A 72089-nucleotide genomic window follows, 5' to 3' on the forward strand; every position below is an offset into this window, starting at 1 on the left:
GACTCTGAGTACAGAAACGACCTCCGACATCTATCCTAACTCCATTAAAACTTAAGTTAAAGCTACATATCCTCGTGCTAGCCATCATCATCCAAGCAGGTAAAAACAATGACTGCAGATGCTGGAAACCAGATTCTGGATTCGTGGTGCTGCAAGAGCACAGCAGTTCAGGCAGCATCCGAGGAGCAGTAAAATAGCCGTTTTTGGGCAAGAGCCCATTCATCAGAAATACAGGCAGAGGGACTGAAGGGTGGAGAGATAAGTGAGAGGAGGGTGGGGGTGGGGAGAAAGTAGCATAAAGTACAATCGGTGAGTGGGGGAGGGGATGAAGATGATAGGTCGGGGGGGTGAGTGTGGAGTCGATAGGTGGAAAAGAATTTAGGCAGGTAGGACAAGTCATGGAGAAAGTGTTGAGCTGGAAGTTTGGAACTGGGGTGAGGTGGGGGAAGGGGAAATAAGGAAACTGTTGAAGTCCACATTGATGCCCTGGGGCTGAAGTATTCCGATGCAGAAGATGAGGAAGATGATGAAGCGGTGGTGAAGGAGGCCCAGGACCATGTGGTTCATTGGGGCGGGTGTCCCGGAGATGTTCCCTAAAGCGCTCTGCTAGGAGGTGTCCATTCTCCCCAATGTCGACGAGACCGCAACGGATGCAACAGATACCATAAATGATATTGGTGGATGCGCAGGTAAAACTTTGATGGAGGTCTCCTTTAGGGTCTTGGATGGAGGTGAGGGAGGAGTTGTGGGCTCAGGTTTTGCAATTGCTGCGGTGGCAGGGGAAGGTGCCAGGATGGAAGGGTGGGATGAAGAGGGGGCGTGGACTTGACCAGGTGGTCATGGAGGGAACGGTCTTTGCGGTAGGCGGAAAGTGGTGGGAGGGAAATATATCCCTGGTGGTGTGGTCTGTTTGGAGGTGGCAGAAATGTCTGTGGATGATTTGGTTGATGCGAAGGTTGGTAGGGTGGAAGGTGAGCACAAGGGGCGTTCCGACCTTATTACGTGTTGGAGGGCTGGGGTCTGAGGGTGGAGATGTGGGATGTGGATGAGGTGCGTTGGAGGGCATCTTTAACCACTTGGGAAGGGTATTTGCGGTCTCTAAGGCAGGAGGCCATCTGGTGTGTTCTGTGGTGGAACTGGTCCTGCTGGGAGCAGATACGGTGGAGGCGGAGGAATTGGGAATATGGGATGGCATTTTTGCTGGAGATAGGGTGGGAAGCGGTGTAATCCAGGTAGCTGTGGGAGTCGGTGGGCTTGTACAAAATGTCGGTATCAAGTCAGTCATCATTAATGGAGATGGAGAGGTCCAGGAAGGGGAGGGAGGTTTATCATCCAAGCAAATAGGCTCTCGCAATCCAAAATATCTGATCTCTGATTATATTAAATTTCTGAATTAAGTCACCTCTCAACATTCTCTCAAAACAGCCTCAAGTTCTTCAGCCGTTCCTCATAAGATATTACCTCCATACTAGGCAATAACCTAGTAAAGCTCCTCTGAACCCTTTCCAATGATTCCAGATTCTTCCACAAATGAGGTGACCAGAACTGTATTCAATTGTCCAAGTGCGACTGCACCAATCAATTGTACAGCTGCAAAACAAAGTCCCTCTAGTAATAAAAGTAAACACACCATATGCCTTCCGATCAACTCTATCAAATTGGGTAGCAACTTTCAGGGATCTATGTACATGGACACTGAGGAATCTCTACTCGTTTACACTACCATGAGTCTTACCAAGAGCCCAATAGTCTGCATTCCTGTTGTTCTGTCCAAAGTGAATCACCTGACATTGTTCTGCATTGCATTCCGTTTGCCACCTCACCGCCCAGCCTCCAAATTATCTGTGTCCTGCTGTAACCCAGAACATTCTTTGGCACCATTCACAACTCTAGCGACCTTAGTGTCATCTGCAAATTTAAAACCCATCCTTCTACGTCATCATCCAGATCGTTTATAAAAATGACAAACAGCAGTGGGTCCAAAACATGTCTTTGCGGTACACCACTAATAACTGAACTCTAGAATGAACATTTCCCATCAGCTACCATATTCTGTTTTATTTCAGCTTGCCGATTCCTGATCCAAACCGCTAAATTACCCTCAACCCCATGCCTCCATATGTTTTGCAATACCCTATCGTGGGGAACCTTACCAAACGCTTTACTGAATGTCATATACACTACATCAACCGTTTTACCCGCATCTACCTGCTTGGTCACCTCAAAAAAATCAATAAGGTTTGTGAGGCACGGCCTACCCTTCAGCAAACCGTGTTGACTATACCTAATCAAATTATTACTTTCGAGATGAGTATAAAACCTATCTCTTTAACAATTACAACACTTTACTCACAATCAAAGTAACGCCCACTGGTCTATAATTAGGATCTAATCCTCTTCTTGAATAAGGTAACAACATTTGCTATCCTCCAGCTTTCTGCACTATTCCTGTAGAAAATGACAACATAAAGTCAAAGCCTAAGGCTCTGCAATCTCCTCCCTAGCTTCCCAGAGAATGCTAGGATAAATCCCATCCAGCACAGGGGAGTTATCTATTTAGACACTTTCCAGAATTGCTGAAATCTCTTCCTTGTGAACCTTTATCCTATCTAATCTACTGACCTGTATCTCAGGATTCTCCTCGGCAACATTGGCTATTTTCTAGTGTGAAAATACACTTAGCGCTTTCCCTATCACCTCTGACTCCAAGCACAACTTCCCATTACAACACTTGATAGGCCCTAATCTTACTCTAGTCATTGATTTATTCCTGATATAGTTATCGAAAGCCTTTGGGTTTTCCTTGACCCAATCTACCAACGACTTCTCATGTCCCCTCCTGGCTCATCGATGCACAGAAGTAAAAACCACGACATGGATAACACAATGTGCAGGTCCATGGAAAGAATACGGAACAACATCAGTAGAAATATAGCTCATTACGTGCTGATACAGAGATTTTTGCCCCAGCAACCACCGCCTTTGTTATAATGATGATGTACAATTCTAAAGTGTAAAAATAAAACATTCGTCCCATCGAGCTGACACTGTTCCTCTGAAGAACATTGGACACAGATTCACCTCCTACATGATTCCTCTATCTCCGATTGTTACAGCAAGTAGTTGAAGATGAACAATTTTTTGTGGTCAGTTGGGAGGAATCAGAAACACCTTGACCAAACACTTGCAGACACGGGAAGAATATGAAAGCTCATTAAAGACCGTGGCCCAAGGGTGGAATTGAGCGCAGGTTCCCAGGTGTTTCGAGACAGCCGTGCCAACCACTGAGCCACCATGCCACCCACCCAAAATTGTCACTGTGCTAGTGTATACGAGGGAACTTTGAAATCTCAAGTCAAGTGGAAAATGTTGGTGAAACACAGCTGATGAGACAGTATCTTGAGAGTGAAAGAGAGTTACCATATTGAGACGAACATGACTCTGTTCTGAAAAAGTCATATTCGTCTCAGAACGTTAATTCTCTTTCTGCTCAGATGCTGCTGGACTTGTTAAAGTTTTTCAGCACTTCCAACTTCCTTTATCGTTTGGAGTGTGTATATTTTTCTGATATGGAAAGGAACTGTGAAGCTGTCATTTCAGTTAACTCTCATGCATTTGGTTATGGTCCTTGAATGAAATAATAAAAGCTTTTTTATTTGACAGAGCCCTAAATATTAATAACATTTTCCCTGTCATAAATCACCATGGAAATGTTGAATGTAGTGGCCATGAATCACATGATCAATCCTCTATAAGTAACCAATTGAATTAAGGATCCCAATCATTACCTCAATGTCATATCATGCTCCTGCTGTCACTTGGGTCAGAGTCATTCAGCAAGGTCTTACATTTCCGAAACTTTAGATGAAGCTGTGGAAACATAAGATACATTGGTACAGAGCATAGTCATCCACGGGTATTGGAAGGAACTAGCATGGGCAGATTTTACGTATCAAACACAATCACTCTGGAAAAGGCGACATAGAGCAGCTTACTTGAATCTCTTCTGTCCAAGTGATGCACATACACACAGAGCTACTTGTAGGCACATTCCAAGATGTTTTAACAACTGGTAGTGAAAGAACAGCAAGTTAGTTCCCGTCAGGATAGAATGTAACTTGGAAGATAACTTGTAGAGATTGTTTTCCCATTGTTCCGATTACCAGTGCAGAATTTTCTGTAATTCCTGTTAATCACGGTTCTGCTCAGGGTCCTTGATTCCACGCTCAGTCAAGTCCTGCTTCGATTGAAAGGGAAGTCTCTCTGATCTCACCTCAAATTATATTGGAAGATCAATTAAAAGAACAAGGAGCAAAAGACAAGAATACTGTTTGTTTGAACAATATCCTCACAATATGCAAAAGAAAATTGATACATGAACTTTCGATTCTGTCCCAAGATGTTTGCCCTGTTAGTATTGACATTGTTTAATTAAGTGCTGTGATAGAGGGACAAGAAGAAACTCCACTCTGTACCAATAGCTAACAAAGCCATCCTGTTCACGGCACATGTTGTTTTCTGTTGCTGTTGGAAAATGATAATTTCAAACGCACCATTCACTGATGCCATGTAATAGCACAGAAGTCAGCAATTTCCAGCATTTAGTGTGAGAGCAAAAAGCGAAAGGGAGAGCCAGGGAAAGTGGGAGTGATAGGTAACTGGTGTGATACACAGTGCGAGAAGTGTGAACGGATATGTTCAGTGGAAGGATATGTCACAGCAGAAGGGGCAATGCTAGGGAAGTAGGTGGGTAAGGAATGAGTAGGAAGAGGAGGAGGCGGTGTTTCAGAAGGACCATCTGTGACAGGCAATTCTATGCAGTTAGAAAACTGAGATTTATGGATAATCAAACATCACTGTTAAGGAAAATTGGGATCTGGTTTCCTTTGAGTATTAGGAAAATGTTTCTCATACTACTTTTATTAACAGGATTCCTGTTCATATTATACATCCACTCTATATTTCTGTACCTCCATCAAGTGCAGACATTTTCTTTTCTCTCCAATTCATTATCTCGACATTATGTCACTTTATGTCACTAAACAATATCCAGAGCAGTGGGTGTTTTTTTTTCTATGAATTTGCTTCCAGTTCAATGTAGAAATGAGAATGTGATTTGATCTTCTACTGCATGTCGATAATGCAGAATTTAATTGAATCTTTATCCTCATCAGCTTAGTTCTTTCAAACAAACTTCAGGAATGAGCCTGCGTCCATCCTGCAGATTAAAAAAAGGGTTATCTGTGCTGTGACGCGATTGCAGCGAATGTTATAAAGAATGAACTGCAGGCCAACATAAAATGGAAATGTTGCAGTGCACAGTACCAAAAGTGAGTCCAAGAGTAATGATGTGCAAGCCTTGTGAAGAATACATGCAGAGGGCTGGAGTATAAAAGCAGAATTCAGTTCCATGTCCAAAATAGAATTTGTACTCTCTAATAAAAACCATCTTCTGCATCATGCTGCAAATTCAACAAAAGCGGGAAAACTATAGACTGGAATTATCACTTCTTCCTCTGCAACAACGACTGTCTAACAGGTAGAAATTTAAGCTTTGTTTCTGATATTCATACACGTTGATGATAAGAATGTGGGAGATGGGGGTGGGGGTTAGAGAATGATAAACAATGTTGTGGATAAAACAACTATTATTCCGGTCGTTCACAGTGAGGACGAAAGTATTAGGTTATAGGAGGGTACAACCGGCTTGTTCAGATGGCCAGATCAATGACCGACAAACTTAAAACTGCAATATGTGAGATGCTGCACTTCGAAAGAATAACAACAGAAGAGAGTACACAAACCAAGAAGATAGGCTAGATTTCCTCTTGATTTACTTTGGAGCAGAGAAGGTTATGGGGTGAGCCTGTCAGAGGTGTACAACATCATGAGAGTTATGGACAGAGTGAACAAACAGCAGCTGTTCCCCTTAAGCACACTGTTACGTACAGGGGGATGCACGTTAAAAGTGAAAGACAAGAGATTGAGTGAGGATTTGTGAAATCTTTTTTGAACACAGTGGGTGATATACTTCTGGAATGCACTGCCTGTGAAGGTGGTTGAGGAAGGAAACCGTACAACCTTGGCAAAACACTTGTATCAGCACTTGATGGTGCCAGATTTGATAGGCATCTTCTTTATTTTACGATTCCATGATATATTGTGAAGCACCACCCAATGGTAACTGTTGGTTTATTCCATCGGACTGTGCTCAGGAAGTGGGGAGATTACAAATCAGCATCATCCCATGGAGCATCAGCACTCACTAAACCGAGGACAGCCCGGCCATCTCTGAAAATATCCAAGATATTTCATATGCTCAGTGTAAGTTTCGTTCAATAAGCCCAGCAACATTATTCCGGCTATTTGACACCATTATTTTCAGGACATCAATAACATACAAACCAACACTCCTTCATTATTATATAGACTTCTCATTGTAAAGTTGTTATTGGCAGAATAATAAATTCCTTGCCACACATTCACTTTGACAAAGAGTCAGATATCCTGCGTTTTGCTGCCAACTGTTCATCACAGTATGGTGGCTTCTTTCACACTCAGTCCACCACCAGTAATACTTACTCCCAGCTATACTGTCACATGAGATGCACAGCTGGTACTCCCGCCCAAAAGCCACTTGGATGGACCAACACTAACTGGACTGGAACTTCTCAACGGGAATTAATGTTGGACGAGCTCCATTAAAATCCCAAATGGATTTCTGAAATATCCAATTTCCTCATAATAATTGAACAATGTAACCATGTTTACTGAGCTGATGAGCTTGTTGTGGCCTTTGAAGTAATGTGATGCATTTGCAGAAACCATTTCGTGAATACATTGAAATAAAAGGCCAACTGACAGCCCAGGTCACGAATAACACTAGTTAAAGCAGCATTTGATCAGCAGCGGAATGAGCACAAAATGCCAGAGCAGAGTCGGCCATGTACCTTGAGATAACTTTCATAAATGTAGTTTGGTGTTTTCTGGTTGGTGTAGAAATGTTGCGCTGAATGGTCTATTTGTGTGCTATAAGACTCTATCACATTAATTCTTGAAAATAGAAAATAGTCTCAGCATTTCCGTAGCTTGTGAGCATCAAGTGGTGAAGAATATAATCTCTAAGGTAACATTGCATCCTGACTTGCATCGAAACCATTTCCCTTCACTGTCACTTGTTCAGAATCCTGTAAGTCTCTCTGAAACAAAAACGTTACTGTTCCTGCACCACGAGGACCACTATGTGTATCATCTCTGGACTGCTTTGCATATCATTATTGCGATAGCTCTTTCGATGTGGTCTCTCCAGTACCCTGTAAAACTGTAGAAAATCTTTCCTACTTCTGAATGAATTCTGTTTCAACAAAGTTTAAGCATTTGTCTGGCCTCTCTAAAACTTTGATGGACACAATTTCTTTGTGTGATCCAGGTGCCTGATTCCTCTGTGCCTCAATCCAATCTCTCCATTCAAATAACTCCTGCGTTTCCATTAAACTGCCAACATATTTGAACACAGACATATTTTCCATTCTATGCTGCCTACACAAATATTTGTGGTTCATTTGACCCACTTATATCTCTTTATAAACTCATGCCTTCTTCATATACAAATAAAAACAAAAGAAGTAACAATATTTCATTGTCTATTCCACTGGAATTTGGTGAAAGTTTGTGTCTTTGACCAAATATTCGGTCTGTTTTATTGAAGAATACAAACGTTTGAAATTGTCTGTGTCCTCTCAAGAAGGTTCACATGTTTGTATTCTTCCATAATGCAAACAGAATAGTCCATCAAAGACATAGGTTGTCGCCACAATTCAATGGAATCGCCATGTCATATTTTTAGTACATGTCTAAACTATAAGTTAGCGACAATGCTGCAGTGTTTTGCAGGCCCTTCACTCAGTTCCCTTCATTTCTGAAATATGGACAGATGGTGTAAATCAGTCTGGGTGGAATTGAGAAACAACAAAGGTTAAAAATGCAGAAGACAGCGAGTGAGGATAAAAATGATCATGTCAGTATGGTAGCCAGTGACATGTGATGTTACACAAGTCTCCGTGTTGTGACCACGTCTCTTTACTTTGTAAATTAATGATGTGGAGGAATGATCTCAGGGCATTCTGGTTAACTTTTCACATGATATAAAGATAGGTGGAGAGATAGGTAGCAATGCAGAAGTGGAGAGGCTGCAGAAGGGTTTAGACACGTTAGGAGATTGGGCAAAGACATTGCAGATGGAGTACAATGGGTGCTTGTGTGAGGTCATGCACTTCGGAAAGAAGAATACAGGCATGGACTATTTTCTAAATGTGGGAAAATTCTTCAGTTTGAAGTGCAGAGACTTGGGAATTCTCGACTAAGATTGTCTCCAGGTAAACTTGTAGGTGAACCAATATTTAGGAAAGTTTTGTACCACGAGACAGTGTGTTTTAATACCTTATATTCACCAAAAGAACTGTGAGTCGACTTCTAAACAACAATATTTGTTTATTGAACACAATTAATATTAGAACAATAAATTTTACTATAAAGTAACGAAACACACTACAAGCTATCTGATGCTTTAACCTAACTCTGTATGATCGTAAACTACCCCTATAGAACGTTGCCAGACTCCACGTGCTGATTTCTCCTTCTTACAATGGACTTGGTGGTACCTTCTGTTTTGGTGGTTATTCTCGATTTACTGCGCTAAGTGGGGTTTTGTGGTGATTCTGATTCTTCCGATTCTTCACCCCCTTTTGGGAGGGTATGGAGGATCTGACAACAGAATGATCATGTTGGATTACCCTGATCAAACAGACCCAACCAGGGAGTGGCACATTGTTTGCCCAAGGCGATATTCCATTATCACATTCAAGTTCAACTCCAGGTTTGTATTGCAGAGTCTGTAGCTCTCAAGCTTGTTTGCAAACCGTCTGTGGGGAGCTTCAGCCTGTCTGGATTCTGCAGCATATGGATTAGCATAGAGACTTTAGTCAAGGATCGGATCCATTTCCCAGCATGCTTTAATCATTGTTCAGTTTTGTAACTCCATGGTAATTTTTTATTATCCATCATAAGTTCATGATTTCATGTGGTCCGACTGGTCACAAAGACAAATAAAGTGATGACAGTTATTTTGAGAGGACTTGAATGTAAAAGCATGGATGTACTTCTGAGACTCTATAAGGCTCTAACCAGACCACATTTGGATTATTGTGTGATGTTTCGGTCCCCATATCTCAGGAAGGATACAGCAACCCGGAGCGTGTTCAGAGGCAGTTCACAAGTATAATGGAAAATCATCCATTTACTGTGAAACGTGAAAGATAATGCTTTTCATTAAATCAATGCCATACTGAGCTGTGTAAACGATGCTTTGATGAAGGTTTGCAGTTAGCTTATCTGTGTTTGAATTCTGTAAACATTCAACTCGATCTTGCAATAGTCGAACTCGGTGACAGCTGAAGAACTGTTATGTCTAGGACCAGAGGATGAGAGGATAACAACATGAATTACCCCAGTCTTTGCCCTTGAGAGTGTGATAAGGAACACTATAAGGCAGGCGTCTGTATAATGTTTCAGTACTCTTTTCATTGAGGCATCTGATTTAGTGTAATGAGTCAAAATCCTGCAGGATTTTGTAATAAAGACCCTTTCTTTGTTCTTGTAAATAATTGAGTCAAGTGGATTTAATTTCCACTACAGTAAACTTGGGGGCTCATCTGGGATACCGCGACAGGGTGAGATTCTGAAGATTCCCAGGAGTTGTCGGCTCCAGCGCCCTGAAGGTCGTTCACTTTGCATGAGAGGATTGGGAATCTGTGGATCACCCCATGACCGGGGTTAGAGTCTAATAGGATCGGGGTAAGAATCGAGGAATGAATAATCCACATAGAGACTCATCCTAAGAGAATAAATGCAGCAGAGAAAGGGTTCAGTGAACTTTTGCGTGGTATGAGAATAAAACCCCAAGGGAAGCGGATTACGGTCTCTACAGTGTTCAGGAGAAAGCAAGTTTAAGGATGGTTTAAGGATGGTTTTAGACTTGGAACCATCCTTAAACTGGCTGTGATGGAGTCACCTAAGACGTACCGGGTACGTGGTTTTTTGGTTTGCGAAAACCAAGGCCTTGAGGTGGACGCTCTCAATGCAAAAGGGGACCTCCGGAGGTAAAAGCAAGTCCAAAGGGAAAAGATAATGGTACCACGAAAGCAATAGACAGAGAGAGAGAACCGGGGAGAGAGAGAGCTGAACACTTTTCCAGTTACACTGCAAATGGGCTCCAGCTAGAGCAAACAAAGGGAGAGTCAACACAATACTTGGAATGGTCAACCAAACATACAATACATGCTAAATAATTACGGCCCAGAATGTGTAAAGCAGTTGGAATTGTGGATCAAGGAATGTGGTTTTCCAGAGGGAGGAAGTTTTAGTAAAAGACAGCTGGAAATGTTGAGCTCGAGTAAGGAAGAGAGAGAGAGAGAGAAGGAGAAAAGGAAGGGAAAAATGGAACTTATGAAATGCAATGCTTATAACATGTGGAAGGCTGAGGTTGATATCAGAGAAAGGAAATCTCAAGTAAAGGATAGACAAAATACACATACAAACACCTTGGCACATAATGAACTGCAACAACTCATTAGACTTACAATGAAAGGACCTTTGCTGCCTATAATCACTATTTCTGATGAGAACAACGATCAGCTAAAGGTCTGTTGCACCTGATTCTCACTTTGCATGGATATCTCTGTTCTTTTATTATCACTATGGTAAAATAACGTGATTTATTAAAATTGTAGTTATTGACTAACTTAAGAAAACTAGTCGACCATGCTTGGAATATTGAATCTCAAATCTGCGATTTTTTTTTGTTAAATTGTTTTCGACTTAATTCTGGATATGTTTACTGATGTTAAATGACTTAATATGTGTTCTTTGATGAATTGCAGTTCTGGAAAAATTGTCAGTGCAAACAGTGCGGAAAATGGGAATGCAGGTTCTCCTGGCTCAAGTGAAGTAATTGCAAAGTAAGTTTAGTTGCAGGCATGAATAAGTTAGTCATTATTTCAGAATAAGACAAACCATTAGGAAGTAACTGGTGAGCTGGTAGTTTGTGCAATTTTATACAATGATCAATGGTAACAACTCGGAGGCAATGATTTGATCAGCTCTCAAAGAGGAACTTGCCTATGTTCACTCCCAAGTCCTTTTACTATGTGAAACTGCAAAACCTCTCCTTATGAAAATTGTAGATTCGTTTGAATGACCTCAGTTGAAGCTGCCTCCACCACTACACTATTAGGCAGAACATCCCAGTTTCCAAACTATGCTATTTTAAAAAACAAATCCTTGTAGCCGTTGTTTTATTTTGCTGATCATCTTAAGTCAGTGTCCTTTTCTTCTCAAGCGTTTTGAAATAGAATCCGTGCAGTATGAAAACAGGCCACTTGGCCCAATAAGTCCACACCAACCCTCCACCAATCCAGATGCATTCTGCTACGCTTTTACTCTATCCAAATCTCTCATGATTTTGAACACGTGTAAAATGTCTTCTTCATCTTCTGTTTTCCATAAAGAGCAGACCGAGCTTCTTCAAACTATCCACATAGTTGTCCAGTTGCTCATCTCTTGTACCATTCTTGTGTAACTTTTGTACACCTTCTCAAATCCCTTCCTGAAGCGTGCTGCATAAATACTAGACATGAGGGAAAGGCAGGACTGTTTATAACTATTTCTCATAATCTCCTTATTTTGCATGCCATGGTCCTATTTATAATGCTCATAATCCTAATGATATCTTCAATCTGCACTGCCAACTTCATAATTTGTGTGCATACACACAATATGTATAAAGTGCATTAAATATTAGACTGGAATCATTTAAGAAAACATCGGTCATTGTATCAAAATATTTTAGCTTGTGTATAAAATGAACAAGGAACAATCCAGAATAATTCTGAGTTGGAGGAGGACTGAGTTCAATGGGGTAAGAGGGCATTTGAGGAAGGACATTTGAGCACAAACCTGTGCAATGTTCAGCTACAGCTGTACAGCACAGCATAACATTTCCACAAGCAGGAACTGGTGGCAATACTCTAATTCCCTGCATGATATTCCAAAGGATATGGATTATTGTTAACCCCAGTGAGAACCATGCTAAATATAGACAGTTCAGAGGAGAAATAAAGAGCAAGGGAGACTGGCAGCTAACATTAAAAGCGAATCCAAAAGTCATCATTAGTCACAAACAGTGAAAGGGTAGCAAAAGAATGGGGGGGGGGCAATTATCATAAATCGCCTGTTTAAACTTCATAGGGGCAGGGGTCTGGCTGAGGTATTATGAAGAGGAAATTGATATCCAGTTCATGGTGAAAAAAAATGTAGTTGAGACTTGGATGAGATGACGTTTGACAGAATTTTAGAAAGGCTACAACAAAACAAAATTGCATATGGTAGAAATCTGAAACAAGAATGAAACTGCTGGCGAATCTCAGCAGATCTGGCAGCATCAGTGGAGGGAAACCAGAGTTAATGTTTTTTTGAGTCCAGTGACCTATTGAGCTTCTCCAGCAATTTCTGCTTCAATTAGAAAGGCTGATTGTCATTGAGTGTTGGTAACTGATAACAACTGAATTGGAGACACCTGAGGATACAGAGAAAAGGAACATTGAAGCTGTAGTGATAATGTCCACAGCAACCGAATCCTGTTCAAATACAGACATGGAATCAGAGACTGGAGAATCACAACATTTAAAATATTTTTGTTCAAAATTGTCTGGATAAATCCAGCAAACAGATTCATCTTAGTGGTGGGAAAGCTTCTAATGAACTGTCATCTCAGCCTCAAGCAACAATACTGGGAGATCATATGGACTAACTTTATATGCTGACTAGAAAATCTAATGTGTAACCAGTTTACCGAAATCATCTGATGACAGCTTATAATTCTGAATCCTCAGATTCCTTGGATATTTAAGCCGGTTTAGAAACGTAGGAAATAGGATCAGGAGGAGGCCATGCAATCCTTCGAGCCTGCTCTACCATTCATCACGATCGTGGCTGATTGTCCAACTCAATATCTTAATCATGCTTTCTCCCCATAACATTCGATCCCATTTGCCCCAAGGGCTATATCAAGCTGCCTCTTTAATTGTAGTTGAAAGTGTTCGCTTGAAGTGTCTTACTTTGTCCTTGTGTTTAATTGAAGCTGAGAAACAAACATGGAGTCCAAACTCTGTCCAAATTCTGAGCAAGTTGACAATTTAAGTTCACGAGAAAAGAAAGCGACAGTCAAAAGGTAAGATTGATCCAACGTACGACCATGTTATGCTTCAGCATGTGTTCAGTCTCTTTCTGAACCTTTGCCAACCTTCAAAGGTTAGATCTATAGGATGTTGCTTGATTGGAACAGCATTTCCTCAATCAATATTATGTGTAGTGAGATCAGTAATTCCCAGGTTATTCCCACATATCTCCCCATGTGATTATACCAACTCTTTCAGGTCATTTCAATTTTCATCTGGAAGATAACTCAGCAGTTTATCCCAGTTTTCCAGAACTTCCTCATTGTTCAATTTAATTTGAGGAATGTCTAATTCACAATCATCTTGATTAGCTTTTGAACAAAATACAACTTTTCAAGCCACAGAATGGTCACAGAAATAGGTGGAGCAGTAAGCCATTCAGCCCCTTAAGCATGCGCTGCTGTTCAAAATGATGATGGCTGATTATCCAACTCAGTACCCTGTTCCATCATTCTTTGATCCCTTTAATCTGAAAAAAAATCTATTATGTTTTGGACTCAATCAATTTCTATGGCAGTGAATTCCAAAGAGTCACCACTCTCAGGGTGAAGAAAAGTTTCCTCATCTCAATCCCAAATGCCCGAGCCAGTATCCTTAAACCGTGAGCCCTGGTTCGGAACTCCCCAGCCGTGAAGAACATCCTTCCTGGTTGTCTAATTCTGGACATAAACACTGGCTTGCGCTGCATCTTGTGATCTTCGCCTGGGTCATGTATGGGGAGGGTTGTTCTCTGCATTGCCACACTTTGACAGTGCAAGGTAACCTCTTGCTGATAGCAAACTGTAAGCAATGTAGCCAATTGTTGCTATAATAGAGATAGGACTGAGTGCTCACTGCCCATATTCAAAAGGTAAGAATGACCTATTGAGGAGAGATATTAGAGGACTTTTTGTCGCTGCAACGGTGGACAGTGATAGAAATTACTGACTCCCGTAGAACAAACAGGGAATCGGCAAAGGTGATCCAAAGTGCTGATTCCTAATTACACATGTTGCATTTCCAAATGACAACAGCCCATTGGTTGAAAAAGTATTCCGTTTCTTAAAATTAAAATATTCAGCGATGTATGACACACCTCTGGAGTAGGTGGGACAGGAATCCAAGTCTACTAAATCTAATCTCGGAAAATAAACCTACTGACCAAGGCCAGGGAGACTATCATTCTATCATCAGAGGTCTGTTTTGTATCTCATACGGGATTGATGCAATTGCCCTTAATTGCTTCGTTAATCCCTGGGGATGTAAATAATAAGCCACTTGTCAGAGTATTGTATGCTGCTCAGGTATCACTAAGTTTAACATTGATCGTTGAGTCGGAAGGTTGAGGGTTCAAGATCTACCATCGGGTTTAGAATAGACTAATTGATATTGCCACGACAGTACAGTCCTGAGATAATCCTGCACTTCAGATGTGTATGAGGCATTAAACCAAAGCCACTCTGCCCTCTAAAGGGACCCTTATTATTTTGAAGTAAAGTGAGATTATATCTGGTGTCCCGGCCAATATTTATTGCTCAATCCCGATGAGCAGATGATCTGGACATCATCTCCTTCCTGGTTTTCTCACGGTGCACAAATTAGATAACATATTTCCGACATGTGACTACATGATCAAAAGTACTTCGGTAGTTGTATAGAACATCTCTGATTGAATATTGACTTTGTCAGAACCTGCATGTATTCTTACTCAACTTGGCCGTTCATTTTTCACTCTCTTGACCTTCTGTTGTAAGAAAGCACTCCTTTCCAACTTCCACCAAAGGAGAATGAGACAAAGCTCAGTGCTGTAATATTTCACTTACTGACATCAGGATCCAACTGAAATACCATTCAATGCAAATATAAAACGAACTGAACCAGTTTTAAAGGATTAAAACAAATTATATTTTTCACCAGAGGAGTGTATTGAAATATTTCAGTAGTTCGTATTGTGCCAAGTATCAGCAAACAGTGGAGTCTGTTCCAATCTATTTTATCTTGTCTAAAAAATAGCCAAGATTCGAGAATAAGGAAAGGAGTACAGTGTGGAACAGTGATTAACAGCAGGAGAATTATTCTCCAGATTAGAATAGATGTGTAGTGGAATATACTAAAATGATAGAATGAGAGAAGCTAAAGTGAGATATTGTCAGGTGAATGTTTTATAAGCTTGCTCAAATCGGGTCAGTCAGGATCTTATTGAATGGTGGAACAGGCTCGAAGGCCAAGTGACCTATTCGCATTTAGTGTTCATACATCGAAAGAATGTTGTTAGTTACTCGAGCGGAGGTTCAAAACACATTTTAAACAGTTACATGGACACATGCGGATATTTCCGTCTATGATTCCCTGGGTTTGGTAGTATGTAGTTGACAGTGGCCCCAGGGGTTCTGCACTTGTTTCAGAGATCTGGAAAGAGATGTTTAGGATACACTGAGGTGGCAGTCAGATGTTTTATAAATGCACAACTTTTCTACTCTGCTAGGGTAGAGAGGGTTTTGCTCTCTATCAAACCTGTGTATCATTTGACTTCAATCTGTTTTTCTTTGTTGCATTATTGTATGGAGTTTATTCTCTGAAGTCAATAGCCTGGGCTTTGCCCAAAGTTTAAGGGGCTCTGACTGACATTAGTGAGTTTCTGCATCCCATGAAGTAGATTCATTGCAATCAGTAATGGAAAATATAGCAGATCAAATATAATGTTGTTAATTGTTATTAGGTCATTTAACATGGATAACTATGTGCTGTTCTATGAGCTCAGGATTTAAAAGCCTTTTCAGTGGAGCCACTGCTGATTTAACCAATGTGCGATACTGGTGAACTCACTGATACAGAAACCTCTCTAATCTGGGGCAATGATGAAATAGAAACTGACTGGAACTGCAACTTATCAAGAAAACTAGGGATCAGCGAGAGGTTGGGGCCAAAGCTCAGAATAGAGAGGCACTGCAAACCCAAACATCCATTGACACAGCTTCTGGAGAATAGTTTTGATGTGGTTCTGCACTATTCGGTTCTGATCTCTCTGGTTTGTGGAAACAAATAATGTCTGCTAGAAGGTAACTACAAAACTCTCTTGTGATAATGTGACACAGAATCAAGTGAAATTTGGAGTATCTCCTTATGGGGCTTTTTGAATCCTTTCAAGTGACAGCTCTCCAAAGCCTCTACATCTTTCTTCTAGTAGGGCGACGAGAACTGGACACAATATTCCAAGTGTGGTATCACCAGGGATTTGTAGAGCTGTAGCAAAACCTTGCGGCTCTCAAACTCGATACCCCGTTAATGAAAGCCAAAACACCAAATGCTTTCTTAACAACCCTATCTATTTGGGTGGCAACTTTGAGGGATCTATGTACTGCACACCCAGATCCCTCTGTTCCTCCACACTGACAAGAATCCTGTCTTTAACCCTATATTCATTCGAGTTCGACCTTCCAAACTGGAAAAGGATGCACCAAATGCCAAACAGGAGAAGTTTATTGCCATGTATCAGAAGAGTTAGGACCAATACCAAAAACATGAAACCGGCTTTTAAGCAGGCTTTCGAGGAGAGCATGAGTACCAGAGGGCATCTGAAGAAGTTTATCAGTAAAGTACAGCTAATTCAGGGGACTTGACCATACTCATGGACAAAAATATACAAAGCAATCAGAGAACCAAAGAACAGAGTGTGTACATAAGGGGTACAAGAGACAGCATGGATCAAGGTCTTAAAGAATTTAGAGACAGACATAAGTTTAAACTCAATGCATTAGATGAAAATGAGCCAGTTAAGATCTAGTCCTTTCTCTATAAGTACCAGTTTAAGTTTATCAGTCTTGTCCAGGCCAGCAGTAAATGGGATTTTTATTTGCACTGTGCACATCTCCTGATCTCACCAGATATCTTGGTTTTGTAAATGTAATAGAATGCATTTTCCACCGTTTCAGCAATTCATTAAATAGAACTTAACAAAAGTAAACAACTTTCCAAAGATGTCTTTCAACAGCCAGACTCATACAATATTCAAAGAGGATCTGCATGTACAAAGTGGGCTTGTCAGGGGGTTAAATCATTTCAAATTCGAAAACTAGATTCCATTTTAATCATATCAGCTGGATGTTGGATACTCCATTAACAAAAGGTTCCCAAATTCAAACGGTTGTTTGCAAATACAGAAATATTTTGACATAAAGGGAAACAACATTTTATACTGAACAATAAAAGAGTTCTGATGCTTTGCAAAGTGCACAATGATTAGTCGAGATGTCGCCAATGGAAAAATGGCCTGGTCAGATGGTGATGGACAGTTGACAGCTGAACATTGTTATGTTTTCAATTGGCAGGTTGCCTGAGTGGTCAGGGTAAATGAGGCCAAATGAGGCAGAGAATGACCATCACCAATTTAGTCGAATCACAACAAGCATTGGCAGTTAACTGCCAACCATCACCTGGTCCACTCTCCAAGCCTTTACCAATCAGCACTCATTACCCAGACAGATTAAATGCTTTCACCCTTCCCATTGGTATTCCTGAGAGTGTCCTGATAAGTACAATACTAAAGACTTAATTTTTTTAAAAAATCATCAATACTCAAATTTCCATGTTGTACCAGCTTGCAGAGGTGAAACGTAACTGTAATGTACCAGGCCTCCAATGAACTGGTAAAGTTCTGCACTGGTCTCAGAGGAAACCCAGCAACAATGTCCTTGTGGAGACATTACTTTGCCTTTGATGCTATACAGCAACAATTTCAGAGCCATTGAGGAACAGAAATAAATAGAAACAAACCACATGCTCTTTCACACAGCACACTATTATTTAAAGTAATAGACAGAAATTGTGCACTAACAGAAAACATCATTGTCATTCTGAATACTGAATGTGGCACCAAAAGCACCTTTGTGATAATGACAGTTGGAAAATCTAGCCCACATTGGTTTGTAGCAGTTGAAGAGTTGCTCATTCTGTTATGAGCCCCACTCAGTTCCGACACCAGTATGTGACCATAGATTCAGATTGTTTTTAAGGCAAATGCAGTTGCACTGTGGCAGGAGCACGGCTCTCCTATGGACAGCACTAAAGAGATCTCACACACATTGGCTCTTTAATAAAGAAATGGGGAACACCTCAGAGATAGGGAAATGCAAATAAATCCAATTCGATAGTAACTGATACCTGATCACCAAATTCAGCTGTCAAAAGAGAAGTGAACAGCACAACAATTCTTCCTTGATATACGCAGCCAGAAACTTGTGTAGCATTTTTATAAATCTTCACTTCACTCTCTCTCATACATTCTATAATATGTCAACTCGAACAGCAAGCAATACTCTTAATTATAGTCAACCAATTTTTTATAGTCAACCTAATTTCAAACCTGTCCCTTTAGAGATAAAGCTTAGAGCTTTGTTTGCATTTTTATGGCCTTTGGAACCTGTGGTGAAATTGTTAGCGACTGATGTAATTGTCTGAAATCCCTTTGTTTATCTCCCTCACTTAGACGTGCATCTTTGAATAAGTGACCTGCATATTATTCCTACCAAGATGTAACACCTTACATTTATCTGTGTGGATCTTCATTTGCTAATTATTTGAACAAACCGTAAATTAATTAATGATCTCTTGCAACTTCTTGTACTCCTTAGAATTGGCTACATTTCAACATTCCTTTCCAATTTGTTGTCATTGAATTGCTAATTTTTTGGTCGTAATTAGATACAATATTAATTTGCAGTTTTACTTTATTTTGTTTTGACTTTTTAATGAGGTGCAGTAATCCACACGTAAACTATAACAACTAAATGTAGAATGACAGATAGATGAAAATTATTACAAACACAGGACTAATTAATAGACTCTATTAACTGCAAGGTCAAAACAGGGAATTATTTTTTACACAAATGATATGGTGAGATTATCCATAGTGCAATAACTTTTTTCTCCATTTTTTTTGGTTCCAGTTTATTTCCCCAGGTCTTTCTGTGTTACTGGTATGAAATTGAAAAGGCACCCATCCCCCATTTTAAACTAAATGATAATAAAAAAGAACAGCATTTATATAAAATGCAACATGATTTATGAAGCCATCCCTCTAGGCTTATACATATTCACAGCCATGAGCTGAAAATGCGTTGCTGGGAAAGCGCAGCAGGTCAGGCAGCATCCAAGGAACAGGAGAATCTGAAGAAGGGCTTATGCCCGAAACGTCGATTCTCCTGTTCATTAGATGCTGCCTGACCTGCTGCGCTTTTCCAGCAACACATTTTCAGCTCTGATCTCCAGCATCTGCAGTCCTCACTTTCTCCTCCATATTTACAGTCATGTAGAGTTATATAGGGAGAGGCTGAATACGCTTGGGCTGATTTCGCTGGAGCGTTGGAGGCTGAGGCGTGACTTTATAAATGTTTATAAAATCATCAGAGGCATGGATACAGTGAATAGACAAGGTCTTTTCCCTGGGGTGGGTGGAGTCTCATCTAAACCTATACTCGTGAGTACAGGTTTAGAGTGAGAAGGGAAAAAGTTGAAAGTACCTAAGGAGTAACGTTTTCATGCAGAGGATGGTGTGTATGGAATGAACTGCCAGAGGAAGCGGTGGAGGCTTGTGCAACTTCCACATTTAAAAGGCGTCTGAGTGTGTATACAAATCGGAAGGATTTAGAGGGATATGGGCCAAGTACTGGCAAATGGGACTAGATTTGTTTAGGATATCTGGTCAGCATGGGCAAGTGAGACTGAAAGATCTGTTTCCAAGTTGTACATCTCTATGACTCTATGATCTACCACTTTTTGCTCTTAATGTACTAGTCAAATCTCCTTGGATTATCCCAAGGTTATCTCATTTTCCTTCCTTGCCCTCCTTATTTCCTTCTTTAGAATGTCACTGCACCTCTTGTACTCTTCGAGATTCACTTGATCTCATTTATCTATATCTAATATATGATTCATTCTTAATCTGAACCAGAGCATCAATATCTTTATTCCTCCAATGTTCCGTCCTTTTACAAGCCTTATCTTCACACTAACAGGAACATCACGCCTCCGAAATCTTGTTATCTCACTTCTGAAAGCTTCACTCTTGCTGGCCGGCCCTTGAGCTGCAAACAGTCTACTCCAATCAACCCTTGAAAGTTTTTGTCTCATACTATCTAAATTTGCCATAGCCCAATTAAGAACTTTAACTTATATATAATGCCAATCCTTTCCATAGGTATTTTACAACTCATCGAATTATGACTCCGGCCCCGAAAAGCACCCCTACTAACAATTCAGTCACTTGCCCTGCCTTATATCACAAGAGTAGGTCAGGTTTTCTCCTTCTGTGATAGTTACATCTGCATATTAATGAAGAAAATTGACTTTAACACTTACCAAATTCCTCACCATCCAAGCTCTTAAGACTACGCTGTCCCACTTTACATTTGGAAGGTTAAAATTTGAGATTAATACAATCCTATTATTCTTACGTATAAATAAGATCTCTCGATATATTTGTTACTCAATTTCACTCTGACTACTGGGGGGACTATTACAATTGTATCAAAGTAATCATGCTCTTCTTATTTATGAATTCCATCAACATCGCCTTCACTGGACCGTCCGTCAGAAATACCTTGTGTTAGAACAGCAGTAATGTTTCACCACAAGAAAAATTGACTCCGATCTCCTTCAAGCTCTTCCTACTTCTGCCATACCTTTGATGATGGGAGGGGCTTTGAACATAAATTATTCAATTTACTGGTGATGGTTAGTAGCTGAATATAAAGATACTATGGGTGACTTGGGTGATGGGAAATAAAAGGTTACATTGTGTGGAAGGAAAATTCTGGATATAAACAAGAATTTTAAAAAACGAACTCCATTCTTTCTGCCCAGGTCTTGCCTACACCGCTGTACCTCCAGAGGACTTTCCTTTTATTTTGATGAGTTCAAGTGAATCTCACTCACTGGTATGTACTTGTCAACCATTTGTTAACGGGTGTTTGCCGTTTCAGAATGTAGGTTACCTTATTGTGTACATTCTCAGAGTTCAGTGTTTGGAGTCCTTGTTCGATCAACCTGTGCTTTGGTCTATAATGCAAAATTACAGAAAAATATTAATAGCAATTTAAAATAAAATGTTAGGATATTGGAAGAACAGCTAAGAGCTCCAAAGCTTGACAGACGGCTTAAGGGAAAGGACATAGAAAGCAGCAGGGTTTCCAGAACGTCTAATCTCTGCCTTCCCTGATCGAAATCAACCTGTGATTTATAATTTTTGAGGATTGTTATTCATTAATATCGGTGTGTCACATAGATCTCAGTCTCAGGGAGGTGTGACGTGCTTCTTTGTTTTGTGATGAACTCAGGGGAACATACAATGGTAATGGTGTAAACCCAAAGGGGCATGGGCGCAGAGGAACCTCCGTGTGTATGTGCACAAATCAGGGAATGTACCATGACACATGGACAGAAGAGCAAATAATCCCAACTTCATCAATAACACTGTAGAGAACAAACACAAAGCAATTATGTTAAACTGAAATAAAACAGTCTCTTGTCTCACCTGGAATATTGCATCTAGTTTCAGGTGCCACGTTTTTGAAAAAATGAAAGTTATGAGATTGGGTGCGTGACTGATTCACAACACTCTTCCCGGGATGATATACCTCACCAACTCTGAGAAATTGAAAATGTTCTTCTCTGCTGATAGTTTCCAGACTCTGTGAACAGTTGCTATGATTGGTTCTCAATTCCGTCTTGCGTCATATAGATCATAATGGCTGCATATTTCAAGTACTCATGAGCTCTGCCTTGCCTGATCAACATCGACCTCTGATTTGTTATTTTTGAGGGTTGCTGTTCAGTAATATCCCTGTCTCGGGTAGATCTCAGTCTCATTCCCTGGGATTTGGCAGGTGTGGTGTGTCAAATAGATCCCAGTGATTGTGCTCCATGAGACTTTTGTGTGAGAAAAACTCCAGTTCTGAGAATCTGCCCTTAGATTGTGCACATGTTGTGTCTGAATACCGTTTGAACGTTGACATTTTTGGCTGATGAATGTTTCGTTGGGCGCTTTAGGTGGCGATTTCTGCATTACTGACCCCGGCTGTCCCGAAATTGGGAGTACTTTTAGTTTAGAGAGTGTAGAGTAAATTTTCAAACTCCTTTGCCTGCCTTTTATAGGCTTCTGGTGGAGCAAAGCTCCTAATTTGTATCATTACGTGACCCGAGGCCGTGACCCTTTGTGCATAAAAGGAAATGTTCTCTAATCATTCTGCCTCTGGAGTGTTCCATCAGGCATATCGAGTGAAAAATGCATTTACATTAGTGGGCTGCATGGTAGCGCAGCATTAAACTAAATGACTGGATGAAACACAACCAAACAGAACAAGTGAAATATTTGGCTGGGAAAGGAGTAGAATGTGGGAAAATGTATTATTACTGACTGGCCTTGAAGAAAGAATTAAGCAAACTTAAGGTTAGCGCATATTCATTCGAGATTTCGTAACCATTCCAGAAAGCATTTTTATCCAAAAAGTTGATGTAAAAGCTAACAGAAGTGAATATAATGGCTGGATGCCACATTGAGATGAGAACACACGCGCTGTGAGCTGGGAATTTTCTGTACATCAGTAACAGTCACAAGAAAGGGAATACAAAGGCTCATCAGAAAGGGTAGGCAACCATTCTGAGTAAGGAACAAATAAAAACAAAACAAATGTGGCTTCAAACAACTGGGAAGCTACAAATTCTTCCAACCACAACCATCTCAAAGATATCAAAGTAAAAAGGAAAATCCATCAATAATTGTCTCAGTTACACGCTGATAAACTGATTTAATCTCACTATTAGAGTCAGCAACAGGACAGATTGTAGATTGTGAATTCAGAGATCTTGATAAGCAGATCAGGAAAATCAAGGGGGTCCACAATGCATTCACTTAACCTGGAAAAGAGCAATAAAGCAATGACGCAGATATTTATGATCAGGGACTTTCAGATTTAATGTTTATTCAATGGCACACTTCGAGATTTCATAAAACATATTGGGCTGCTTGGCGTAAGAAAGATGTGATTATTCTCACCTTCACCAGAGTGACGGCAGCGCTGTAGAAAATACTCAGGAAGAACAAAGTGATGAGCGTGGAAGCAGTTCTCCAGATATTGCTGTTATCATCCTCATAGTCTTCGATCCAAGTGCGATCTATTGAATCTAAGAATATAAAGCTGAGAGAATGCATTTAGATTGTTTATTCATCCAGATCGATCTATCTGCATCCAGGTCATGTAATTAGAGACCATTACATCTTTATAAAGCAGTCAGGTATTTCTCAAATGTGACTCTTATCTGTATCTATTAGTGCATTATTGACTCTCAGCAAGAAATTACAAATACTAACTGCACATGTTCTTTCTTTATTATCCATGTCAGAACGTTTTAAATTATTTTTCTTTTAAGCTATTATTTAAGGACATTATTATTTGAGGAATGTTTATTACGAATGCTTATTTTAATTATATCATTATATTTTAAATATAGGCTGTGACAGCGGTTTAGTTGAAAATTGTGGCCATCACTGAATAAAAGTTCAAATGTGATTCTCATCTTTATGTATTGGTGACCAATTGCTTGGCAAATCATGAATATAAGTGACATCACAGTCAGGACATTGCTTAATATTTTTGCTTGTAGGATGTGTATATTTAAGAATAAGTTTTTGTACGTGTCCCTTAATTTATTTGATCCACTACTTGGTTTGTTTCGTTTTCTTTTAATGTTTGTGCATGTGGTTATGAGAGTCTCTTACTTCAATCTTGCCCATGTTGGAGTCTGTGCGTGAATAAACATATTCCTGTTCCTTTACTGCTGGTGTGCTCATGTGTTTGTGCACCTAAAGTTTGGTCTTTTCACATTGTGTAAGCATCATCATGCTAATATGCCACTTCGTTGCTGCCTATGCTTATCTTGTAATGTCTTTGTGAGTGTTCACTTTTCATTAGTGTTATCTAAAATGTGTGCTTGTGTGTCTGTTTCAGATCCTACCTAAACTAGGTTATTTTCATGTTTATGCTTAATAAATGTTAGCATGCAATGTTATGTTTTGATGGATATTTATATTTATATGATGATGTTTGCTTGTGTGGCAATCTTTCCCAAATAATCTCCTGATAAGCTTCTTTGTGTTCTTGTTTGTGGTGCTTGCTGATGCTTGTACCCATTATCCTTATTTAATAAACGCCCCTCTGTTTGTTGATCCAAGCACTTTTGTGTCTGCATGTGAGACTGTCAATTTGTGTGTACGTGTGATATTGTATATATGCTGATCACTGTGGTGTAAAAATAACTACTTAAGCTGCCTCTGTCATCGTATGTTTATGATTCTAAAAATGGGAAAATAATGATATTAATATTTATATCTGTGCACTTACGTGCCTGTGTGAGCTGACATGTGGGAGGACATTTTTCAAAATTTGTATCAGTGTGTTCATGCATGTATGTCTGTACGCATTGTGCTGTTTGAATGTATATGTATTCATGCCCATTTGTGTGTTACCGTGTGTCTATGTTTCTCATGGTTATGTGTGAGTACTCCTGTTCATTTGTGCAAATGATTTTCATTCGGTGTATGTGAGTTTTTTGTATGAGCTTAGGTGAGTGTTCAAGTACCACTAGCATGTGTGGCTCTGTGCGAGTATGCGTGTGTGACATCTTATCTATATGCACATTTGAGTGTGCACATAAATATGTGTCTTTAGGTGAGAACCCGTATATGTGTCATTACGTGTGTATTTGCGATCATCTCTCTGTATCTGTTCTTATACAAGAATGCAATTTTTATTATTCTAATTTATTGTTCTAATTTTAATGGATTGCCCATAATTAGATTTGACCTTTGTGTTATAGGAAACATTTCCCGCCGTCGTGGAGAGATAAGCGTTTTATGAACAACTCTTCTGTTGCAGTGATAGAATTTCTGTCTCTGAGAGAAAAGGCGTGTGTTCAAATCCCCACTGATAACATTTCTGAATATGTTTAATCGAAAATGTCTACTTGTGTTCTGTATGTGAAACAAAATGATATCAGTTATTCGAATAACAGAATTGATCCCATGTGCTCCAGAAAACTGAGACAAAACTATGGAATTCAAACTGGGACGATGCAAACACCAGTTTTGGATTATGTGAATCAATGTTAATCATTTGTTAACAGAGCCAAGCGTGTCCAACATGCTTCAATGGTATTATTTTGCAGGGAAATGTTACATCTTTGGACAGTAAGCAAGAAGCTGACTTTTCCTGTTAGTAACTGGGTTACATTACAGAGGAAATCTACCATGAAAATTCTGCACAGGGAGCAAGAGGACAGACCATTCATCGTTCCCTTACCCTCTGCTCCACGAAACCTTATCGGTCGATTCTCTTTGGTGTGAAAGTGAAGATACATACTGTCAACTCATGTGCTGGCGCAAGATACCTGGAAGTTCCCCAGAAACAAAGGTTACATTCAAACTGTTCTGCACTCTTTATGATTGGCATATTCCAATCAAACTTTATTTTAGTGTCTAAAATTTACATTTCCATGACCCAGGGTGCATCTGAGCAGAGAACATTAACTGCACAAGACACTCGTCCTAGACCTGTTAATAATCCACTTTAACTACACAGATGGAATTTAAGTCAGAGTGGGAAACGATTAAATCAGTATTTAACTCACACTGGAGGAAAAAAAATCTTTATTACTTTTGTTGAATTATTAAATGCAACTTTGAGATTTTTATTGACATGAATTAACAGTGTCCATCAGTGCAAGTGAAATGTTTACGAAACTCAGTTTACCGCTGGATTTATCGACTGTTCTGTTGATGATCTTCAATGGAATCGCTTCATGTCCCAGCACACAGGAATAAGAAGCACCGCTGGCCCACTCCTCCGCTGTAATGGATAACAGGCTGTACGTGAAGAAGAAGGTGTTGTCGCTCTCCGCCATCACCTCGGTGTTCTTGTAGTTACTGGGATTCACCGGCTTGTCATTGTTTGTCCACTTGACGAAGATCTCTCGGGGGGAGAAACCTTTCACTAAACAGGTGAGGGAGAGAAACCTCTGAGCGGACATTTCTTCTGTTGGTGGCAGGAGGACCAACACTGATGGCTCCAGCGGATTAATCACTGCAGAATATTTGAGACAAATATATATCAACCAAAAAATCCTGAACCAGTATCACAATTTCACTAAATATTAAAATACACTATTTTAAATTTGGGATTTATTCACTTCCGTTTACTAAAGGAGCAGAATGGTACACATTCTGTTCAGTAAAAAGAGTAAAGTTTAATGTGAATGTTGCCTCCATGTTTCCAGCCCACAACAAGGGCATTCTGTCCAACTGTCATTACTGATGGTGACGTCACAACCCAGGCTTCTTCCCACTTTATCTGACTTAATCAGAATACAATATTCTTGGTCCATCTTTTTTTTCAGCAGCTACCGAGCTATCCTGCCTTCAGATGCATCATTAATGCTCCCAATTGTGTTTGTTCATTACCAATCAAAGCCTGACATTGATGTGACTGGATCGAGATTACACATGGGATCCTTTGTGCTTTAATCTCACCGCTCACCCTTCTCCTTATGGATGGAGTCTCTCAGCGGGGTCGGTAGATTCTGATGGTACACCACACATTCAAAAGTAATGCCACTCAGCCAGGTTTCAGTAGAGATGTCTAATTTGCTGATCACGCTGTCGGGATTCTGTCCAGGCTGCAGCAATCTCTGATTTCAGAGGCTTCTTTTCTTGTTTCCAGGTCACGTTGACTCCAGAAGGAAGATTGGACACAACGTAGGTTAACGTCACCGTCGCCTCCAGTAAGACTTGTTCTACTGGTGGTGGGAGGATTTTAACGGTGTTAGGGTGGCACTCGGTATGTTCTATAAAACAAAAATCAAAGTCAATGAAAAATGCCCCTTTCTGATACAAACAATCTTCAGATTACTTCTTCACAGGTTGAAGACAACACCTTCAAAATGGCAACTCCAACTATTGCTGAAACGATTCTTACTATTGTTGATGTATTTTGATCTGTGAAAGCATTTGTGATTATCTATAACATACCCTGTGTAATTATTCCAAAAGAACACTGGCTTTGTAACAAAAGAAACCTGTAAAAAAAGTAAAATCATCGAAGATATCATCATGTAACCCATGGAATGACCTTTCTTTCAGAGTTTGTCTCTCACTTAACACCATCTAGTGATACTTGTGACAAGAATAATCTGAATATAATTAGTTCATTTCCATGTTCATAACCCGAAGGTGCAAATGCTGCTGGTCACGCTGACTGCCAAATCACATCCTAAATTATAGACAAATTCTAATAAATAATAATTATTCTCTTTGCAGAGTTCGAAAGTGTTACAGGAGCGGTGAACAGCCATGGAAATTCTGTTCATTATATTTAATGATTAAAAGTACTTTGCGTTATTGGTGTGATGTCATTCTCTAATTTATGTCATTGTTCCTCGTAGGCTGTGTTTGGAGTAGAACAGAAAACAAGACACTGAATGCAGCATTGGATATCGAGAAGGACACCCATCTCCTTAAGTCTTTCCCTCCATTCAGTTAGTTCATGACTGGTCTGTACTTTCACTTTATTTACGAGGTGCATTTTTTAATTTATTCATAGAGCAGGGGAGAAAACAAACAAATAAAAGCATCTTAAATTAATCTACAAACGCGATGGAAATGTACACTAATTTTATAGACATCCACTACTCACTGTGTAAACATGGCCACCCAAACCAGGCTAAATCAGCCTGTCTCGAGTTCCGAGCTCATTCATCCCTATTGGAGCGTTCTAACCAGAATTTATTCTCCTGCCGCATCCAACAATTACAGAGACCATCTTAAAGAAGCTCAGTGAGATCACGTTTATCCCAATTCATCAAATGTGATACACACTTGGCCTGTGGTCTGATCCCATAAATGAAGTTAAAGAAGTCATTACCAGATAAAAATCAATGTCGTACAGTGTCCAAGGCCAGCAGGCCATTCCTGAGCAGGGAATGAAGCTTTGAACGCATATTGATTTATATTCAAATAAGGGTCACTGCATATTTTAACCATGTCATTTTGAGACTACAACATCATAAGATGGAGGATTTGAATAAGGCTGTTCGGCCAATCCAGAGTTTAGATCAGAATAATGCTGGAAAAACACAGCAGGTCAGGCAGCATCCGACGAGCAGGAAAATCGACATTTCGGGCTGAAGCCATTCTACTCTCTTCTCCCCATACTAAACAAGAGCCGAACTATCTCGGGCTTGAATACACACAATGGCCTGGCCTCCACAGCCCTCTGCAGCAACAAGTTCCACAGCCTCATCACCCTCTGGCTGAAGAAATTCCTCCCCATCTCAGTTCTAAACGGTGCCCCTTTGACCCTGAGACTGTGCCCTTGGGTCCCAGTCTCGCCTACCAGTCAAAACATCTATTCCACATTCACTCGACCTCAGTCTCTCAGTATTCTCTATGTTTCAATCAGATATCTTTCCAATATCCCCCCCCCCAACCCCCAAACCTTTCCTTGAAGCAGCTACCAGGTAAGGATTCAGCAATCTGAATGCCTCTCCCAGCATGGTCAGGCAACAAACTATTTAACAAAGCACACTGACTATATATCTATCTTCAACAGAGAGGAAACATGCTTTTCTGACTTGTCAAAATGTTGAATCATGAACAATGCAAATGTAACACTCAAACTGAAATTAGATATGTAGGAATGTTGGGAAACGAGCAGCTGTACCGTGCTGTTTACTACGCCTGATAAATTAGCGTGTTTGATTCACATCAGAGATCAGAATGATTTGTAGCTCTCTCAGTGTGTGTCTCTTATACTGGAGTGCGGTGATGTTTTTACTTTGAATGTGCCCTCCATGAGTGACCTGGCAGGTATAGACTGCGCTGTTGAACCATTCACCATAAGGGACCATCAGCCGACTCGTCACCGAGAAGTTCCCGTTTGCCTCACACACGGGAGACGTGAAGAAGCCAGAATCCAAGGGTCGGCATTTTTTCAACCAACTCACGGAGATTGACTTCGGATGGAAATCGATGATTGAACAGACGATGGTTACAAACTTGCTGCTTGCGATTTCTTCACTGGAACTCACAATTATGAGAAGATTTGGTTGGAGAATACCTCGATCTTTAGGAAACACATCGCATAAATTATCTGACGAATTTCATAACAAATACAATCAGTTCTCATATATCAAGGTTTCATGTGGTTAATGGATATAAGAATCATAATTGTGCAGAGTACTGGAGAAGCTGGGATCCACACAGAAAGATCAGCAGGACAATGTAAAAGGCTAAAATTATAGGACACAGCAAGGGAGTCAAGGAGGCATAGAAACTATAGGCCGGTAATATCAGAAGAGAGATAGAAACGTTGGATGGTATTCGTTTTAATGACAGAGTCTGGTGAACAAGGCAGACGAATTACCGGTATAAGTGAGGAAATGATACGGTTGCTATTACGGAGACATATTGAGAGCGGGGCAGGAGTGGGCTATTCAATATTCCAGGATTTAGTGCCTTCAGGTGAGACAGGGAAAGATGGAAAAGTAGGGGGGGCGGGGATGTGCGGTACAGAATGTTGCTTCTGTCGCAATTCTGACAAGAGTATTTTAGGCTGTAAAGAGAAATGAAACCATGGATACCTCCTCGAAAAAAGGCAAATGGACAGTACTTCAAAACCAAAATACAGCAAACATAAGTACTGGGAGAGCAATATAGACCTTACTACATGTCCAAAAGACCAAGTGCAAATACATGGGCAAATTTCAGATAAATGTAAATTAAATAGGGGAATGAGAAAAGAGGTTTTTAACTTCCTCAGCATAGGCTTAGATATTCAGTTTGTCAAAAATTTAGAGGGAGCAGAATTCTGAAAATGCCCCCAGGAGAATATTTTAACAAAGTATGTGTTTAATACTGAGAATTTTAATCCAGACCTTGCAAGAGAGGGGTGAACCTGAACTTAACTTTAGGGAATGATGTCGAGCCAGTGGGTAAAACATCAAAGGTGGAGCACTTTGAAACAGTGATCGTAAATCAGTTGGATTACAGATTGTACTGCAAAGGAATAGAAATTGGCCCAAAGTTCTGAAAAGGGGAAGGACAATTTTAGTAAGATCAGGTAATGACTTGACCAGAGTGGACTGGAAGCTGACACTTATTGGTAAATCTGAGTCAGAGCAGTGTGACATATTTAAGAAAGAGATAGGAAAATCACAGGGAGGGCATTTCCCAGGAAGCCACTGCGTGGGACCAAGAATGCAACAGGCTCTGGACACCAAAGGGCATGGAGGGTGAGATAAAGAGAAACAAGGGAGGCTTCCGGTCTATAGCGAAATCTCAAAACAAAACAAATTAGTATGGAGTACAGAACGTGCAAGGGGGAGTTTGAAAGACAAAGTAATTAGAAGAGCAAAAGGGACCATGAGAAAATAATAGCAGTCAAAATAAAGGAAAATATTTTTAAAAGTTACAGGCTCATTCATAATAAAAGAATTATTCGAGAAACAGTAATGCCCACGAAGTGTTATTATTGGAGTGGAGCCAGAGGATTAGGTTGTGGTCAAAACGAATGTGTTGTGTCAGTGTTCACTAGTAAGAGGGACAATGTGGGGACAGAAATCATGGAGGCGTGTTGTGATGTAGTTTTCCGAAATTAGGACACATGACGTGATGTTCTGTGTTGTCATGCTGAATGAATAGTGGTTATATTTCCAGGGCAGATGAAAAGTATACCGAGATGTTGAGCGATGCAAAGGATGAAATAGTTGGGTCACTGACAATATTTTAGAATTCGTGTTTGGCCACAGCAGTTGTGCCAAGTGAGTGCAGATCAGCCAATGTTGCACTGTTATGCAGGACGAAGGAAGGGATAAACAATGAAAACACAGATCTGTCAAGCCAGTCTCAGTGGTAGGGAAACCATTGAGAAGTGAAATTATTCTTCATTTGGAAGATAAATCAACAATTTTCAGCGCGGTTTTATTGAGACAAAATCATGTGTAACAATTTGATAGTAGTTCTCAGGGAGATAACTCGATATCCAGATGATAGAAATAATCAGAGCCAATGGGATCTGAGTTAAGTTGACAGATTTGATCCAGAATTGGCTGAGTGGTGGGAGCAGGGGATAATAGCCATCGGGTGTATGCGTGACTGGAAATCTATGTCTCCGAGTGTTCTTGTAGGGTGTGGTGTTGATTTCCTTGCCAATTCTCTTACATACCAATGATTAAGACTCAAATTTAGGAGGATTAACCAGTGAATTCACAGATGAAATGAAAACTGTCATGTTGGTAAGTCATGAGCACAATGGCTTTAGATTGCAGGAGGATATAAAAGGGTTGGTTGTATGTGAAGTGAAGTTGCAAATGGAAATTATTCTGGATAAATGTAAGGTGATGCAATTCGGCAGAGGAATCTGTGAGATATGACGTTTTGAATGGTGGAACCCTGGAAAGGACTTTGTTGCATGTACCCACCGATCCAGAATAGTACTGTGTCATCTGGATAAAGAGGCTAAGAAAGTGGGAGGATATTTGCTTTTATTAGCCTAGACATTGACAATAAAGAGTAGGGAGATGATACTGGAACTTAATAGAACAGTGGTTAGGCCATACTGAAGCGTTGTGTGCATGTTATCGAAGGAATGTGATTACATTGAAGGCAGTATTGATGAGATTTGCCAGGATCTTGCCTGGGTTGGAGGGTTTTAGATATGAAACTAGTTTAGATAGACAGGGGTTTACCTTGGAGCAGATGAGAATTAGGAAGAAGATTATCATGATGTCTACAATTATTTTAGGCATAGACAGGGTAAACTGGATGAAACCTTTTCCCTTGATGGATTGATCAATGCCTCAGGGGCACAGGGTGAAGGTAAGGCCAGGAGTTTCCAAGTGTATCTCAGGGGAAAACAAAATCAAACAGAGGGTGGTGTTAGCCTGGAGCTCAGCACCTATAAGTCATGTAGAGGCTGAGCCCCTCATAATAAGTATGAAGTAGTGAGATGCATCCTTGCAAGGGCAAGTCACACATGGCAATGGATCATGTGCTGGCACATGAGATTGGAATAGTTAGGTGGCTGTTATTGATAGGTGTGAACTGGATGGATCAAAGGGCCTTTTTCCTGTGCTGTATAAGGTGATTCTGTGAAAACGGTTATAAATAATGCCTTCTTCATATTAATCCCAGATGCTCTGTTTATCTCAGTTCCCACAACACGTACCTGGACATGGTATTTCTTTGCTCTTGTGTGATCCGCTGTGTTGAACCTCACAGTAGATTTTGCTGGGGCAATCTACCACTGACTCGGGCAGGGTTAACTGGCTGCTCATGGTGTAGGTTCCCTTCTTGTTTCTCACTGATGGGTAATTCTTCAATCCAGTCGTGATTAGCTCCCCACTTTTCTTCCAGGTTACCTTAGTGACGTCAGGGGAATAGTCCATCGCCAAACAACCAAATATCACAGAACCGGTGTTGTGCTCCTGACAGGAGGAGACCAGGCCATAAAGCGTGGGGGGAAATGGTGTCTCTACAATAGAATGACCAATTGAGCATGTTAGTTTCTGTTCATTTGACCTTATCAGTTACTCAAATGTATCCTCAGCTGTAAACGTTTGCCAGTATGCTCCCGCTGAAGTCTACAGCATAACTGGAGTTATTTTTGGTTCCTACCAGTTGCTGATCATGATCATTGGTTCCCTCTTTAGAAACATGCCCTCGACCTTGACCAAGCCACATAATTTAGGAAGAAGAACATCCTGATCCAACTCCAGTAACTGTTTGAAGATCTCACCAACTGACACTTTCACTGGATTGCTGTGAAGAGCAGAGAAGTTTCACAAAATACAAACCAAGATTCATCAAAATTCCACAGTGTGTGCAAACAGGCCATTTGGCCCAACAAGTCCACACCCACACTCTGAAAAGTAACGCATCCAGACCCATTCCCCTACCCTATTATGCTACAGTTAACCCTGACTAATGCACCTAACCTCCCAATCACTGAACACAACATTTGCAATTCCCCCAGCTTGCACATCTTTGGACTGTGGAAGGAAACGCACACAGACATGGGGAGAAAGTGCCAACTCCACACAGACAGTCACCCGAGGCTGGAATGGAACCCGAGTCCCTGGCACTGTGAGGCAGCAGCGCTAACCACGGAACCAGCGTGCCGCCCCACTAGGTACCGTGCTGCTGGAAATAACCAACCGCTGGCAGTACCCCCGGAGAGAAATCAGAGTGAATATAGAACATTACAGTGCTGTACAGGCCCTTCGGCCCTCGATGCTGCGCTGCCCTGTCATACTAATCTGAAGCCCATCCCACCTACACTATTCCATGTACGTCTATATGCCTACGTAAAAACAATGACTACAGATGCTGGAAACCAGATTCTGGATTAGTGGTGCTGAAAAAGCACAGCAGTTTAGGCAGCATCCAAGCCTGTCCAATGATGACTTAAATGTACTTAAACTTGGCGAATCTACGACCGTTGCAGGCAAAGCATTCCATACCCGTACTACTCAATGAGTAACGAAACTACCTCTGACATCTGTCTTATACCTATCTCCCCTCACTTTAAAGTTGTGTCCCCTCGTGTTTGCTGTCCCCAGACTTGGAAATCAGGTCCAGTGATCCTTTCTCACTTATCAATGCAAGGCAGAATTTTCTCTCTGGGAGGAAGGTCACTGCAGCAGCAGCACAGGCAGGAGCTGAGCACTGGGACGGGGAGGATGGCTGTCACGGCTGAACTCATGCCAATTGTCTGGAATTTGAAGCATCTAATTTACAATTATCTGAATTCTGGAGGCCTCTGAAAAATGGAAGACCGTTAAGGTTCAGAGACTTTGGAGTGTTACAGCTGAGTATTTACGTAAATATGATTTGAGAAATGAACTAGTAATCTTTAACTTTAATAACTATCAAATTGACACGCAGTTCACCATCAAACCTCATCGTTCAGACTAACCACTGCAGTTACTCTGTCTAGAACTAAATTTGCAGTCACATTGACAAACCCTACGCTATACACCCATTCATGCCCAGAACACACAACCCCTATCACACGAAACACATCCAAGGCAATCCATATTAACAGTGTAGCTGAGCAGAGAGATCTCGGTATCTATGCACATAGATCACTAAAAGTTGCCAGCCAGTTTGATAGAGTTGTTAAGAAGGCATACTTTGTGTTGGCTTTCATCGATAGAGGGACTGAGTTTCAGAACCACTAGGTTAGACTGCAGCTATACAAAACTCTGGTGTGGCCGCACTTGGGAGTATTGTGTACTGTTCTGGTCACCACATTATAGAGAGAATGTGGAAGCTTTGGAAGAGTTCAGAGGAGGTTTGGTTTACCAGGATGTTGTTTGGTATGGCGGGATGGTTTAATGAGGAAAAGATGAGGCTCTTGAGGCTGTTTTTGTTTGAGAGAAGAAGGTTGAGAGATGACTTAATTGAGACATAAAAGATAAACAGAGGGTGGACAGTGAAAGTCTTTTTCCTTGAATAGTGATGGCTAGCAGGAGAGGACATAGATGACAGATGTCAGAGTTTATTTCTTTACTCAGAGAGTAGTAGGGCCATGGAACACACTGCCTGCAACAATAGTACACTCGCCAACTTTAAGGGCATTTAAAAGGTCATTGGATAAACATATGGATGAAAATGGAATAGTGTAGGACAGATAGGCTTCAGATTGGTTCCACAGGTTAGCGTAACATTGAGGGCTGACGGGCCTGTACTGCACTGTAATGTTCTATATTCTATCTTCCAGATGGACATATGATCTCAATTCCTTTCACTCATTTACACTCCTGCCGCCCTGCACCTGGCCCATGGTGAATCTGGCCCTGACTGGACCTGGCACCATCATTTTCACAACCTCTGACAAAAGCCCATTACCCAAGACATGACCTCAGCACTTGACCACTGAACTCTCATCTTACCCAAATCAACCTTTGCACATTGCATCCTAGCTCCTTTAGCATCTGTGCTTTACAACCTACCATTTTGCCAGACTCTGAGCTTTGCATTTTGACAACACGTCTACCTGTCAATTCATTACAGTGACCTTCCACCCCCGAAAAACCCTGACACTCTGCCCACCTCTACACTAACCAGCATGGCATCCTGCCCACCTCTCCATAAACCTGCCTGGCAAAGACAGACCTCCTGCTTTTCAGCTCAAACTACCCCTCACCTACCAAGCACAATTCGAACAATTTATCCTGTGACCATTACCATTTACCTTGATGCCACCTTGCCAGACAGAGTGCATGCAAGCTTACCCAGCAGCCAGCCAACACCTCACAGCCTACCAGCCCAAATTCTCCCACATGCCCAATCTAGCCCCTCACTTGCTCACCACCTTCCAACTTTGAGCCTACTCCAACATAAAGTCAGTGAGTCATAAAGTCGTACAGCACAGAAACAGTTCCTTTGGTCCAGCTCATCCATGCTGACCAGAGTTCCCAAATGAAACAAATTCCACTTGCCTGCCTTTGGCCCATATCCATCCAGACCTATCAAGTTCCTGTAGCTGTTCAAATGTCTTCTAATGTTGGACCTATCTCTACATTTACCACTTCCTCTGGCAGTTCATTCCAATGTTTTGGACAGTTACAACATGAAGCCCTAACTCCTGCACTCAGTGCTCTGACCAATGAAGATACATGTGCCAAACACCTTCAACACACTAGCTACTTGAGACAACGCTTTCAAGAATCTATGAGTCTGAACCCTCAGGGCCCTCAGTGTTCAACATCACTACCGAGTGCCCTACCATTAACGCTGTAAGACCCTATGAGTCTGAACCCTCAGGGCCCTGTATTTAATGTCACTAACCAGTGCCCTACCATTAACTCTGTAAGACTCTAGAGTCTGGGCCCTCAGACCCCTGTGTCCAACATGACTACCCAGTGCCCTACCATTAACTCCGTAAGTTGTGACCTGATTTATCTTCTCAAAAAGCAACACGTCGTGTTCATTTAAATTAAACTCCATCTGCCACTCCTCAGCCCATTGGCCCAGCTGATCAAGATCTCCTTGTACGTTTAGATAACTTTCACTGCCAATTATACCACCAATGTTGGCATTACGTGAAACTTACAAACCTAGAAACCATGTCCCATTCAATGTTTTCATGGCTTTCAACCAATATTGTAGCCTGTTTCCCTTTCTCCCACATATCTGTAGCATTTTTTAAGGATTGAAGGAATCTATCTCCTTCTTGAAATAATTTAATATTTTGTCCTCAATCAATTTCTGTGGTGGAGAATTCCAAAGGTTCACCATTCTTTTCTTGAACAGTAAACAATCAGGTTCAATATTATCGATTGTTGGGAAGACTGGTGAGCAGCAAGATCAGTGATGATCCCATGAATGGAATAGCCTTCTAGAGGGGCCAGGGTGCCTTCTTCAACTTCCATTTTGCATGCTGACATGTCCCTTCGGCAGCATGTTCCAAAAGTGTGATCCTTGAGGATAAGGGCGCACGTGCGTGTAAATGCTTCTCCTGAAAGCTTTCCTCCAAATCAGGCTTCAACTTGACTCTCAACTATTTCCCTGCCCGTTTCCTCTTCCTCAATCACTTCCCCCCAGCGCTGTGAATGTACTAATACCACACAAACATCAGCAATTCAAATAGACGGATGTAGGGAGGTTAGGAATATGGCATCAATCTTAAAGGAGGGTGCCTGTAAACAGAAGAGTGGCTTGAAGTGTGTATACTTTAATCCCAGAAGTATACGAAATAAGGTAGGTGAACTTGCAGCGCGGGTTGGTAACTGGGACTTCGATGTTGTAGCTATTACGGAGACATGGCTAGATCAGGGACAGGATTGGCTGTTGCAGGTTCCAGGGTTGAACTGAGGGTAAAAAGGGTAAAAGGGGGGGGGGGTGGCTTTGCTTGTCAAAGATAGTATTACAGCGGTGGAAAGGAAGATGGACGAAGATTTGCCATCTGAGGTAGTTTGGGTTGAGGTTAGGAATAGGAGAGGTGAGGTCACCCTGTTACGAGTCTTTTACAGGCAATCCTCATCGTCCTAGAATCGTTGAAGAAAGGATTGCGAAGATGATTCAGGAGAAGAGTGACATTAATAGGGTGGATGTTATGGGGGACTTTAACTTTCCTGATATTGATTGGGAAAGCTATAGCTCAAGTTCGTTAGATGGGTCAGTGTTTGTCCAATGTGTGCAGGAGAGTTTCCTGACACAATATGTAGATAAGCCAACAAGAGGTGAGGCCATACTGGATTTGGTTCTGGGTAACGAACCAGGCCAGGTATTAGAACTAGAGGTAAGGTGAGCACTTTGGGGACAGTGACCACAATTCGGTGATTTTTACTCTAGTGATGGAGAGGGATAAGTGTGTACTACAGGGCAAGAGTTATAGCTGGGGGCAGGGAAATTATGATGCGGTGAGGGATGACTTAGGATGTGTGGATTGGAAAAGTAGATTCCAAGGCAAGAGCGTAATTGATATGTGGAACTTGTTCAAGGAGCAACTATTGAGTGTCCTTGATAAGTATGTACCAGTCAGGCAGGGAGGAAAGGGTCGTGTGAGGGAGCCGTGGTTTAATAAGGAATTGGAATCCCTTGTTAAATGGAAGAGGGCGCTTTTTGTAAAGATGAGGCGTGAAGGTTCAATAGGGGCGATTGAGAGTTATAAGGTAGCCCGGAAGGACCTGAAGAGAGAGCTAAGAGCAGCAAGGAGGGGACATGAAAGGTCCTTAGTTGGTAGGATTAGGGAAAACCCTAAGGCTTTCTATAGGTATTTTAGGAATAAAAGAATGACTAGGGTAGGAATAGGTCCAATCAAGGATAGTAATGGGAAGTTGCGTGTGGAGGCTGAAGAGATTGGGGAGGCACTGAATGAATACTTTTCGTCAGTATTCACTCAGGAACAGGACATTGTTGTCGATATGAATACTGAGGCACGAATAAGTAGAATGGATGGCTTTGAGATATGTAGAGAAGAGGTGTTGGCAATTCTGGCAAGGGCCTGATGGCATTTATACTAGGATTCTCTGGGAAGCAAGGGAGGAGATTGCAGAGCCATTGGCCTTGATTTTTGTGTCCTCTTTGTCTACAGGAGTAGTGCCAGAGGACTGGAGGCTAGCAAACGTGGTTCCCTTGTTCAAGAAGGGGAGTAGGGATAATCCTAGTAACTATAGGCCAGTGAGTCTCACTTCTGTTGTGGGCAAAGTCTTAGAGAGAATTGTAAGTGATAGGATTTATGCACATCTGGATAAGAATGATGTGATCAAGGATAGTCAGCATGGTTTTGTGAAGGGCAGGTCGTGCCTCACAAACCTTATTGAATTCTTTGAGAAGGTGACGAAGGAGGTAGATGAGGGGAAAGCGGTAGATGTGGTATATATGGATTTTAGTAAGGCGTTTGATAAGGTCCCCCATGGTAGGCTACTGCAGAAAATACAGAGATATGGCATTGAGGGTGAGTTGGAGGTTTGGATTAGGAATTGGATGGCTGGAAGAAGACAGAGGGTAGTAGTTGATGGTAAAGTTTCATCTTGGAGTGCTGTCACTAGCGGTGTTCCGCAAGGATCTGTTTTGGGACCATTGCTGTTTGTCATTTTTATAAATGACCTGGAGGAAGGGTTAGAAGGTTGGGTGAGCAAGTTTGCAGATGATACGAAAGTCGGAGGAGATGTAGACAGTGAGGAAGGATGTGGCAGGTTACAGCGGGATATAGAGAAGCTGCAGAGCTGGGCAGAAAGGTGGCAAATGGAGTTCAATGTAGCTAAGTGTGAGGTGATTCACTTTGGTAAGAGTAACAAAAAGATGGGGTACTGGGCTAATGGTCGGATACTTGGTAGTGTGGAAGAGCAGAGGGATCTTGGTGTCCATGTACACAGATCTCTGAAAGTTGCCACCCAGGTAAATAGTGCAGTGAAGAAGGCATATGGCGTACTGGCATTTATTGGTAGAGGAATTGAGTTCCGGAGTCCTGAGGTCATGCTGCAGTTGTATAAGACTCTGGTGCGGCCGCATCTGGAATGTTGTGTGCAGTTTTGGTCGCCATACTATAGGAATGATGTGGAGGCAATGGAACGGGTGCAGAGGAAGTTTACCAGGATGTTGCCTGGTATGGTAGGAAGATCCTATGAGGAAAGGCTGAGGCACTTGGGGTTGTTTTCATTGGAGAAAAGAAGGTTTAGGGGTGACTTGATAGAGGTGTACAAGATGATTAGGGGGTTAGATAGGGTTGACAGTGAGAACAATTTTCCACGTATGGAGTCAGCTATTACAAGGGGGCATAGCTTTAAATTAAGGGGGGGGGTAGATATAGGACTGATGTTAGGGGTAGGTTCTTCACTCAGTGAGTCGTAAGTTCATGGAATGCCCTGCCAGTAGCAGTGGTGGACTCTCCCTCTTTATGGGTATTTAAGCGGGCATTGGATAGGTATATGGAGGATAGTGGGTTAGTGTAGGTTAGGTGGGCTTTGATCGGTGCAACATCGAGGGCCGAAGGGCCTGTACTGCGCTGTATTCTTCTATGTTCTATGTTCTATGTTCTATGTTCTATAACTGGTTTCTCGAAGCAATATAAAAAGTCTGACCCTTCCACACCTGTCTAGAGATTCAAACAACTACTGGAAGAATTGAAAATTATTTGAGGCACTTGTGTGTCGACACAAGATGACATGATTTCCGTTTGTATGATTTGACTGCGTTTTCACTGAATGAACAGAGCTATTTTTTAATCATATAATAGGAATCAAGCATCCCTCATTTTTAGCAAGGCAATCACACGTTATATTTCTTTATTCCAGGGAAGTATAGTGTTAAATTAATGAAATATGATGATTGGGATGTTTCAATTGGAAATTGTCAGAGATTTAAAGTTTACTTTCATGAGCAATTAATTCCAGCCTCATTGTGTCATAGTACTCACAGGAATGTCTTTCAGAAATGGTGTCTCCCTTTGTTATGGGCAGTCGAATCAGTAAATCTGGGATAGTTTTTGATAGTTAATCAAAGGTGTTAAAGAGTTTTAGCCAAAGGGAGGCCTGTGCATTCATCTCACAGCTGCTCCATGATCTAAGTAAGTGGTGGAACAGCACATGGGGCTGAATGCCCTCCTCTTGCTCCTACCTTCCTATCATTGTGTCATTCATTAAGCTAACACTGGCGTGAGCACTTTTTATTAAAATATTTCAACAAATTAATTATTTCCCACATGCTTTAAAAAAAAACTTGTGTTGATTATTTGGAACGGGATCATTGACATTCTCTATCTGAGTGATCAAAATAACTTCCACCCAATTACAACAGACACTGCATTCTGGAGTGTGTTGTTACTTCATAATAGTTTCTTGTGAAACTACAGCTCGAGATCAGGGTGCTCAATTTCAATGATTCTCTGATATTTAATATCTCTGAACATTCGCAATGTGTTCAAATGCATCTTTTCTCTGAGGAACGTGTTTAATCGAACAGAACTTTTTTTCAATGAAACAATAAACTTTAATGCTATAGAACCAAAATAAAAGACTGACATTTCTGAAGAAACTCAGCAGGTCTAGCAGCTCCTCTGGAGAGAAGACAAGGTTAACCTTTCGCACCCAGAGATCCCCTCTTCACCAAATTGTTTTCATGTTTTTGACACAAGAGCTCAACCTGTTGAGATAAACAGTGATTACGTTGGCTTGACTCCTGTTGGAAAAAGAATTCTTAGCAGAGGTACTGGATGGTCTGAGATAGCAATTGAAGACCAACTGAAAAGCTATCTCCATCTGCTGCAAGATTCAGCGGAACCCCCACCGTACTGAACAATCAAATTCAACTACAGCACTGGTTTAATATAAAGAAAAACAGCCTAAGCATAATCTCATCAAATTTGCTTCGAAAATGATTCATTCTGGATTAGTTATAAATGATATTGTTAGAACAGCAAGTCAAAAGCTGGGATTTCTTTGAGCACTTACTCCATTATACCCATCTCGCGATGCCCAAAAGCTTGTGAACAAATATTGATCTGGAAAAAGCTGCTAACCGCCAAAAATCTGTTTAATATCTAAGAGTCACAAGTCAGGACAGCGATTGAATATATTTCACTGGCCTTTGTGAGTGGAATTCCAACAAACACCCAAACATCTCAATCTGCTTTCTTGCACTGAAGTAACCTGATAAGAGTTGGTGTTACATACCTCTCTAACAGGTTGTAAGTGAACACAGGCCACCTGGCACAGAATCAAGGACTATACTACAACATCATAACAGACCTGAACACAATGGGCTCGACACTAACTCGGAGAACACAGCCCACCTGTTTTGACAGTACATAAACCATGTTAGTTATTAACACTTTACAACAACCAGGAATTGTTCCAGAATGTTTGTACAATGAAAGTAACATTTCAACATTTATCCAAGAATACTTCGATAGCAGTTCCAAATTGTTCAATCTCTATCTGAACGAGAGAGGAATAAAACTAGAATTGCATTGCCATCAATTCACTGTCACTGGATTGCAACTTCGAACTCCCTTCCTCTTTCCCCTGTGAATGAAGCTGCACCAGATTGCCTACATAGTTTGAAAAAGAGTGAAATGTTTTGAAGTGTAGTATGACAGCTGCCAGTGACATTAAAAGCTGATAATAGGTTTTCAAATAATAAGATGCAAAAAAAATCTGATTCTACATTGTGCCACAAAACATGTCCTGCATAACTGAGGCACAAAGATAATATGCAGCATATTTCCCTCTGCCTCACTCAATCAAATATCTAGTGTTGCCAACAACCAATTTCAAAACTCTTGCTATCTGCCTTTTGTTCCTGTAACGTTCGTTCTAATTGGAACAACTTAGTCAGGGCTCTCAATTCTGAGGCACCAAATCGAATATTGTATTTCTGGCCGATAAAAGTGGTTTTGAAGTGCAAGATGAAATTGAACTGTCTGAGATCCAGGTATCTGAACTGGACAATTTACAAATGGTCAGGACCATTGACAAGTTAGTCAGAGATAGCACTGAAACAAACTGTACAACAGACTTAATCCTAGAGGATACATTGCTCAACTCCTCACGTCAAATATATTCACTGTAATTGAACATTCATCAGAGGAACTAACCAGAGGATTAATGTGAACGAGAATGTGTTCATAATGAACATAAATAACCACTGAGTTAATAAACTTAATAAGTCATTGTATTTAATAAAATTATTGAGGTGAGAAATATCGCCAAGTAAAGCATAGATCCGGAGGAAATGGATTATGTTCTAAATTATTTTTACATAGTCTTAACACGTTCCTTGAACTGTAAAGATTTTGCATACACTGCATAAGTACAATACTGCATTTCAGTGTGGAAAGCATTTCTGTTGGAGGAATGAGGGCAAGGTCATTTTCTTGTTTACTGCTTTTAATGAACGAAAATGTTTAAAAAGTTATGAATTGAAAACATGCTTCTGTCTGGAGTTGCCCGCTTTAACATATGTCTAAGTAAACGTGGGCACTGCTGCCTCACAGATCCAGGTACCCAGGCTCGGTTCCAGCCTTGGGTGACTGCCTATGTGGAATTTACATAATCTCCCCTGTGTCTGTGTGGGTTTCCTCCCACAATCCAAAGATGTGCATGTCAGGTGAACTGGTCATGCTATATCGTCCATAGTCTTAGGTGCATTAGTCAGGGGTAAATATAGGGTAGGGGAATGGGTCTGGGTGGGTTACTGTCCAGAGGGTCGGTGTGGACTTGTTGGGCCAAATGACCCGATACATATTGCAGGAAATCTAATCTAAACGATTGCCACACTTAACTAATGTGAGCAGGTTCCTTCCGATCGCTACTTTACAATAAATCAGTCAAGTATATTAATTAAAATAAATATTACACTATTTTCAGTGCCTGAATAAACAATGTGCTCTGTTATCTTTTAGTTCATGTCTTCTGCAAATTTGTGAATTCTGCATACGTCTGAATATATTGATGTAAAATGAATTCTCTGCGTTTGCAGTAAGTACTCCCATGGTTTTAAGAGTTGAGATCCTACAGCATGGAAACAGGCCATTTGGCCAAACAATTCCACACTGACCCTCTGAACAGTAAGTAGCCCACCCAGACCCATTCCCCCTAATTTATATTAAAACCTGACTAATGCACTCTAACCTAGACATCCCTGAACACTATGGCTGTGCTAAATTGCACAAACCACCTCACCTGCGCATCTTTTGGACTGTGGTAGGAATCCAGAGGGCCCGAAGGAAACCCATGCAGACACAGGGAGAATGTGCAAACTCCACACAGGCAGTCACCCGAGGGTGGAATCGAATTTGGGATCCTGGCACTGTGAGGCAGCATTGCCGACCATTGAGCCACCATGCTGCCTTGCGAGTTCATGGGTGGATTATTTTAATTAATTCGAAATGTGGTCTTCGTCACATAATTCACTATAGCAGTTGTTTCCAAAAGAATGACACTTCAGTTGATTTATTTTGTAAAATGTAACTATTTATTTAAAATGCACAGATTGGGAACAACTAAAGCACTGGGCAGATTAAATAATTCAGTAAATGTTTTATTTTTATCCTGCAAATCCAGTTTAATCAGGGACATAACAATTAATTAACTCAAGTTACGTGTAAAACTGATCAAAGCAGTGAAACGGATCTGTTCTTCATAGAATTGTGCACAATTTCCAAATGGTCATTGCCAGTGATCTTTTCCAGCCAGAAAAATATGTATGCAGTGTACAGTGGAATTGAAAGGTGTTTGTTGCTCAATTATAACACAGTCATGGCATTTTTGCTCAAGAGCAAGAACTATTAGAACATTAGACTTTTCAAATTCTATTTATCTTTCTCTATGACTTGTAATCTGTTTAAAGACAGACCTTGTGCTTGAACTCGATAGTGGAGTTCTGAATTTGGATTGGAAAGCATGGATTAGATTAATTCTTAATTATTACTTTTAAGTAAAAATGGCACCCGAAGGTATCCGTTTTCCCTTCATTTCTAAAATCTTTGCAATTTGCCTTTCACTTACTAATAGGCTTTATAAAATTTCAACTCACATGCTGACAGCATTGAATGAGGAACCTGGAGCGGTTCACTGTCACCAACCATGTTAACATTGCAAAAACAATGTAGAAACCAGAAACGGTTTCCCAAATATAACACATTTAATGTTACCCAAGCACAGTCCCTCCTCAACAGATCAACGATCACCAGATCACAACACTGTGTGTTTTCAGCAGAACTGGCTCTGCAAACATTTTCAACAGAACCAAGAACATGATGTAACCTCACAAAAAAAAAACAAATTGAAGTCTAACAAAGCTGCTCAGAATCCAGCAAACTAATGATTACGTTGAATAGAAATAACAAGTCATAACAACAACCTTGTTTGTGAGGGTACTTAACACTTAAAGCTGTAACGTTTCTGGCAACAGTTCAATTTATTTCCGACCTGCACACCCTTCTTGATCGTGACAATCTTGTGCAGCACACAGTAGAGCGGTTGAAGGCATATATTGATTAATCACTTCATGGTCAAAACACAATTACTTGAATGGACAAATATAATAATTAGTCAGGGTGGCACAAACATTATAATTTTAAGTTAGTTTCAATTACATAATCTGATCAATTCTGCAGTTTCAGATTTTAGTCCCAAATTTTATTTTGAATAAGGCTACTCAAAACAAAATTCAGATGGGTTACAATTAGAACTGAGTGTTTTTTTAAAAAGTTAATACATTAAAAACTCGTGTTTTTTTTTCATTTCTCACACTTCTGGGTTTCTGCCTTAAGTTGGTTTTCAGACCATTACAAATGGATGTAATATTTTCAATCAAGCAGAGAAAAATGTATTATATAAGTTTAACAAATGCAGAAATGATTCATGAAAAACAAAAGAACTTCACAAATAATGGTAATGAAAAGGAATCCAGAGAGGCATTCTCCTCACCAGAAAGAAAACACGAATTACAGAAAGCATGAAACGGAGATCAATTCCACAAACTGAATAAGAATTCAATCAACTCAATTCAACAGAACCAAGGAAAATAAAATCAGAATCCAATCAACTCGAAACAACAGATTTAAATGAAAGATAATCAGAATCCAACCAATTCAATTCAACAGAATCAAATAAAACAATTTCAAAAGCCAATCAACACAATTCAACAAAACCAAGTAAAATCAAAGTCAGAATCCAATCAACACAGTTCAAACTGAATCAACTAAAGCAAAGCCAAACTCCAAGCAACTCAATTCAACAGAATCAAGTAAAACAAACTCAGAATCTAATGCAATATAGCACCTCAAGAAAATTGTATGACGGATTCTAACCTGCTTGTCATCAACAAAAATAACAAAATAAATGAGAAAATATAATCATGGTAAGAACATATATTCAAGAAATGAATAATGATATTTTAGCATGTTTTAATCATGTTTCGTAATATCTTGAACATCTTTGAATTCTTAGCGTTTGTTGTTGATAATAAAACTCACAGTAAGGGTGTCACTAACATTAAACATTATTTATAGCTGACAGATTAAGAGACATTAGGTGTTTCAAGTAACCCAGGCACACAGAATGCCCATCTGACCAAAAAAAAGAGATACACCGAGCAACTGACTCCATCATCACCATTTTAACTATTTGCTGAGCCTTAACTGAAGTCTATAATCAGTGTGAACAAAAGTCAATCCGAACCAAACGAAACTCAGCACAGAATCTGAGTTTCATTTAATTCAGAAACTAGTCACATGAATAGAAAGTTTTTAAAAAGTCACTAAGAAAGTTCAAATTCTTACCTGAAGTCACTGTCACCATGGTCCCTTGGCCCCAGTATTCAAGATAGTCAATGTGTTACATTCTCTGGACTGGGTCACAATATAACTAGCTCTGCATAAAACAAATCAAAAATCTACTACCATTTTAAATTTTCAGAACCACAGGCAAAATAAAGACAAGACAAATCTTCATCACATAATTGTGCTAGTGAATTCTGATCATTCTTGATAAATTTTAATACTGCTTTAGACTTCACAGAGTAACACATAAGCGGATTCTCAAAATCCCTAACTGGTGTATCGATAATTACCTAACACTTTTACAAATTAAATACTGATACTGGCATAAAACCGCACAGAACTAATACTGCACTGCAAGTTAAGACGGTTTGTAGAAGTAATCACTGACTAGTTTCAAACACTGTGACCCACTGTCGTATCACAATGATGTAGACCAGTACACTCATTCTCTGTTCTTTACTCAAGGTTTCAATTTTCATTTGAAAGAGTCATTTAGTACTGATCATGTTTAGAATTAATGCCATAGTTGACATAACAATTAGCAGTGATTTCCTGAGCTGTCAGATATATTAAAACTAACATTTGTCCGACCATTTAATTGATGGAAGTGTTAGCAGTACATATGACATGCCTAAAACATTGTCCCATTGTGTCACCAGTTTGCCAGTTTAAATGGTACATTTCCTCTTTGATAGTTTTGTAAAAGGCAGCCTGAGGTCTGCTTCAGATCACAGTTGGTATAATTGTATTTAAAACTCTTACTGACCGTCAGTTTATGGTGGAATTGACAAAATATTCCCTCCAGTTGTTTTTGAATGAGTCCAGACCTGGTTCCTCTCGGTGTGGTCTCTTGCACAGTAATAGATGGCGGTGTCTTCGATCTTCAGGTTCCCCATGTCCAACGTGAAAATGTTGTTTGAATTGTCTTTGGACGCAGTAAATGGATTCTTAATCGCTGGTGCATAGTTACTGCTGGAGAAACTATAGTAGCGAACCAGCCACTCCAGACCCTGTCCTGGAACCTGTCGGACACAGTACATCCAGTTGCTGCCAAGATTGAACCCACTGGTTTTACAGGTCAGTTTCAGGCTGTCTGCGGGATGGCCAGTGTTTGCCTCTTCCTGAGTCAAAACAATCTCCGACTGGACACCTTTAAAAAGAAAACAAATAAACCATGACCATTAATGAAGATTAAATGATGGCTGAGTCTTTTACATTCCTGCGGTAGACTAACATTGAGACAGTAACAAAGAGATATTTGAACAAAAAACACTCACATGATAAGAAAGTCAGTGACAAACTGAGAAAAATTGTCGACACAATAATTCTGATAAATTGTGGGAAGCGGTTCTGTGAAGATCTTTCTAAACAGAGCCGACCCATGAGTGTTGACTTACGGTCCAGTGCTCAGGATTTATATGGCCATCAGAAGGGGCAGGCTTACAGCTTCCGCCTGTTGTTTTCCTGCTGGAGGCTCAGACTGGATCCTGGTATCAGCTTGCACAGCCCTAACACATGGGCTCATGTATTTACATGAGGTTTTGCTTAAACATGGACACATACACATCTTGGGATATTTGTTTTGCTGGATAGCTTCTTTGGGAGTGTTTTTATTTAAATGGTGGAAGTAAAATTGAGTAGCTTCAGGACTGTTTCACATGATAGATGCAAGTATTTTGTTTTAAAAAAAACAAATTCATTGGGATGTTAGCTCCCTTTATTTCTACATTCATTCACAAGCAGATAAAACTAAAATCAAAGTTCAAACATATTACCAACTAGTAATACAATTGAGCTTGTTTTCCCAGGACACTACCAGTCTCTGTCCCACTACAAAATAACATGTAATTCATACTAAACATTTCAAAATTCAAGTTAGACAACTGAACATAGAGCGTGTCCAAAGTGATTATATTTAGAATATTCAATTAGAAGTTAACTCCCTTTAATTCTACATTCCACCACAAGCAGATAAAGCTACAAAGAACTTCAATAATATTATTAAGCAACAAAATTAGTGACTTTATTTTTGCTGTCACTCAAAGTCTCTCTCACTTTAGAAAATAACATACCATTTCTAATCCGCGTTTCTAAATTCAATTTAGGCAACCGAATAGGGAGCATGTCCAAAAAGTGATTATGTTCAGAATGTGAGTGTGTGTCACTAAACAGTTTGGACCCTGAGGTTAGAAGCACCTCCTTACATTGCAGAATGTCTCTCCCTGCATTTTTTTTTCAAGTTGCTCCGACCCTAAAATGCATAGTAAAGGAAAGCTGTGTGCCTGAGAAACAAAAAGTGAGTTGGCAGTGATACATAAAACCTAGGTAAACTTTTGAAAGAGCATCTAATGAACTAGAACAGGACAGTCCATACGTTTTTTTTTAAAAATCATCAACATCTAAACCATTGCAGGTAACCGTATGGGTACATCAGGAAAGTTTGGGTAAATTAGAGAATATTACAATAATCATTACCACGGATGTAGGTTATAAACAGTACATTTCTCTGCTCACTGATAGCTCTGACAGGGGCAGATAACTCATAAAAATCAGTAAAAATTCGCGGTTACACTACATCAATGTTAACCATGTATAAAGGGCCCACTCAGTTTTAATGAGATGCATGAATCAGAGAATGGTGTTACAAGTGATGTGAGTTTGAACCAATTCAAGTTTGTTAATTTACTTTGGGATGATAACAAATGTTACTGCCATGTGGGATTTTGGATCCATTAACTTCATATTCAGGAGCTTTAAAGATACTCAATAAACAGGTTGAACTACCCAGAACATCATTGCATTCAATGTCCTGTTTTCTGACAGTCATACAGTGAATGCTGTATTTAGTGACTTTCCTTTTTAAAGAAGAAATGCCAAGTGAAATGTATCCATTGTAAGTAAATGGGAAAATATAGTTTGTTTGGTAGGATTTTACTTTACTTTATTCATTTTCCCTTTAATAGGCCAGATACAATTGTTGGCAGCAATTAAGCTGACTGCAGGAAAGCTCCTTGAGTTCCCAGTTTCATTTACTGGAAGCAGGTGGAGTTTCTGCAGTGGATCAAAGATATTTTGTCTCACTGTTGACCAGTTGGTGGAAAGCCAACTGCAAACCATAACCACCGCCTCCGCAGAAACAAATCGACTCAACAACAATGCTGGAGAAAAGTTTATTATTCAGTTATGTAACTTGGAGAACTAGTCACTCCTCTCATTGAAGGAAATATTCGCAGAGTTTCAGACACAACCTAACCATCAACAGTTCATTCGAGGATCACTACAGCACTGCTTAATATTGAGAATAATTGATAAATAGTCACAGAGTCATGGTTACAGCATGGTTACAGACCCTTCGGTCCAACCAGTCCATGCCAGTCATAATCCCAAACTAAACTAATCCCACCTGTGTGTACTTGTCCCATCGCCTTCCAAACATTTGATATTCATTTACTAATCCAAATGTCTTCTAAAGGTTGTAAGATCATCCCACACAAAAGCCATTCGCTGTGTAAAAAGCTGTCTCTGATACGTTTTTTTAAATTTTTCTCCTCTCATTGTAAAAACATGTTCCCTATTGTTGAAATCCCCCACCATAAGGAAAATGCGCCAATGTCTTAGTCCAAATTTGAAAACAATCCCAGCTCCAAACATTTACAAAATATCACTATGGATCTTCCTCGAGTCCAAAAAAGATTGTCCCCTTTGATCAATGATTTGTAAAATTTACTGGCGTATCTACTGTGATAGACGATTTCAAATATCTTTGGAAGTGCAAATGGTTCACATCAATCGGATAAAAGTAACATTTCGTGCACTACCCCCCCCCCCCCCCCGCCCAACACACACACAAAAAATAACTAGTTTGTTAACACGATTTGCTCTGAGGAAGTCTACGATGGATTACTTTATCAAACAAAATCATTTCCACTGTTGTGAGCACTCATCGATCTTCTGTGCAATGGTCTGAATTTTAAGTTGTGTCTGACTGCAGATAAAACCGGCTGATCTGGATAAAAGTACAGTTTGTGCCTTTCACATTGTTAATGTATATTGCTGACATTAGTTGAATAAATAGGTGTTGTCCCAGGCATCGTTTGGCACCATTAATTAGACGATTAATTTCCACATCACTAGCCAGAGGGTCAGGTGGATTGTTGGATCCTCTCTGAGTAATCCTCTTATTCAGTAATCTTATGCATGGGTGCTATCAACCATCTTCAGAAAATCAAAACATGTTACAATCACGGTTTCCTCCATTTTCTCCAAGAATTCTGATACTTTTATCAGGTAAGATTTCCATTTTGTAAAGCCATTCTCAGTTTTCTGCTGTCACATCCTTTTTTAAAGACTCCACCATATTTTTCAATAAATGATGTTAAACTAAGTAGCCTCAGTCAATCTTTTGTGTGCCTTAACTTTTTATGAGTGAAGGTGTTGGGTGAAGGATCTACTATCAGCCCTCACTTCCACCTGCTGGAGAAGCACTGTCATCTACACCGAAAAACTCAACAAAATGTATCTATGTTCATTTACTGAGAAAGCAATTCCACAAATGATCTAGCTCATCACCTTCTGCTGGCGGTCCCAGATTTTACGAATTTTACTCATTGAAAGTCGACAAGGCTAATTAGCATCAAAACAAGATCAATATTTGAGCAGAAATATCTCAATTCCTGGTCACGTATTTTTGTTCATCTCTTTTTAGGACATCAGCTTCAACAATGTGGAATCTGTGTGGGTGGAGCTGTGAAATACCAAGGGACAAAAAAACATTAGTGGGTGTCATACAGAGACCTCAAGACTGCAGTGGACATGTTGGAATAGTATTAAATAGGAAGTTCGACGATGCCCTCCACCGCATCTACTCCACTTCCCGCTCCTCCGCCCTTGAGCCCCGCCCCTCCAATTGCCATCAGGACAGAATCCCACTGGTCCTGAGCTACCACTCCACCAACCTCCATCGACATCATATCATCCGTCGTCATTTCCGCCACCTCCAAACGGACCCCACCACCAGGGATATATTTCCCTCCGCTCCCCTATCAGCATTTCGAAAAGACGACTCCCTCAGTGACTCCCTTGTCAGGTCCACACCCCCACCAACCCAACCTCTACTCCCAGCACCTTCCCCTGCAACTGCAAGAAATGCAAAACTTGCGCCCACACCTCCCCCCTTACTTCCCTCGAAGTCCCCAAGGGATCCTTCCATATCCGCCACAAATTCACCTGCACCTCCACACACATCAATTACTGCATCCACTCCACCTGATGTGGCTTCCTCTATATTGGGGAGACTGGCAGCCTACTTGAAGAACGTTTCAGAGAACACCTCTGGGACACCCGGACCAACCAACCCAACCACCCCGTGGCTCAACACTTCAACTCTCCCTCCCACTCCACCATGGTCATGCAGGTCCTTGGACTGCTCCATCACCAGACCATAGCAACACGACGGCAGGAGGAAGAGCGCCTCATCTTCCACCTAGGAACCCTCCAACCACAAGGGGTAAACTCAGATTTCTCCAGTTTCCTCATTTCCCCTCCCCCGACCTTGTCTCAGTCCCAACCCACGAAATCAGCAACGCCTTCCTAACCTGCAATCTTCTTCCTGACCTCTCCGCCCCCACCCCCACTCCAGCCTATCAGCCTCACCTTGACCTCCTTCCACCTATCGCATTTCCAACGACTCTCCCCCAAGTCCCTCCTCCCTACCTTGTTTCTTAGCCTGCTGGACACACTTTCCTCATTCCTGAAGAAGGGCTCATGACCGAAACATCGATTCTCCTGCTCCTTGGAAGCTGCCTGATGTGCTGCGCTTTTCCAGCAACACATTTTCAGCTCTGATCTCCAGCATGTGCAGTCCTCACTTTCTCCTTCAACAGGAAATTAGGCAAGCTAATGATATGGAGACATCTGAGATCATGGGTGATTATAATCTGCATCCAGATTGGACAAATCAAATTAGCAACAATGTCTACTAGGGGGAATTCCTGGCCTACATATGGAATGGTTTTCTTAACCAACATGTGGATGAACCAACTAGAGAGCAGTCCATCTTAGACGGGGTCTGTGTAATGAGAAGTGAAACATTGCCAATTCAGATGCTTGAGACTCCTTAAGGAAGAGTGACCATGACATGATAAAACTTTTTTATCAAGATGGAACGTGAGCCAGCTGATTTGGAGACTAGGGTGCTGAATTTTAATAAAGGAAACTATGAAGATATATAAGGCATGAGTTGGCATTGATAGATTAGTGGAAGTTGCTTAAAGGTGTGACAGTAGATAGGCATTGGCAAATATTCAAGGAAATCATGGGGGAACTGAAACAACTATTTATTCCTGTCTGGTACAAAAGCAAAATGGGTAACAGGACCAATCCATGGCCTATAAAGGAAATTAGATAGTATCCAATTGAAGGAAGAAGCATAGAGATTGGCCAAGAAAAATAATAGGTGTGATGTTTCAGAGCAGTTTCGAATTCAGCAAAGCAGGATCAAGGGATTGATGAAGATGGGGAAAACACAGTACAAGAGAAAGTGAGATTGCAGGGAACATGAAGACTGACACTACAAGGTTCTACAGGACGTGAAGAGAAAGAGATTGATGAAGACAAATGTAGGTCCTTACAGATAGAAATGGGGAAATGCATAACAAAGGACAAAGGAACAGCTGAGCAACTGAATGCATACTTTAGTTCTGTCTTCACAAAAAAACGACAGTTGTACAGGAGGTTGGTGAGGCTGCAGTTGGAGCATATGTTCTGTTTTGGTCACCTTGCTCTAGGAAGGATGTTATTAAACTGGGAAGAGTGCAGAAGAAATTTATACGAATGTTGCTTGCACTCAGTGGTCTCAGTTATAAGGAGAGGCTGAACAAGCTAGAACTTCTTTTCTTTTCTTGGCAGTCTAGGAGACTGAGAGGGGATCTAATAGAACTGTATAAAATTACGAGAGGCATACACTCAGTCTTTTTTGCCAGGGTTGGGGAATCGAGGATTAGATGGCATTAATTTAAGGTTAGCGGGGAAAAGTACAAAAGGGAACCTGAGGGGCAATTTGATTATACAGAGGCTGGCACGCGTATGCAATGAGTTGCCAGCAGAAGTAGTTGAGGTGGGTACGTTAACAACATTTAACGGCATTTTGACAAATACATGGATAGGAAAGGGTTAGAAGGATGTGGACCAAATACAGGGAAATAGGGTTAGTATGGGTGGACAATTTGGTCAGTATGGACCAGTTTGGGACAAACGACCTGTCCCTGTGATTTAGGACTCTCTGGCTCGAAGATACAAATCAAGTACCAGAAATCTTGGAGAATGCAAGATTTAGTGAGAGTGAAGAACTGAGGGAGGCTAATATTAGTAGACAAATGGTGCTGGTAAATTGAGGGGATTGAACCCGATAAATCCTCAGGGCCTGATAAATCGGTATCCCAGAGTACTTAAGGAAATGGTTCTAGAGATAGTGGATGCTTTGGTTGTCAGGATTCTTTAGATTTTGGTATAGTCCCTGCAGATTGGAGGGCAGTTCTTGACACTCCAACGCTCAGAAAGAGAGGTCCAGAGAAAGGGAATTCTAGACTAGTAAGCTTCAGAACAGCAGTGGGGAAAATTCTCAAATCCTTTATCCTTTGTGGCAAAGCATTGAGAAAGCAGTGGCAAAATCAAACAGAGTCAGCATGGAGTTATGGAGGGGAAATCATGCTTAACAAATCTATTGGAATTCTGTGAAGATGGAACTATCAGAGTTGACAAAGGGGAACTGGTCAATATGGTATATTTGTACTTGCAAAAAGCATTTGACAATTCTCCATTTAAGAGGTCACTGTACAGGATTAAAGCACATGGGTTTGGGGTAAGTGACTGAGATAAATAGAAAACTGATTCGCAGAGAAGAAACAGAGGAGGGCTGAAGGGGCCCGTGTAAAATAGGCAGACAGTAACTAGTGGGATGCCACAGGCACACCAGCTATTAACAATATATATTAATGATTTGGATGAAGAAATAAAATGTAACATCTCAAGGTTTGCAGATGATACCAAGTTGGGTGGGAGGGTGAACTGTGACGAGGATGCATAGATCCTATGGTATGATCTGGACAGATTGGGTGAGCGGGCCAATCAATGGCAGATGCAGTTTATTTTGGATAAATATCAGGTTATTCAATTTGGAAACAAAAGGAAGGTGGTGGATTACTACCTGACTAGCTGAAAATTGGGAGAGGGGAGTCTGCTGAAGGGCCCACATGTCCTTGTGCACCAGTCACTGAAGGTACGCAAGCAGGTGCAGCAGGCAGTAAAGAAGGCAAATGTTATATTGACCTTCATTGAGAGATGTTTCGAGTACAGGAGCAGGGATGCATTGTTACAGTTATACAGAGTCGAAAAGTGTGGTGCTGGAAAAGCACAGCAGATCATGCAGTATATCCAAGGAGTAGGAGAGTCAACGTTTCGGGCATAAGCCTTCCATGGAGGGTCCTGTCCGAAACACCAACTTCTCGGTCAAAAGTGAATACTATTGTTGGGACAAGGTCTGCTGTTGGAATTGGGCAGTAAAAATCAATAACTTACTCATCATTCTAATAGAGTGCAATAATTCAACATACGTATGGATGGATTATCTCATGTTCTAAATAAATACAATGAATATCATTGTTATGTGAATCATGAAAGAATTGGAAAACATTAACAGAGAGATAACAAGGTCATAAAGTCACCAGTTGAAACAGGAGAAGAAATCAAAGAGTGCAGAAAAGCAAGTTAAAGCAGAATTATCAGCAATATTTGATTGAATGGCTCAGACAAAACAAGAACAGATGGAGAACAAATCGATATTTTTTGTTCAGAGAAATTGACTGAGCGACAACAGAAAGATGAAAACCTGAAGCAATTGCATTGAAAAGTATACACAGAAGAAGAATCTGAGTGTATTCCCAAATGTTAGTAACTTTAAAATGATGTCTTGATGAGACAATCAGGCAGATGGGAAAGTGGGAGAAATTCCCTACCAGTGGCTTGTAGAAAGGAGGTGTGGCAGGCAGCACATCAGCCACTGCGGGAGTGAGAAGAACTCACGCTAAAATACACAAACATCTTTACTGGCCTGGACTGCATTTAGGTGGAGTTAAAAATTGCGAGACATGTCATACATGTCATGAAAGCGATAAATGTCAGGTTGCATGACATGTAAATAATAATAACCAGGAACTTTAACACCCATCCCTGCATTTGATGAACCTTTTACAAGGGTCTTACTTGATAGAGTAGGACCACTACACACAGAAAAAGTGGTTGTTAACAGTAATCAGTGGTTGTTAACAGTAATAGATGAGTCCATTCGCTATTCAGAGGCCATTCCATTTGTGCAATACCACTGCTAGAAGAATTGTAGAAGAGGTACACCAATGTTTAACTCGATAAAGACCACCCACAGAGATACAATCAGATCAAGAGTCAAATTTTACTTCGAATATATGCATGGAAGTTATGGGTAGCTTATCCACTGCTTACCAAAAAGGGTGGAAAGGGAATGTGAGAAAGATGACGCTAAATTTTAAAGAACATTAGTGAGCCTAGAGAAGAGCATATAGAGGGCTTATCATCAAGACAATCCAAACGACTGGATAAAGGGATTCCATTTCTAAATCTTACCAGTGGGGATGTACTAAATGAACTTCCCACATTCAGTCCATTTGAATGAGTGTTGGGGCATGAGCTGAGAGAACCACCGAAAATAAATAAGGATAAATTACTGAGTCAGAGTTCAGCTACTACATATTTGAACTGTGTGTCAAAGTTTAGGGAATGATTAAATTGAGCAGGGGAATTGGCTCCAATTAAGCAATATCCTTATAGACTTATGCCAAAGAAAGTTGGCTTATGTTCAAAGACAGGCTGGATGCATGTTCCAACAACAACAGCATCAAAGTGAGTTGCAGCAACTGGAGCTCAGTCAAAGTAATGATGCCAAAGCCAGATGATTGTGTGCAGACTATTGCAAAGTGAATGCAGTTGCCAAGTCTGATCCACATACGATTCCACATTGCGAAGACTGTATTGAAAATGTAGAATAAGCAACTTATATTTGTAATTTGGACATGCTCAGAAGGTACCGGCAGGTACATTTATCCGAAGGAATGAAGAGTATTTCGGCTTTGGTAACACTGAATGGACATTGACAAAGACAGCAGAACTCTGATTCCTGGCAGTGAATAGGTTTACCAGAAGTTTGTACCAAATTGAAATAGTGTGGTTGCTCCACTGACTGACTAACTGAAGGAGTGCCGGTTATTTTAGTGGACAGTAGAATGTCAGAAGACATTTACCAACCTGAAACCTGTGTTAACTATTTCCCCAGTGTTAGCTACGCCTAATTATACAAAGCTACTTGAGATGGCTATTAATGTGAGTGAAGTGGTTGTTTGTGCTGTATTCTTACAAGACGACGTTGAGAAGATAGTAAGCCCCATTGGGTACTTCTTCAGTAAATTCAATATTCATCAGAAATACTCCACGATTGAGAAGGAAACCTAGAGCTTGGTGTTCCAACCTTTCGACATTTATATTGCCAGTAATGGGTCTTGGACAACTGTATGCCCTGATCATCACCCATTAAAGCTTTTGGAGAAATGTAAGGGCTCCACTTCGAGATGGTTTACATGGAGATTTTTAGTGCAGCCATTCAATTTGAAAATGATATACATGGCAGGATGAGAAAATGTAATTGCTGATGTTTTGCCACAACTTGGATGATGTAAGATGGAGGGATTTGATTGCAGGAGTAAATGGACTGAAACAGGATGCAATAATGCATGGTTACAATTGATGCAATGTGCGTATATTGTCACGTAATAATAGCTTTGGATTAAAGGCTTTAAAATGAAATCATCTTTGACTCTTATTAATGATGCAGTACAACTACAGAACTGGTACCTAACCAACAATGTGGAAATTTGCTGAGGGATGTCTTGTGCATAAAAAAAGGGACAAATTCCATCCAGCTACTTAATGCCTCAGCAGTCTATTCTCGATCATCAGTAAAGTGATGGCAAGTGTCATGAACAGTGCTATAAACCAGCACTTGCTCAGCAATAAGCTGCTCAGTGATGCCCAGTTTGGGTTCTGCCAGGGCCAGTAAGCCCCCGACATCATTACAGCCTTGTTTCAAATATGGACAAAACAGCTGGATGCTTGAGGTAAGGTAGAGAGTGACAGTCCTTGACATCAAGGATGTACTCGATTGAGTGTGGCATCAAGGAATCATAGGAAAACTGGAATCAATGGGTGCAAACTCTCTGATGGTTGGAGTCATACCTGACACATAGAAAGATGGTCGTGGTTGTTGGAGGTCAGTCACCTCAGGTCCTGGACTTCTCTGCAGGAGTCCATCACGGTAGTGTCCTTGGCTCGACCATCTTCAGCTGCTTCATCAATGACCTTCACCTCCATCACAATGTCGGAAGTGGGAATGTTCGCCGATGATCGCACTATGTTCAGCACCATTCACAACTCCTCAGATTCTGATGTCCATGTTCAAATGCTACAAGATCTGGACAATATCAAGGCATGGGCTGACAAGTAGCAAGTAACATTGCCATCAAAAATAAAAGACAATCCAACCACTGCCCCTTGGCATTCAATGGTTTACCATCACTGAATCCCATAATATCAACATCCTGTAGGTTATCATTTTCCAGAAACTCAAATGCACTTGCCACAAACACAGTAGCTACAACTGCAGGTCAGAAGCTAGGAATACTGCAGCAAGGAATTCTGCAGCCTGTCCACCATCTTCAAATGTACAAGTTGGAAGTGTGATGGAATACTCCCAACTTTCCTGGACGGGTGGAGACCCATCAACACTCAAGTTGTTTGACACCATCCAGGAAAAGCAGCCCACTTGATTGGCACCACATCCACAAGTGCCCACTCCCTCCACCACACATGCTCAGTACACACTGCTGCTACTATCTACGTGATGCACGGCAGAAATTCACCGAAGATCCTTAGACAGCACCTTCCAAACCCACAACCAATTCCATTTGGAAGAACAAGGGCAGCAGATGTGTGGGAATTCCACTACCTTCAAGTTCCCTTCCAGGTCAAGCACCATCCTGACTTGAAAATATAACGCTGTTCATTCTCTGTCACTGGGACAAAGTCCGGGAATTCCCTCCCTCATGGCATTGCGGGTTAACCCACAGCAGGTGGAAAACACAGCAGTTCAAGGTGGCAGCTCACCCCCACCTTCTCAATGACAACTAGGGACAGGCATAAAATGCTGGCCAGCCAGCGACACCCATAACGCATAAAATGCATAAAAGATAATAGTTCATTGTGTGTGAGAGAGAGAGAGAGAGATCGAGAGAGAGAGAGAGAGAGAGAGAAAGACCATATCTCTGTGCGTGTGTGTGTGTGAGAGAGAGTGCGTGTGTGAGAGAGAAACACTATGCCTGAGAGTGTGTGTGTGAGAGAGTGAGTGAGTGAGTGAGCGAGTGAGAGAGCAAGAGAGAGAGAAAGACAATGCCTCTGTGCGTGTGTGTGTGTGAGAGAGAGAGAGACAGTCAAAGACAGTGTGTGTGTGTGTGTGTGTGTGTGTCAGGGGGTCAGGGGAGTGGGGTGTGTGGTGGTGTGAGTATGCTGTCACTTTAAAAGTTACTTTGACCTGTGTATTTTTTATGAGAGGTTGTAAAGGCAGAAGTGCTAAAGCGTGCCCGTAGGCTTTTCTTACAAACAGTTTAACAATGGGAAAGGTGTGGCCAGTTCTACAGTACAGGTTCTTGTAGTTTTGGTTTAGCTGCAGCAATCCCAAGATGTTTTGAGTATCAGAAGGTTGCAAGCTTCAGTAAATGATTCCTCACTGAGCACTCGGACATTTCTCTGGATGTTGTTCCCTCCGCCTGTAAGAATATGAGTTTGAATTTATCTTTTTGCCAAGGGGTGTGTTTATGAGATGTTACAGAATTTGATCAGGAAATGAGTAAGTTACTGTATCAAGTAGTCAGTTATGTTTTCCAATTGTTTAGTTACTCTTCATGCCACTTTCTTTTGTTTGAGTTTCAACCGTAGTTTTTAAGTGAATTCTGTTTGGCTGAATGCAGAGTGGTTTAACCAGTTGCATCACACCTGGAGCATCAATGTCACATTTGCCTTTAAACAAAGAAAACCTTATTTACCCCATCTATGCCCCTCATGATTTTACAAACCTCTATAAGGTCACCCCTCAGACACCAATGTTCTAGGGAAAACAGCTGCAGCCTCTTCAGCCTTTCCTTGCCGCTCAAACCCTCGAACCCTGGCAACATCCTTGTAAATCTTTTCTGAACTATTTCAAGTTTCACAGTTTCCTTCCTTCAGGAGGGAAACCAGAATTGCACGCAATATTCCAAGGTGGCCTAACCAGTGCCCTGTATAGCCGCTACATAACCTCCCAACTTCTATACTCAATGCTCTGACCAACAAAGGGAATCATACTGAATGCCTTCTTCACTATGCTGTCTTCCTGGGACTACACTTCCACGGAACTATGAACTCCAAGGTTTCTTTGATCAACAACACTCCCCAGGACATTACCATGAATTGTGTAAGCCCAGCCCTGATTTGCCTACCCAAAATGCAGCACCTTGCATTTATCTAAATTAAACTCCATCTACCAACCTTTGGCCCAATGGCCAAGGATTCCGTTATACTCGAAGGCAACCTTCTTCGCTGTCCATTACACCTATAATATTGGTGTCATCTGCAAACTTACTACATATACCTTCTATGTTCACATCCAAATCTTATAGCAGTGGATCCAGCACTGATCCTTGTGGCACAACACTGGTCACAGGCCTTCAGTCTGAAAATCAAATATCCAGCACCACCCTCTGTCTTCTACCTTCAAGCCAGTTCTGCATCCAAGTGGCGAGTTCTCCCTGTATTCCATGGAATCTAACCTTGCTAACCAGTCTCCCATGAGGAACTTTGTCGAATGCCTTACTTAGGATCATATAAATCACGTCCATCGCTCTGCCTCACTAATTCTCTTTGTTACTTATTCAAGAAACTCAGTCAAGTTTGTGAGACATGATTTCCCACGCACAAAGCCATGCTGACTATCCCTAATCAGTCTGTGCCTTTTGGAATACATATAAATCCTGCCACTCAGGATTCCCTCAAATTGCAATATGCCCACCAATCATGCCAGGCTCACTGGGCTATAGTTCCCTGGCTTGTCCTTACCAACCTTCTTAAACAGTGGCAGTCTCTGCCCTTGAGTATGTAATGAGAAACGCTATAAGGCAGGCGTCTGTGTAAATGTTTCAGTACTCATTGCATTGAGAGGCATCTGACTTAGTGCAATGGGTCAATCTTGCAAAATTTTTAATAAAAACCCTTGCTTTGCTCTTGCTAATTATTGAGTCAAGTCGTTTTAATTTCCACGACAGTAAATTTGGGGGCTCGTCCAGAGACCCCACGACTGCGTGAGATTCTGAAGATTCCAAGGAGGCACAGAGAAATGTCCGAGTGCTCAGTTAGGAATCATTTACTGAAGCTTGCAACCTTGTGATACTCAAAACATCTTGGGATTGCTGCAGCTAACCCTGAACTAGAAGAACCTGTACTGGAGAACTGGCCACTCCTTTTCCATTGTTAAACTGTTTTTAAGAAAATCCTACAGGCACTCTAGACTCTTTAGCACCTCTGCCTTTACAATCTCTCTTCAAAAAACACAGGCCAAAGTAACCTTTTTAAAGTAACAGCATTTTCACACCACCACACCCCCACTCCCCCTGCCCCCTCACACACACACACACACATACACACACACACACACACACACACACACACACACACACACACACACACACAGACACAGTCTTTCTCTCTGTCATGCACAAACATGGTCTTTGTCTGTCTGTCTGTCTGTCTCTCTCTTTCTTTCTATCTCACACACACAGTCTTTCAATTCATCTCGAGCACTGAATTGGACGTTTTGCGTGAGAGGACTGGAAATCTGCGGATTGCCTAGCGCCGGCGTCTCAAATCAAATAAGGTCGGGTAAGAGTCGTGGTTTGCCCTCTGTCTCTCTGAATCACACTGTGACATTCTCTGAGACAGACTGTGCCACTCTCTGAGACACACCAGGAAATACTTTGAAACTCTCCGAAACTCTGAGACACACTGTGACTCTCTCTGACAGTCTGTGACACACTGTGACTGTCTCTGACAGACTGTGACACTCTGACTCTTTCTGAATCTTCCTGAGGCATGCTGCGACACTCTTTGATAGACTGTGACACACTGTGACACTCTCTGACTCCCTCTGACACTCCCAGAGACAAACTGTGACACTCTCTGACTCCCTCTGACACTCTCTGACAGATACTGTGACTATCTCTTACAGATTGTGACACTCTTGCACTCTCACTGACACTGTCCGAGACACACTGACACTCTCTGACACTCTCTGACCGACTGTGAGACACTGTGTCACTCTCTGACATTCTCCAATACACTGTGACACTCTCTGAGACACACTGTGACCTTCTCTGACTCTCTCTGAAGCACACTGTGACACTCTGTGACACTCTCCGACACTCTGGGCAGCACAGTGGCACAGTGGTTAGCACTGCTGCCTCACAGCGCCGGAGATATGGGTTCAATTCCTGCCTCAGGCGACTGATTGTATGGAGTTTGCACATTCTCCTCGTGTCTGCGTGGGTTTCCTCCGGGTGCTCCGGTTTCCTACCACAATCCAAAGATGTTCAGGTCAGGTGAATTGGTCATGCTAAATTGCCTGTAGTGTGCGGTAAGGGGTATGGGTGGGTTGCGCTTCGGCGGGTCTGTGTGGACCTGTTGGGCCGAAGGGCCGGTTTCCACACTGTGATGTAATCTAATCTAAAAGAAAACTCTCTGCGACCTACTGTGACACTGTCTGACTCTCTCTGAGACATACTGTGACTCTCTCTGACAGACTTTGACACTTTTTGACTCTGTCTGTGACACTCACTGACTTTCTCTGAGACACACTGGAACACTCTCTGACTCTCTCTCTGACACTGTAACAATCTATGACACACTGTGACACTCTCTGAGCCACTGTGACACTCTCTGAGACACACTGTGATACTCTCTGACACACTGTGACACTCTCTGACTCTCTCTCTGACACACTATGACCATCTCTGACACACTGTGACACCCTATGATACTCCCTGACTCTCTCTGACACTCCCGGAGACACACTGTGACACTTTCTGAGACACACTGTGACACACTCTGACCCTCTTTGACACTCTCTAAGACAGACTGTGACTCTCTCTGACACTCTCTGAAACACTCTATGGCACTCTCTGACACTCTCTGAAACACACCGCGACACTCTATGACTCTCTCTGACACTCTCCGAGCCCCACTGTTCAACTCTCTGACACTCTTTGAGATATACTGTGCCACTCTCTAACACACTGTGACTCTCTCTGTCACTCTCCGAGACACACTGTGACACTCTCTGACACACGTAGACACCCTCTGACTGTCTCTGAGACACACTGTGACATTCTGACACACTGCGACACTCTCAGATACACTGTGACACTCCCAATCTCTCTCTGAGACACTGTGATCCTCTCTGAGACACACTGAGACACTTTCTGAGACACACTGTGACACTCCCTGCCTCTCACTGAGACGCTGTGACACTCTCTGAGACACACTGAGACCCTCTCTAAGACACACAGAGAAACACTTTGACACTGTCTGACACTCTGAGACACACTATGACACTAACTCACTGTGTCTCTCGCTGAGGCACATTGTGACTCTCTGTGAACACACTGTGACTGTAATAGAAAATTATCCATTTACTGTTAAATTAATTATCCATATACTGTGAAATTAATTATCCATTTACGTGAAGTTTAAAGAGAATGTTTTGTTTAAATCAATGCTGTGCTGAGCTTTGTAAACGATGTTTTGATGAAGGTCTGCAGTTAGCCTATCTCTGAATTCTGTAAGCATTCAACTCGACCTTGTGGTAGTCGAATACAGCAAAAGCTGAATAACAGACATGTCTAGGACCAGGCGACGAGAGGATAACAACTTGAGTTTCCCCAGTCTCTGCCCTTGAGAGTGTGATAACGAACGCAATAAGGCAGGTGTCTGTAATTGTTCCAGTACACATTGCATTGAGGCATCTGACTTAGTACTGGGTCAATGTTGCAGTTTTTAAAATATAAACTCTTGCTTTGCTCTTGCTAATTATTGAGTCAGGTCGATTTAATTTCCACGACAGTCAACTTGGGAGCTCTTCCCGGGACCCCGCGACTGGGTGAGGTTCTGAACATTCAAGGAGGCACAGGGGCCAGCACCTTGAAGGTCTTTTACTTCATCTCGAGCGCTGAATTGGCCCTTTTGTGTGAGAGGACTGGAAATCTGTGGAATGCCCTAACGCCAGTGTTTCAAATCAAATAAGGTCGGGTAAGAGTCGTGGGTTGCGTAATCCTACATAGAGAGTCATTCTTCGAGAATAAATACAGCAGGAAAAGGGTTCAGTGAACTCTCGTGTGGTATTAGAGTAAAGCCCCAAGGGAAGGGGATTGCTGTCTGAAGAGTGTTTAGGACACAGCAAGTTTAAGGCTGGTTTAAGACTTGGAACCACCACTGGCTGAGTTGGACTCGCCAAAGACGTACCGGGTACGTGGTTTCTTGGTTTACGAAAACCAAGGCCTTGAGGCAGACGCACGCAATGCGAGTGGGGAACACCGGAGGTAAAAGCAAGTCAAAACGGATTAGATAACTGTACCACGACAGCGAGAGACAGAGTGAGAGAGAGAGAGCTGAACACTTTTCCAGTTTCACTAAAAATGGGTTCTGGCAAGAGCAAACAAAAGGAGAGTCCACACAGGACTTGGAATGGTCAACCAAAAATACAATACATGCTCAATAATTAATGTCCAGAATGTGTAAAGCAGTTAGAATTGTGGGTGAAGGAATGTGGTTTTCTGGAGGGAGGAAGTTTTAGTAAAGGACAGCTGGAAATATCAAGGTTGAGGCAGGTGGAGAGAGAGAAGGAGAAATGGGCGGGAAAAATAGAACCTATGAATTGGAGTGCTTATAGTATGTGGAAGGCTGAGGGTGATATCAGAGAAAGGCATTCTCATGTAAAGGATAGATCAAATACACGTACAACCAGCGGTGCACATGTGGGAAACAACCTAACAAAGCTGTACAGTGTCTTGAGTCTGTTTCAGACCCTAACCTTGATGACTGCCCTCCGAGACCTGCAGGTCCCCTACGAGATCTGCCTGGTGAAATTTCCACGTCAGCGGCCAGCGCCTCAGGCCTGCTAGCACACCATACCCGCAAAAGATCAAAGGAAAAAGGCCAAAAGAAGAACGACCACTCCAAGGTGGAAAGGCAGCTAAGGCCTGTCCGTGATCACCCCCGATGGATGATGAGTCACACGGTGACGGTACTGGCGTACGATCATCTACCAGGTTGTTCTGCAAGCCCCAATGTTTGAAGTTGCAGGTCCAGAAGGGCGCCCAGTGTTCGCCCACCGACCATGGACCATGAAGGATCTGGAAAGTGCCTCTGGGCAGTTGCCTGTCCCACGCGAGTTTGGAGCTAATAAGAAGTGACAACGCTCTGTACTCAGTTCTGTCACACGTCACATGAGTTGAGATGAGACGTCTCCTGGGATGAAACTAGGTGCCAATGTCACCAAAATCAAGTATACCTGGCCAACTGCAAACGTCCATGCCAGAGCAGCCAACCCGCAACTGAAAGAAAAGGGAGACTTTCCTGCTTTTGTTGCATCGCCCGTAGGGAGGCATTCCCAGTGCGAATGGACAGGACCAAAACAGCAATGTGAAAACAACGGGAAAGTGAGTCAGATAACCAGTACCTTACGCACCTCACTGATGTCCACAATACCCATAGTGCACTGAGACCACCCGACGACATAGCGGCATAAGAATTCACACTGTATGAGGCACACCGGAGGAACAGCTTCATCAATGGAATGAATGAAAAATTAGCGAAAAAGGAAGAAGACACATGCTTTACCTGGGACATGGGAAAGCTGAATTTGATAGAACAACGTAATACATGCTGATAGGTTTGCCTCCCAAGAGAAGGATATGTGGAAACTAAAGATAGAATAGCAAGCACATAAAGCTCAGCTTACTATGATGCAGATGATCGCCCAGCCGTTGGAGGGAGGTGCTGCAGGAAGAGAGAGAGGCAGAGGTCGCGGAAGAGGAAGAGGAAGAGGAAGAGGCGCGGGTAGAGGTAGATCTGGCGGGTGCTTTGTTTGCAAAGCAATGGACCACTGGGCGAAACAGTGCCCACACAGACAGCCTCACTCGGCCCTGGAGGCTGGACAGTAGGGTGACTGACAGGGGAAGGCTGAGGTGCAGATGGGTCACCCACAAGACACAGGTAAGCCTTTTTCCTTTTTGATTGGCAAAGAAGACTCGCTTATGCTAATCTCTTCTACTAACCTTTCGCACACTGAGACATATCTCACCTCAATGTTGAGCACTGAGATTGCGAAGTGAGGACGGTATGTCAATATTACAATGATGCTTATTAATCGATGCCCACCTCTATGTTATATGTGGAAGGTACATCAGTTACCTTTTTGGTAGATACAGGGGCAACATACTCAGTCCTTACTGCCAGTTCAGACAATCGGCACAAATAAAGATGAGTGAAAGGTTCCTGAACACAATGGGTGCAGCAGGAGTCATGGTGCGGGAGAGATTTTCTGCACCACTACGATGCAAAACTAGTAAGAGGGAAACATTCCAATTCTCCTTCTTGTTATCGGAAGTTTATCCTTTAACTCTGATGAGTCGGGATCTCATCGGGAGACTGGGGTTGGACTTGTTCAGTACCCAGACGGGCTTGCAGGTAATTCAAAGAGAAGATTTACCAGGGCAGACTATAAAATATGACCCACGAACTCTGATGTATGTCTATGAGTGGCGATTAATCCAGAGAGCAATAAGGTCAGTGAGCAATTCACTCACCCTGGAAGCAAGCAACCATGTTAATCCTACTAACTCCTATTTTCTTGCTGGAGACATGCTACTCTGCACAGCACACATACATCGCGATGGTACTGATGAACCAAATGAGAAGGATTGGTTCAGGAGATTGGTTAAACCAGATCAGTTGTTATTGTGCGAATATTATTGGAGTGGTCACAGATCTGCAGTCAGTGTGAACCTATTTAAGGTTTCTGCAACAGCAAGTAGACCCTATCTTTTTGACGTAGAAGGCTCCGCTCCTCACATGTCACTGGCGAAGGTGTCTGGTGAGAAGTGGCAGGATTTGAGAGCATGGGTGCAAAAGGCACAAAGAACGAAAGGTTGGGGCTCCAGGGACGATGTGGGTATCTGGTTCAATGCAGATATGCAGACATATAAGAAGAAACTAAATTGGTTAACTCAGGCAGATAAAACAGTCCAGGTAACCCCCGAGAGCCCTGAAAAACCTAGGGGCATAGCCTGGCGTTTCCCTAAGTTAGAAGTCTTGACCCAAGATTAAAAATTGTCCCTACTGAGTTGTGAACAAAAGGCAAACATGATGTGGTGCTCATACGGGGCTGAGAGCCCATATGGATAACCCCAAAGTCTGAGTATCGTCCTTGCAGTGCACAATACCCGTTAAAACCAGAGACCATAAAAGGAATTACTCCAGTCTTTGAATCCCTCCGAAAGGCTGGAGTGATAATCCCCTGTGACAGCTCACTGGTGAGAACCCCCATTTATCCACTCAAAAAGGCAAACATTCCCGGTGAACCGGAGGAATGGAGGTTTGTTCAAGACCTGCACGCAGCCAATAATGCTGCTGTTCCATGTGCCTCAAATGTTCCCAAACCCTGTACTATATTGGCTCAAATTCCACCGGACAGGAAATGGTTCTCTGTTTTGGATTTAACAAAAGCCTTCTTTAGTGTACCAGTGCATCCAGATAGTCAATTCTGGTTCGCTTTTTCATTCAAAGAGAAATCATATACCTTAACGCGAGGTTACAGTGAGTCCCCCACCATATATAATGTGGCTCTACACAGGAGTCTGGAGACTCTTGTTCAAACTGCGGGGTCAGTACTTCTGCAATATGTAGATTATTCATTGATAGCGGCACCAACAAAGGAACAATGTGGAAGGAGACCCTTCCATTGCTCTGCCATCTAGCGCGGGAAGGGCACAAAGCCAGTCTTGCAAAGCTACAATTTGTGCAACAACAGGTGAAGTTCTTATTTCACCTCTTCTCTGAACAAGGGAAAGCTATTGGTCAAGATAGATTTCAAGCAATCCAGCAAATTCCAAAGCCTCATACAAGGAGACAATTGCCATTCATTTTGTGCATGTGCTCAACTGTTTATCGCACATTACACAACCCTTGAGGCTCCACTAAGTGACATAGCCCATGGAAAAGGGTTGCAGAACCAGAGTCCGTTGCAGTGGACCCAGAGGCCGAGAGTACCTTTGCTGAATTAAAAAGGGTGCTCCAAACTACACATACGCTGGGGATTCCGAACCCAAACCAGCCTTTTGTACAAACGGTAGATGAGAAGCGTGGCTGCATGACATTCTGTGTGTTCCAGCATCATTGGGGAAGATTGAGGCCGGTAGCATATTTTTCAGCTAGACTAGACCCTGTAGCAGCAGGATTGCCTCAATGCCTGTGAGCTGTGGCTGCAGCTGAAAAGGCTGTTGTAGCATCCAGGGATATAGTCGGCTGTGATGAATTAACCCTTCTGCTCCCACATGCAGTATCCTGACTGCTTTCTGAGCACACATGTCAGCAGCACGTTGGCTCCAATACAATACTCTGTTATTGGAGACGCCTAACATTATAATAAAGCGATGTAACGACCTTAACCATGCGAGCCTTCTCCCCACAGAAGGGGATGGAGACACACACGACTGTGTTGCTGTAACTAATGAAATTTCCAGCCCCAGAGCAGATTTGCAGGATTCAACATGTCAGAATGCAGATATGGAGTTTTTTTTGTGAATGGGTCAACATTCAGGAGCAAGGGGACATGCCAGAATTGTGTTGGGTATGCTGCAGTGACTATCCACGAGGTAGTCAAAGTGGGATCACTCCCTTCTCATCTCTCAGCGCCAGCAGCGGAGCTGATTGCCTTGACTGAGACCTGCAAATTGGCTGAGGGAAGGACAGTGAATATTTACACCGATAGCAGATATGCATTCGGGGGTGTACATGATTTTGGAAACCTATGGAAACACAGGGGCTTCTTCACCTCCACCGGAAAGCACATCACACAATGCGACCTCCTGGAACGGTTCTGTTGCCTGAATCAATTGCTGTGTGTAAGTGAAAAGCCCACACAAAATAAAAAATCTTATTTCCCAAGGCAATGCAAGGGCAGACTCAGCAGCAAAAACAGCAGCCCAGTAGCCGCCAAGTGAGCAGATTGACATGTGTATGATAAAAAATTGTATCCCAACAGCAGATGTACGGGAGTTACATTCACAGGCCACACCAGAAGAAAAGCATGAGTGGACGAAAGCAGAATGCAGTGTGGGGTAAGGAGTATGGTGTGGTCCCAATGGTAAACACTGTCTACCACAATCATTATTTCCATTCTCTGCCAAACTGACACACGGTAAGGACCATGTGTCAAACGGGGGGACGTACGACAGTATTTTGGCACAGTAAGGGATTTACTCATTAATCCCAGAACTATTGTGAGCGTTGTGTTACCTGTGCCACTAATAATGTGTGGAGGTGAATACAGATGAGTCAGGCAGCACACCCCCAACCCAAAAACCTTTTGAACATTTACAGATGGATTTCATTGAGCTAACGCCCAGCGAAGGGAAATGGTATTGCCTAGTAATAGTTGATATGTTTTCCAAATAGGTGGAAGCGTTCCGCACGTCGAAACAGGATGCCAGTGCAGTAGCCAAGGCTTTGCTAACTGAGATAATTCCGAGATGGGGCATCCCTGAAAGGATCAATAGTGACAATGGGACACCATTTATCAATAATGTCTTACAGCAGATCAGTGATTACTTGAGAATAAACATGAGACAACACTGTGCCTACCACCCAGAGAGTGGTGGGCAGTGGAAAGAGAAATTGCTACCCTAAAAAATAAATTGACAAAACGTTGTGAGGAACATGGACAAAGGGACTCCCGATTGTGCTAATGTATATGAGATCGAGGAGGAGAAAAAGAACTAATCTTAGCCCGTTTGAGATTTTGTTGGGTGGACTGCTCAACACAGGAATGGGCCCAAAACCTAAGGTAACACAGATAACAGTCTGCTGTGAGGATGAGATGTTGTGTTACTGTATAAAACTCTCTGCACTTTTGTCTCAAATACAGAATCAAGGGAAAGCAGCTCTACCCCAACCAGCAGGAGGGAAGCTGCATGATCTAAAACCCGGTAACTGGACAGTGGTGAAAGACTTCAGGAGGAACAACTGGAAGGCAAAGAGGTGGCTTGGAGCGTTTCAAGTGCTCCTCACAACACAGACAGCAGTTAAGATCGCAGAAAGAGCCACGTGGGTACACAACGGCCATTACAAGCGCGTAGCTGGGCCTGAGGAGACATCGGACAACACCAGAACTAATTAAGTGCAAGTCGTGACGAGAAGCCTCATACGAATATGGGGCTGCCGCAGCTCACAGATGGACTGTGTACAGGGCACACCAGAGCAAGTGAAGATACCACCACAAAGGTGTGTTTCTGGGAGTTGGTATCTGAGGAAAGGCCTGGTGTTTCCTAAACATTTTTTGATGTATAGCTATTATGGCTCTGTATTTCTTTGTAGTTGTTGCTGTAATTGGCCTTCTTGTCATAAAATAACAAAAAGGGGGAAAATGTAATGGAAAAATATTCATTTACTGTGAAATTAATTATCCATTTACTTTGAAATTTAAAGGCAATGCTTTTCTTTAATTCAATGCTGTACTGACTTTTGTAAACGATGCTTTGATGAAGGGTTGCAGTCAGCTTAACTCTGTGTGAATTCTGTTAACCTTCTACTTGAATTTGCGATAGCCGAACTCAGCGAAAGCTCAAAATCTATTATGACTGAAAGGCCAGAGAATTGCCCTTGAGAGTGTGATAAGAAACACTTAAAGGCAAGCATCTGTACAATGTTTCAGTGCTCTTTGCATTAAGGTATCTGGCTTAGTGTAGTGAGTCAATCCTTCGGGATTCAAAATAAAGATCGTTTCTTTGCTCCTGCTAATAGTTGTGTTGATTTAATTTCCACGACAATGACCCTTGATTGTATTTTAGTTGAGAAAATCTACAGCACCATCTTCATTGATCTGCTCTGATACTATCTTAATAAACTGACCTTTCTTGTCTATACATGTGTTCTCCTTTTGCATCTCTATTCTAGTTGCTTCTTGTAAATCCAATGTTTCTGAGGAACAGATTATTCTCCCCAAATGGTAGACTCTGGAAGTATCCTCAATATCTTAATTATATTATATTGGGTATTCTTTATTACAGGGTTTGTATCTTCTTTTATGAAAATAGAATGTAATTGAAAATTCTTCAGTATTCTGACCACACTTCCATATCTATGAAGCATTAAATAGTTAAGATCAATCTCTTTGCTGTTGTGTCCATTCCTCAGAAACACTCAGACATCCCATCCAGACTGAGCAAATGCATTAATTTACCATGGTATAGAACAAATTGGTTTGAATGTGGTTAAGTGAACCTGCTCGTTCAGTGATTGTAGTTAATGTCAGTCTCCATGCATCAAAACATTTCACTAAGAGGTTGACTTCTTATTAATAAGGGCGTCTTACAATATGATCACATAGTATCAGTAGGAACTTCACCTTCAGCACTAACCAGAATCAACACGTCAAAGTGAGGGAGAAAAGAGATCAGAGTGTGAGAGCTATGCACTAGAGGATTACCACAATGGACCAGAATATGGGAACAATAGACTGGAATGTTCCAATACTGACCAGGGGTTTATATTTGGGTCTTTACAATCTTCCTCAAGATTGGGTGGGTCTTAAGTGTGCTTTGCTGATTCAAGTTGGTTTCTAAGCTCTCCTCACTATTACTCCTGGTAAGTCTTTCTATCTGACTATGAATTCAATAAACTTTATTGAACTAACTTACTGTCCTCATAATTTAAATGCTGGAAAAAAGGAAGCTGTTGCCATGACTTCTGTTCACAAACTCAATTCCTTACCACAAGATTTTAATGTCAATATCTAAAGTGAAATCAAATTGCTGATAACTCCAACAAGTACTTCGGCTCTAAGCTGATATCTATTTCCATATTCTCTTCAGCACCAATCCTGTTCACTATCAACTCCGCAATATCTCAAGTCTCCCATTTTGTCTCAGTTTGGCTGCTAAATAAACCATCATTTGCACCTTTGATATATCCAGATTCAACTGTTCCTATTCTCTTCCAGCCACGAATAATTTGACCAGAAATGTTGAATGTTCTCCCTGAAAAGTCCTGACTTCAGGAGAGTCAGTGGGATTGTGATAATATCACTCCACTTGTAATCAGAGACCCAGGCTATTACTGTGGATAGTCAGAGCCTTTTCCCCAGGATACTAATGTTAATTACAAGGGGACATAGTTTTTAGGTATGAAGGGAAAGTTCAATAGAGATGTGAGACAGCTTTTTTACAACGATGGTGATAAGTGCCTGAAATGCGCTTCCGAAAGGTAATGGTGGAGGTGGATACAATAGCAATTTCTTGAATAGGTTGGGAATCAAGGATATGGACCATGAAAAGATAAATGGTTTTTCATTTGGAAAGTCATCAAGTGAGAGCACAGTCTTGTTGGGCTGAAGGGCCTGTTCCTGTGCTGTACTGTTCTTTATTCATTCTTCTCTGTTTCCTCTATAGTTTAGATTAAATTAGATTACTTATAGTGTCGAAACAGGCCCTTCGGCCCAACAAGACCACACCGACCCATTCCCCTACATTTACCCCTTCACCTGTTT

The 72089-nt window shown here is 41.5% G+C and overlaps 1 pseudogene; it reads right to left on the reverse strand.

Moving 5' to 3' along the window:
• Positions 1-21278: 21278 nt before the first annotated feature.
• On the reverse strand, positions 21279-47491 carry LOC140458341 (Ig heavy chain C region, membrane-bound form-like; annotated as a pseudogene).
• Between the last annotated feature and the right edge of the window lie 24598 nt (positions 47492-72089).

Source organism: Chiloscyllium punctatum, chromosome 33 (assembly GCF_047496795.1).
Source record: "Chiloscyllium punctatum isolate Juve2018m chromosome 33, sChiPun1.3, whole genome shotgun sequence".
In the NCBI taxonomy this organism is placed as follows: domain Eukaryota; kingdom Metazoa; phylum Chordata; class Chondrichthyes; order Orectolobiformes; family Hemiscylliidae; genus Chiloscyllium; species Chiloscyllium punctatum.